At 37.0% G+C, this 72089-nt stretch overlaps 2 protein-coding genes across 2 annotated transcripts in view; both read right to left on the minus strand.

The window, feature by feature from the left end:
- Positions 1-9867: 9867 nt before the first annotated feature.
- NUP35 (nucleoporin 35) lies at positions 9868-46347 on the minus strand. The gene is made up of 9 exons (XM_060106186.1): positions 46256-46347; positions 42993-43163; positions 40874-41001; positions 38055-38115; positions 16979-17120; positions 14072-14141; positions 12760-12888; positions 11533-11697; positions 9868-10641 (listed from the first exon to the last, which is right to left on the minus strand). The coding sequence occupies exons 1-9, from the start codon at positions 46293-46295 to the stop codon at positions 10564-10566; spliced, it is 984 nt and encodes a 327-aa protein (XP_059962169.1). The 5' UTR covers positions 46296-46347; the 3' UTR covers positions 9868-10563.
- A 20500-nt stretch (positions 46348-66847) lies between these two features.
- DUSP19 (dual specificity phosphatase 19) overlaps positions 66848-72089 on the minus strand; it is a 19318-nt gene continuing 14076 nt past the window's right edge. Inside the window, exon 4 of the mRNA XM_060106673.1 lies at positions 66848-68062. Within this exon, the coding sequence (XP_059962656.1) occupies positions 67808-68062 (255 nt within the window). The 3' untranslated portion in view covers positions 66848-67807. The remainder of the gene's footprint in view (positions 68063-72089) is intronic.

Consider the following 72089-nt stretch of genomic DNA (forward strand, 5'->3'; position numbering starts at 1 on the left):
TATCTCGTTAGTGTTTTTGTTTTCTTCAGATAAATACCTGTAAGTGGAATTGCTGGATCATATTGTAGTTCTATTTTTAATTTTGGGGGGACCTCCATAATGTTTTCCATAGTGGCTGCACCCATTTCCATTCCCATTCCCACCAATGATGCACACGGATTTTGTTTTCTCCACATCCTCGCCAACACTTGTAATTTATTGTCTTTTTGATAATAACCATTGTAACAGGTGTGAGGTGATATCTGTGGTTTGATTTGCATTTCCCTGGTGATTAGTGATGTTGAGCATCTTTTCATGTTTACCTGTTGTCAAGGTCCATACCCTTAACACATCTGCATAGTTCCCCTTGCCATGTAATGTAACACAGTCACAGGCTCTAGGGATTAGGACACTGATGTCTTTGGGGACCATTACTGTGTCTACCATAAAGAGGAAAAGGGTAAGTTCTAAAAGGTCTAGAAGATCCTGTGTGATCTGAGCCTCTACTACTTCTGACCTCTTTCCTCCTATACTTCCCTTGCTCATGCAGCCCTGGCTTCCTCCATGCTGCTCCCTGAACACACCAGGCAAATTCCTGCCTTTGTCCTTGTTGTTTCCTCTGCCAGAGGTTCTTCCCCAGATTCCACTCTAAAAATTTCATCCCCATCAAGTCTTTGCTCAGATCTCACCTTCTTAATGAGGGCTACCATCAGTGCCTTGATACTCCAGTATTTGATTTTTTCCCCATAGCATTTCTTACCCTTTAACTTACACTACAACTTATTTACTATGATTATTTCTTGCTGTATCTTTCTGCTGGAATATTAGGTCCACAAGAGTGTCTTTATTCCTCTGATGTATCCCAAGGCTGTAGTACACATTAGGAGCTCAATAAATATTACTTGAATTGGTTGTTGAACAAAGTTTTCCAAATGTTGACTGATGGATGAGGTTACACATATACGTTCTATGCTTTTTGTAGGTCATGTAAACTACATAGAGTGCCTGAAATACTGAATTATCTCCTTGATCCTTACTAATTTCTCCTTTTTAAATCAATGACATTACTCAGTGTTTCCATATTTTAATTCATCAAGATCAATATTCCTTTTATTTTGGTTCAAAAGAAAACTTTGAAAAAAAATGACATTTATACCTGTCCATTCCCTCTAAAAAATATTTTTTATCCTTTGTGATAAAAGCAAAGACGTACAGTAAGACTAACATCAAAACCTCAAAAAAAGGCAAGAAGAAGCAAAGATGTAAAAAAGAAGTCGTCTTTATTTCCAAAAGCTTAAATACAGCAATGGCTTTTTATCTCAGATTTTCCAGGTTCTGTTTTTAAAGGTTACTCTAAAACCTTTTCATTTTGGACACTTCTGACAGTCACCACAAGATGGAGGTAGTTTAAGTATGTTTCTGAAGTATTAGGAACACAAACGATGTCTTCAACAATAAAAAATCTAACTACTTAAATTCCACTTTGAAATTACGCTTCAAAAACTACCTCTGCAAGACTTAGAGCAACTTATAAGAAACAGCCAGGAAGAGACAGATGGCTTAAATTTATAAAATATCTCTACTGCTTAATCAAGAAATAACCTGATAATTTAAGATACAACCCACAGGCTCCAAAGACACCTGTTTCACTGACCCACCTCAGAAAAAAGTTCTAAGTCCCTTCCCAGTGTCAATATCTCTACTCCAGCACACACTGCCCTAAGGTTTCTCACAGATTGCAGAGACTTGGAGCTAAAGCATGCATGTGTCCTGGGCCAGAGAAGCCTTTTTGTTCCAAGAATTTCCCTATGCCTAAACCTAGATTAAGTGCTGGCACAAACAAAATAACTATTTATATGAGGAATTCATCAAACTTTAATGATGTTTAAATATTCACAATGAACAAACATGTGTAGTGATTTATGTTGAGATGATCCTTTGTATATTGTTAATTTTTAAGAAACTTTATATGATCAAAAATAACTCATTTGCTTTATGTTGTTTTTAATATTTTCTTTTCAAATATTCTATTACACAGTAGATATTTCTAGAGCTGCAATTAGAACCCAGGAGATTCATTTAAAACACTTCTCAACTCCAGTGCATCTTAAATGATTTAAAAATCAAATAACCTAAGTTTTAAAGAAAATACACTATAATTCCACAACACTGCACTCTAAAGAATCTGGGTTTCTGTCCAGTTGCTATCAGTATATTTCTATGTGATTTTAGGCAAGACATGTGTTCTGTGTTCTTACCTTCTGTTCCAACTGCTCCATAACCTACCTCCCTAAAACTCAGTAGCTTGAAACCACCATCATTTATTTTTATATCTCACAATCTTGTGAATCAGGAATTCACACAAGTTTTGGCTGGGTAATTCTGTTCCACGTGTTATAAATGGACTCCCAGTGATACTGAGCTGGCAGCTGGGCTCTGTGGAAGGGTCTGTGAGAGCCTCACTCACATACTTGGTGCCTTGGTCAACTAGAAGGCTTAGTTTAGCTAAGTCCTTTTCCCATTCCATGTAGTCTCAGGCCCTTTCCATATTTCTCCCACAGGGTGATGGGTCTGCTTACCTGGCAGATCAGGACTTCAAGAGACCAAGGTGGAAGTTGTTGGTACTCTTACAGGCTAGTTCTGGAACTGGCATAGCATCACTTCCCCTGTACTATATTGGTTAAACACACACACACACACACACATACACAAGGAGAAATAGATCCTGCGGCTCAATGGGGAGGAATGTCAAAAGTTTGCACCCATCTTTAATCCATGGCATACTCATTTTTTAAATAAGGGTAATTAACAAACATATTAACTACATAATGTTTAATGGATGCTTAGTGCATGCCAGACACTATTCTTAGTGATTTATATATATTCATTCCTTTAATCCTAACAATCCTATAAAGAATATACTATCATTATCACCATTTTATAGATGATGAGGCTGAGGCACAAAAAGGTTAAGTAACTTGTCCAAGGTTATACAGTTATCAGACAGACAGGGCTTAAAAATAGTCTCAGTCCAAAATCTATGCTTTTAATCTTTATAAAAAGAAAATTCTAAGATTCCAGTAACTTTAACCACTACTTTTCTAATATATAAATTTTTTTTTTTAGTTTTATTTTTGGCTGTATTGGGTTTTCATTGCTGCATGTGGGCTTTCTCTAGTTGCAGCGAGCGGGGGCTACTCTTCATTGCGGTGCATGGGCTTCTCATTGCGGTGGCTTCTCCCGTTGCAGAGCAGAGGCTCTAGCTGTGCAGGCTTCAGTAGTTGTGGCTCATGGGCTCAGCAGTTGTGGCTCATGGGCTCTAGAGCACAGGCTCAGTAGTTGTGGCGCATGGGCTTAGTTGCACCGTGGCATGTGGGATCTTCCCGGACCAAGGCTAGAACATGCGTCCCCTGCATTGGAAGGCGGATTCTTAACCATTGAGCCATCAGGGAGGCCCCTAACCACTATCTTTTAATCAACCAATTAGTAGTACAGTAATGTGAACTGCATAGGATATCAGAATGCTTACTGAAATTAATGTAAGGACACTGAGTCAAGAAAATGAGTATCAGATAGATATCCACTTTGGAAAGCTATTTAAAATTATGTCAGAGGGATTATTTTCACCTTGAGTCATTTCCTTTTAATGACCTAGTCACATTTTTTAAGTTAAAATAACTTTGATTCAACTTATTTACTAATGTGAGGTGAATTTCCGAAACTGGATCTGAGTCACAATACCTACACTTTTGCTTCATTAACATCCAAAAGTCTTACAAGCTCATTAAGAACTTTAACTTCAATCAGCTTTCTACATCAAATAGAATTCTCAGCCCTTTTCAAGCCTCTCTGAACCTACAATGTCTGCACAACATATACTAGTGTATTTTACTTTTAGTCTATTCCTACTTATTATAGGGATAAAAAAATGTATTGGAAAGTACTTGTGGTTTAAAAGAGTATTCATATTTAAGGCTAACTTTGTAATTCACAGGAGTGTCTTCATGCCCTAAATCACAGAGCTATTGCCAACCAATTCACAGGAAGTTGGAGAAACAGAGACTCACCTTTCTCCCTACTATCATAACATAAGAGTATCCAGTATTATGAACAGAAGGGAAGAAATACACAGAGCATTTGCCATTCAAGTTACACTGGAAATCTGAGAAACAGATGAGCTGGAAAACACAAAGCTGAAAAAAATACAATCAGAACACAGTGTCATCTAGCTCAAGATCTGTTTATGGCCATAAACTTTCCTTTACTTGCATGTTAGAAGATGAATAAAGCTGTGTATCAAAATTAAACTTTGTTTTAAAAATCAAAACGCAATGGAAGTTTTTAGTTTTTTTTTTTCTAGTATCTTTCTATTTTCCTATTATTCTTTCTTCATAGTGTGGGAGAAGATAGGGGCTGGAGAATCAAGAAAGGCAGTGAGACTAAGGTAACTGGGTAAACAAGAGTAAAAACTGGCAGAGGAATAAGGGGAACACTAAGTAAATTAATCATCTTGAGTCCCAGAAAAAAGATCAAAGTCCCATGCTTTATTTCTGCTCAATCTCTAGCAACTAGCATAATGAATAAGACAAAATAAACATTTGATGAATGATAAGAACTTTAAAAGAGTTAGGATCAGGCAGCAAGAGGAAGGAAGGAAAGGAAAAGTGCTCTTTAGATTTACAACACTTTATACAACCTGATTAAGACATTTTGGAGAAAAGACAAAACATTTCAGAAGGGAATGACGGAATTTAACCACAAACTTTCAAGCTAGAAATTACTATCTTTTTAGCCAACAACGGTTTCTTTGCAGAACTTCATCTCCTAAAAACATTTCTACATTTTTTCACTCTAATTGCCAAAAAATATAGTTGATAACAAAACCATAGTTCTTCATCTACAAAAACATCCAACAACTCTGCACACATACACACAAAAGGAACCACTGTGAAGTTAGCAAGGCTTCCTAGAACCTTACCCTTTCTTAAATTTCAGGAAAACTCATTTCATATAAAAATGAGCAAGACCAAAGTAGTGAGGTCAAATCCCATACAAAGTTATTATGAGAAAAAAAAGAGAATGACATCCCTATAAACAATGAAAGCACGCCAGAAAGACATAAGCCTAAAAATATCAAACCCATAAACTTCTGCTTCAAACTGAGCTAAAAGACATCAATAAAATGATACAAGCATGAAATAACAACATAAATCAGAATTAGAAACCTAAAAATGATGTACAGAATTCAGAAAAGAATCAAAAACCAAAGGAAAAATCACTTCAAAATGAAGACTAAACCAGAAGGCACACAAGACTGAATACAAGAAATAAAGACTTAAAGGAAAAAGAGAGTGAAAAGAAGGAAAACTCAAAAAGATACAGAAAGTATTTTAGTTTCTCCCACCTCCAACTGAGGAAGTAATTTTCAATGCCACAGCAAGTCATCCTCAGTTTTCAGAGTGCACTGAAGAAGAGGAATACAGTGATATTTCCAAGGGCTGTTAAATTCAGGGTCTTAGTTGACATGATGAATCAAAATGTTCTCATGGTCCCTGTTAAAAGTGGGGTCATAAGGAAGCCAGGAGACAGAACCTTAGCCCATGTCTGTCTCACAGTAGGCCAGTCACAATATACAGTCAGAGAACTCTTGATCATTTGAACATTGTGCTGATCCACTACATTGATGGCATCATGTTCATTGAACCTGCAAGAAATAAGTGGCAAATACTCTGGACATTCTGGTAAGGTACATGTATGCCAGAGGGTAGAAGGTAAACCACAAAAATTCAGGTTTATCACATTGGTGAAGTTATGAGTCCAGTGGTCTGGGGCACGCTAAGACACCTCTTCCTAAAGGATAAATTATTGCACCTTGCTCCTCCTACCGTTAAAAAAGAGACACAGCACTTGGTAAATCTCTTTTTGGTAGGCTTCTGGATTTTGGAGACAACCCAATACCAATGAGAAAGTGCTTCAACCCATTTCTCAGATTACTTAGAAGATTCTATTGGAGCCCAGAGTGAGACAGGGCACTGGGACAAGTGACTTAACACCTAATCATCAATTACATCAGAGCGTATGAAATACATGACCACAGCTGTCCCTCATAAGCTCAGTACCGTCAGATCCACAAAGCCCTGAGACTGGGCCAGCGTAACTGTAACCTATGGCACATTCAGGTTGGGGCACAATGAGGTCCACAGGCTCCCAGTTTCATGACAAGGTGACCCAGAAGCCCATGTCACTCACCTCCAAGACACCTAACACCTCTCCCTCAACTCACAATCTATGACTTGAGTTCACTACCATCAGCTGAAAGGAGAAAAAAATCCAGGCTTAATTCAGACAGATCGGCTTGATATGCTGCTGTAAGCCAAAACCTGACTGCTGCCATATTAGATTCAGAGTGGACTTGAATTACAGTGATGAGGGGAAAATCCACCCAATGGGCTGAGCTTCAAGCAATAAACCTGGTCAGCACTTTGGTCTAGTGATGTGATGTCAAAATTAATGCTCACCACAGACTTTATGTCAACATCTTCCTAGTTATTTAGCTTGTCTGAGCACATTCTCTAGTCCACTTCTCAGGAAGTGTTCAAAGGAAACATTTCCTGAATTCTTGCATATTGATATGTCTGAGCAATGACTTTTACTTAAAAATCAGTTCCATCAAAAACATACATGTAGGGCTTCCCTGGTGGCGCAGTGGTTGAGAGTCCGCCTGCTGATGCAGGGGACACAGGTTTGTGCCCCGGTCTGGAAAGATCCCACATGCTGTGGAGCGGCTGGGCCCGTGAGCCACGGCCACTGAGACTGTGCATCCGGAGCCTGTGCTCTGCAACAGGAGAGGCCACGACAGTGAGAGGCCCACATACCGCAAAAAAACAAAAAACAAACAAACAAACAAAACATACATGTAGATGCAGAGAACAGACTGGTGGTTACCACAGGGGAAAGGGGGGTGGGGGAAGGGGAAATATGCAAATACGGTCAACTACATGGAAACTAGACTTTTGGTGGTGAGCATACAGAAGTCAAGTTACAATGTTGTACACATAAAACGTAGATTATAAACCACTGCTACCTCAATTTTTTAAAAGATCAGTTTTCTTAGATATAAAATCTGCTCACATTTTTTTCCCGCAAATATCTTAAATGTATCATTTTCTCCCGGCACAGTACTGTATTTAAGTCTTGCTTTTCTAAGTCACTGTTTTCGTCTAGATAGCCAAACCCAGTTTATATCTGGGAAAATATTCTTAGGTAGACAAGATGTTCTTCCAGTATATAGCTCCAAATATTCTTTTTCAGCAAAGTATTCTTCATACAGTTTTGTTCACTATCTATATTTTTTTAATCTCTAAAATGTCATTTTTCTATAAATCCTTTCTATACCTTTTCTGATTTCTAAAGCGATCATCCTTTTTTACACTGTATTTCCATAAGGCATTATCTGTTGTTCATCTACTTTTGTGTGTATTCTCATTTAGTCTTCACTTCTAAATTTTTTTCATTTCTAGTATTTTCCCAAGTTCTTCAAATTCTGATTTTTAGTATCCTTTCATATTTTGCAGCATTTCCAAAACATCTTAGAACCTATTTTTAAATAACAGGTCATAATTTTTATCTATTTTATATGCACGCCTTTCTGGTGTGCTTTCAATGTCTATGGGAAATTTTGTTCATTATCCTCTTTATTTTTTTTTAACAACTTTGCATGACTATACTTTTTTTTTTTTAGTTTTGGCTGCATTGGGTCTTTGTTGCTGCACGCAGGCTTTCTCTAGTTGTGGCGAGCGGGGGCTACTCTTGGTTGCGGTGCACGGGCTTCTCATTGCGGTGGCTTCTCTTGTTGCGGAGCACAGGCTCTAGACACGTGGGCTTCAGTAATTGTGGCATGTGGTCTCAGTAGTTGTGGCTCACAGGCTGTAGAGCACAGGCTCAGTAGTTGTGGCACACGGGCTTAATTGCTCTGCGGTACGTGGGATCTTCCCAGACAAGGGCTCAAACCCGTGTCCCCTGCACTGACAGGCAGATTCCTAACCACTGCACCACCACAGGGAAGTCCCATGACTACAGTTTTATGTTAGTTACTTATTTTTGTGTGAAATCAGCTTTTCTGAACTTTAAAATGAGGCTTATTTCAAGGTAACTTTTCCAGCTTTACAGATTCTACTGTTTTTGTATAGTATTGGAAAATGTGGCAGTTTGTTTCCTCAGATTTTCCTGGCTTTTACTTTTGTTTTGTATTTTTGTTGGTTTTATTGTATTTTTTAAGTTGAGATACTACTGACATATAACATTGTACAAGTCTGAGGTATACAAAGTGTTAGTTTGATATATTTATGTATTTCCTGGCTCTTTTTAAATAAAGGATGTGATGGATACAAGACAGGTAAGATACAATATTGGGTAAAAATAACGAACCCAAACATAGCGAACAAAAATTTTTAGCCAGAAAGCAAACTTCATGCTCCACAGAGGTTTACGGAAATAAAATGCCCTCTCAAAAATAAAACCCACAGCCCTTTTACAAAAATGTGTATATAACTCAAATACAAATCCAACAGTTTAATAGGAAAAGTATCCAGATCTACTTTGAATAATTGAGTTCTGTATGTAAGGAAACAGGATATAAAATATACTCCTATTTTAAGGTGGAAAAGACTTTAAAAGTTTCAGATGAAAAGTACTCTATAAATGTAATGATAAATGGATTTTCATCCATGCAAGTACATTCCTTAGTTTCACTTCATCTCAGAGAACTAAACAAGTCTTCAATGGTAGTTTGCTGTGATTTAAAAAGGATATCAAAACCTTCTATACAATGTGTTACTTTAGTTAGTCTTTATAGATATGTATTAAAAATAAAGAAAGATGCAGATTACCTAGATACATTATGGTGAAATACCATGTCAATTAAAACCTCCTTTTCATACAAGTGCCAGCTTGATGAGGTTCTCACTGGCCTAAGAGGATAATTTGAATAAAAGAGTGATGACTGCAAGTGACTTAAACAGTGAATTAAAAAAAGGAAAAAAAAAAAAAAAAAAAAGGCCAGTAAGCACATAGTGATACCAAAGGAAAAAAAATTTTAACTCAGGACAGCAGTGGAGGTTGCCAGGGCACCAAAAATAACTCTGAAAACTGATAAAGGAAACAAATTAAATATTTATCCTGCTATCCTGGTATGAATGTATTCCATGATAACCAAATAGCCCTAATGGATGGATGGAACAAGTTTCTTGTATATGAAAGAATTCCAACTAATAAATGCAACAGGAATGACAGGTTTGGAAAATCCTCATTTTGAAAATCTTAATGAAATAACTGATTCAGGCAAGTATCATTAATGCATGCTTTTAAATACATTATGTAAAAAGTTTATGGGGAACTTTCCAATGATGGTGTTTGGCTTTTGCCCACATGCCCAATGAACAACCTGAGGACCATTAAAAGTGGGACAACCAGAACTAAATGCCTCACGGTTTAACATAAAGTACACCATACTACTATCAAGTATTCTTGCTCAAAAAAATGAGATTACAGAATCTAATTAACCTTCTCTAGATATCACTTCTAGGATATGGGACAAATGACAGAACTAGTTAAACAAGAAAGCTATGCTTGTTTAGACCAAATTCAGTCTGTGGTACACTCTGTAGGCAACTCACATGGTTCCTTCAACAAATCATGGGGTCCTGAACAGTGGGAAGAGCAGGGGAACTCTAGCTTAAACTTCAAGACACTCCAAAGACAAAACCAAACACACCGTGCAGACCTAGTCTCGACAGAGACTCAAACAAACCAAACATAAAATTCAACGAATTTTGGAAACAATTGGGAAATTTTTAAAAGGACTGGATATTAGAAATTAAGAAAATAGTGATGGTTATATGGTTATTAAAGCTGGATTACAGGTGGATGGAGGTTCATGACATATTTTCTCTATTTCTGCGAAGACTTCAAACTTCTTGTACTAATTAATAAATCACCCTTTCAAAAACTGCTCAATACATATAACTGACAAGTTTATTATCAAGAAACTTCAGTAGGTTTTTTAAAAGACTGTGTTGGTTTTACAAGACTGAAAGATGACAATCCACGACAGGACATATAAACAAGGATCATTAAAATATTAAATACCATCTAAATTAAAAGACCGTAATTCAAATTAATTATAATCTTTGTGTCTTGTTATAATCAGCTGTACAGTTACCCTTCATGAAATTCACCTCACCAACTCATGAAGACTACAAAGCCTCACTACAAACTCAAGTACATAATTTACAATAATCAATGAGTTTTTTGCACTTAAGCATGCACTATCACAGAAAGCACATAATCTTATATACAGGGATTTTTTGTTTCTTCAAAATGTATCTCAAGCATCGTTTAAAGTGCGAGCTACAAATATGCTGTATCCTTCAAGAAAAAGGCTTCTAAAGGAAGTGTGAGACAGCTACACGATACTGCCAAGAGTGGTTATATAACTAACCGAAGGAAACCCAGCAACACCCTGCTAAGTCTGCTTATTGTGGCAAAACCTCCTCCTTTGTAGCTGAGTTCTTAGCTCTTACTGTATTACCAGCCAAACATGTATTCCATTGCTTTGGATACAAGACTTTCATCTTTTTTTGGTGTTTGTCTGTCAGAAATAACCTATTAAAAAAAACACACACAATTGTAAAGTTATGGTTTCTTTAGTATCATAGTCAATTCTTCAGTTAACGGCTAATTTAAAAGTGCCAAACACTAAAGTGGATTTGCAGCAATAAATTGTATATTTAAAAAGTACATCTGCTCCTTAAATGAGTAAACTGAACAAACAACACAAAAGCTAAAAGAGATAAAGACTTTAAAATACTGGTTTAAAAAAAAAAAAACTAAAGGGAAAAATTAGACCAGTTCTAGAATGATCCCCAAATTTCAAGGGAAGTCAAACTGCCCTACTAAAGTGTTTTATTTGCTATCTCAGGAGCTGTGTCTGCAGCTAGGCAAGTTCAGAACTCCTGGCTAATTAAGCAGGCGACAATAACATACTGAATGATAGTCATAATACTTCTAGCATTCTTCAATGAATATAATGAACTTTTCCTTTAAACTTTTTTGAAATAAGTTTTGAAATGGGGACTAGACAATGTTTTCTTTTGATAACCAAAGCTACTTCCAACCTGAGGTTCTTCGTTTGCGACACCATCAAATTTACGTATCAATTTAAGAGGGATTTAACATTCCCTCATGCCAGAGACGTCCACAAGAGAAACTTTTTATGTATGCAACATACCTTAGAAAAAACTAAACTAATTAACTCTCAAAATGTTTTTTTAAATGGCAAAGAATTGTTTTTAAAATTCAAGATAAATTTCCAACTAGCTAAAATTCTAGTTTTTAAAATAGAAAATTAAAAAACGCAAAGTTTATAGGTTTCATCAAGCCAATCAACTTCAGTAGGAAATATTTAATGGCATACAAATCAATCCAATGAAAAAGTTAAACATGCTAAGCACTGCACCCCTTAAAGTATATTCTTTTATCCAATCTTTAAAATACCTGATAGTCACTAGTAGAAGCTTTGTATGCTGTAGCAAGAGGTCTCATGGTAGAAATCCTAGGAGTACTTCCAGGTTGGGTTGGTGTACCTAAGGTTTTGATTGGTGGTGTAAAGGCAATGGATGGAGATGATAAAGCACACCTGTCACTGTTTTCCATAACGCTCTAGAGAAATAAAGACAAAGAACTTCTCTGTTTATTAACATAATACATATCATCCATTATTATGTCCTACTTACAAAGAAAACTTCATTAAAAGTAGAGTACTTCATTTAATCTAATTAAACTTTCAAATAGCTTTAGGGTTGACAAAACAGTATGTGCTTCTTAGCTAGCATATGAGATCCAATGCTCAACCAGAAATCTCACTTGAATGACTTCAAATATCCTCAAGAAAACTATAGACTCTCAAGAGTAAGAATCTCCTAACAAACGCTACGGAAAATCAGTAAGAAAAGAAAGGAATTCTTAGGGAACCTGAGGGGTGTGGGGCATCAAACTCCAGTGCTTTTTAGTATCCAGTAACCCCAAATTTTCCTCTAGCCTCTGCATACGTCTGCTACAGCACAACGTAATAATTACACAACTACTCAGTGATTCTAGATTATGGTAACAGGAGCCATGTCTGCTTCGTGCACTAGTGTGTATACATAAGTCCCAAGCACAGTGCCTGGTAGGTAGCAGAAGTTCACATATATTTACTTAAAGAATGATCATGATTTTACAAGCCACGAAGTTTAAATTGTGCCCAGTATTATTTTACCAGTATACAAATATATAATAATATTTAAATATTTTAAAGTAGAAATGACTAATAAAAAGCTTCAGCTTTTAGAAGTTAACCCTGTTACCATTCATATGAAATATTTCATTCTGAAATAGCACCACTCCTTTGAGGTGAAGAATTTGATGTTGCTTTGCACAAAAAAGGGAATGGGTTAAAAGTTAAAAGACTTAGAATGCAGGCTTCACCTTAACAACTCTGGGTAAGTTACCTAAGTCTTCCTGGCCTCTTTATCTGTAAAGTGAAGGGGTTGGGATGTATTATCTCTAAAGTCTTGTGACTAAATATCTTTGACTTACCATAAAAGCGTGCTGTTAACATCATCCATCACATTTTAAAAAATAAGAGACACAGTGAAGCAAAGTGACATAACCAATGTTAGTACTTAGACTTGTGCACTACATATAAATTAAACTGCTTTCCTTACATCAGCAATAACTTACTTTATCTATACATGGTTTTACACCAATCATGATGGACTCTCCAAAAATTCTCCCATCTTTGCTTAAAGCTTTCCGGGCCTGCAGTTTAGACTGATAACGAATATGCATCCAATTTCCTGTGTTAGACATCTGCAAAAAATGAAGTTTTCTCTTAAATTAAAATACAAAGTATATAAAATTTAAACTTAATGAGTTCTATTAGAAAACAGAAACATATGAAATAAATCTGCTTCCACTTTTTATTTGATGCCCTGTAAAAAGCTGTATACTAGGATTCAACAAAAATCCTATTAAACAATTTCAGTACGTTTCAATAGTTCTCAAATCTCTTATATAAAGAATATGTGACAGGGCTTCCCTGGTGGCGCAGTGGTTCAGAGTCCACCTGCCGATGCAGGGGACACAGGCTCGTGTCCCGGTCCAGGAAGATCCTACATGCCACGGAGCGGCTGGGCCCATGAGCCATGGCCATTGAGCCTGCGCGTCCGGAGCCTGTGCTCCGCAAAGGGAGAGGCCACAACAGTGAGAGGCCCACGTACCGCAAAAAAAAAAAAAAAGAATATGTGACAAATATTCTCTGAAAGCAAAGTAATTCTCAAAAGATAATGTTTCTTATAAAAAGGGCTTATCAACACTTGCTATGAAATTTTTAAAAAACTGTATTCATCAATCCGATTTTGCATAGTTGTCAATTTCTAGTAATAGAAAAAAGATTTGTTATTTATAACTTGCAAGCTAAAAAAGCTCTAAGAACTCTAAGTTAGAAACATCTCCCTTTTCCTTTATCCCCAATAAAACAAGCTCAAATTGGAAAACTTGGCATGATCTTTTTTAAGAGACTGTGAACTATTTTTAAAAGGGAGAAGCCTGAAACTCTCACTCTCTTATCTTCTCTCTTTATCCCTTTTTATCAAATACTATGCAACTACCAGCCTTCCAAACTCCAAGAGATAGATACATCCTATGAAAACTTTAAAAAAAAAGAAAAATTTTGGGGCTTCCCTGGTGGCACAGTGGTTGAGGGTCCACCTGCCGATGCAGGGGACACGGGTTCGTGCCCTGGTGTGGGAGGATCCCACATGCCGCGGAGCGGCTGGGCCCGTGAGCCATGGCCGCTATGCCTGCACATCCGGAGCCTGTGCTCTGCAATGGGAGAGGCCACAACGGTGAGAGGCCCGTATGCCACAAAAAAAAAAGAAAAATTTTTAAGTTTGGAAAAAAAACAGACAACATTCAGCAGCAAAGTTTTCCCTCAATTCACAGGTTATCTTTCCTCAGCCTAAATCTTGAAATGAAAAGAATTAAGACTTACCACATGTTTTAAGATATTTCCATACTGTGCAAATTGTAATAATATATAGGAAGCAGATGCTTGAGGAAACCTGGGGTTTGGGGGGACAAAAAGTTGTCTGAACAGTCAACTTCGATAATACAAATGCAAATTACCTTACAAGTGTTTCACGATAAACTCCCCCTAACCGTCTAGTACATTAATAAGAGACCCTGATCATCCTATTTTCCCCTATATTAGCTAAATCTATTCATTTGCCCATTACCCAAAAGCAAATTATGTTAAAATTAGTTTTGACTCAGCCTCTTTTCTCCAGGCCCTAATTCCACCTTCTACTCTGTCATTATCATAATCCTTAGAAAAGTACTATGAGGTTACAGTTCTGTAAATAACTTATTTTACATGGGTGGGTGTGGGTGTGTGCGTGCGTGTGCGCACATGCATGAGAGAGAGAGAGAAAGGGAAATGTTGCGATATACTACTATGGTTATTAAAGGGGAAAGAACTTTAAATTATATAGAATCATATCAATATATATTGAGCACTACCTGAAAATTCAGAAATGTTTTCCTGAAACAAAAATAAAATCAGAACCAATATCAATCGTAAACAATCAATTAAAAGGATTGTTACCAAAATTTTAATAGCCATATCTCTGTATGGGAAAATTTTAAGTGATTTTTACTTTCTTCTTTATAAAGTTCTGTATGCTTTGAATATTACAATGAGATATAAAACTTTTATAGTCCAAATAATAAAGCTATTTTCAGCTTGAAAATCTGGAGTTTCCTTAACCAGTAACTTCAGTTATCTGGAGCTTGGATTAGAACCCTAAAGGAAAAAATGTAAGTTATAAAAATAAATGAGAAACTCCACACGTTAAAATCTATGTGACTAAAATACTCACTGCATTCAGCATTGGAAATTTATTTTATGTTATGTAAATTTGGATGTAAGATTTCTAATCCCAAAGAAAAACAACAAATGAGTCAGGGTGCCTACAAAGCAGAACTAAAAAAAAATTAAAACGAAAGGGAGAAATAATGGTTGCAAGTGATGCAGGCACTTGAGAAATAAAACATAATTCCAAGAGTCTAGGACCACTCTGAGTAGAAGCAGTCCAATATCCTGTCAAAGATTCACGCTACAACAATAAATGATATTTCATGATGACCCTGAGTCAGCAGGAAAAAGTTAAATTATCAAAGGAAGAAGATATATAATGTATTTTACATGTACTTCCCTATAAATAATCAAAATAAAATATTTTATCCCTTAGAAGAAAATGTTTCTGTTCTTGCAATTAAACTTATATGCAGGGTTACCGAAACATAAAACCAATAGAAAATAAATAGTTGGGAAAGTGTACTTCTTAAAAATGAAGGGCTAACAGAAGTACTTCAAGTAATTTATCCAATTACTGAGGAATCTTAAAAATGACACCATTACTACTGAACCTGAAAAACACTTGAGAGTGGACAGACACATTCAAAAACATACAGCCACTTACTTCACAAGAGAATACAAAAATTTAAACACATAAAAGGGAAGAAAAAAAAAGAAGCAGCAGCTGTCAGCCCAACTGCTATGGACATATGGCTGAGCATGCGCTTTCTGGAGAACAAGGGAAAGCAATGACCCTGCTTATTACCTAAACAGAATCAGTAACAAAGAATCTCTCTGAAAGGTTACACAAAAAACAGGTGGCGGGCTTCCCTGGTGGCGCAGTGGTTGAGAGTCCGCCTGCTAATGCAGGGGACATGGGTTCGTGCCCCGGTCCAGGAAGATCCCACATGCCGTGGAGCGGCTGGGCCCATGAGCAATGGCCACTGAGCCTGCACGTCCAGAGCCTGTGCTCCACAATGGGAGAGGCCACAACAGTGACAGGCCCACATACCGCAAAAAAAAAAAAAAAAAAAAAAAAAAAAAACAGGTGGCAATTGCTGCCTTACAAGGGAGAAAAACTATCTGGGGGAAAAAGTGGGAAGGAAAACTTTTCACCATATTCTTACCCATTCTTCTGAATTTTAAATAAATTGAATATATAAAGTCCACTAATATTTACTGTGCATTGTTCTTCCTTCAAGGAGTTCATATGTTTTTACATTTTTTTAACCCCAAAACTAAATATAGTAAGGTCCAGTAACAGTATGACATCACACTTTCAGAAACCAACCTTATGTAGTACAGTATAAACAATCACAGCATGAAAATAAAAGACCTGGGTTTTCAATGAAGCTTTACTAATAACTAGATGTAAGCCTCTGAGTAAATCACTTAATCTGTCTATACCTCAGGTTTCTCATATGTAAATGATGCAGTATGATCTCTAAGATGCTTTAAAGTACTTTATTAGATCTAAAACTCTATTCAAATGCATCTAGGACTGTCATGCACAATTTCTATTAATATTCAATATTCTGCAGCTAGAAAGTATCAACCCCGTGACACAGCATGCATATATATACAAATGAAATTCAATCTGTTAGTTCAAAACTGGTTCAGTCCAATATAAGCATAGACACAGTCACAACAAAGAGAGAAAGGAGCTTCCTAAGTCTAAAGGGACAATCCTCTTCCAATATCCAGCAAATATGCTGAAGAGAAGATAATCTGAGAAGAGGCATACAGATAAATGATGGAAAAACTATTAAAAATCAAACATTACTTAATAATATATATGCTGAAATGTCAAGGTGGTATGTACTGATGTCTGCAACTTACTCTGAAATATACCAACAACAAAAAAGATAAATTAATGGTAGATAAAACAAATGTAGCTAACTGTTAACAACTGCAGAATCTAGGTGGTGGGTACATATGGGTGTTTGCTGTGCAACTGTTTTAGTTTTTTAATATGTTTGATAATACTCATTAGAAAATGTTAGGGCTTTTTTTTTTTTTAAGTAAATAATCTAGAAACCTTACCCGAACACAGTCACCCAAGTGTCATCGAGGTGATCTTCAGATGTCAAAGAATCTCCTTGAGTATAAAAAGGATCCAACTGGGCAGGAGATAATGTTGTCTTTCGTGGTTGACCAATGTTTGCTGGACTAAACATACTTTGCCCTATATTAGTATATTTAGTAAGTTAGTTACCAATATAAACATCTTGATTTAAAATATCAAAGCTTTAGTTTTAAATGGAAGAGTATATTAAAAGTTGGCAATTCCATAAATAATTCAAAATACACACTATAATTAAATGATAATTATATACTACCACACAATTTGAGAGGAAGTCATTAAAATTTGAGCATAATTTATGATTTTGCAAGTGTTTTATTATTTATTATAAATTTGCTAAATGTTTTATTAATTTCCAGTTAAGTTACAGCAGAAGGCTCTCCACTCAACCTCAAGGACTTCTGTTGGACTCATATTCCAAACCTACCACTTTCATTATGACACCTCTGCCTTAAAAAGATTCAGTAACTCCTCATTACACACAAAACAAAATCCAAATGTCTTGATTGGTCTCCACAATATAGTTCCAACCTTATTTTTTCAATACACCCCTAAACAGTATCTACCCTAGTCCCTAAGATGTGAACGCAGTTTTCTTTTATTCAGGTCATTTCTATCTGAAATGTCTGATTCTGTTCTTTCTTTTCTTATTCTTCAACAATAATTACCAATTAATGAGTACTTCATGTTCAACATGTCAAGCTAAACACTTTACGTGTTCATTTTATCTCAGAGGCTCTGTCCTACTGAGACCGCACATTTCTGAGAAGCAGAGACTATTTCTTTTCATCTTTGGAGTAGTAATAATGATTCATATACAAGAAATATTTTTTCAGCACTTAAATCTATACCAAGCATTATTCTAGGTATTAAAGATACAGTAATGAAGAAGTTAGACCAAAGGGGGAAAAAACCTCTAATAGAGCTTAAATTCTAGTGGAAGAAAGACAAGTAAATGCCTAGTATGTTAGAAAACAGAAAATCTTACAGGAAAAAAATAATAAAGAGAAGGATGAAAAGGAACATGTATATACATAAGGGTTAATATCCAAAATATATAAGAAACTCATACAATTCAATAGCAAAAAACAAAAAAAAACAAAAACAAAATCAATCCAATAAAAAATTGGGCAGAGGAACTAAATACACATTTTCCAAAGACATACAAATGGCCAACAGGTACAAAAAAAAAGGTGCTCAATATCACTAATCATCAGGAAAATGCAAATCAAAACCAAAATGAGATATCACCTCATCAACAGCTATCATCAAAAAAAAAAAAAGAAAGAGATAAGTGTTGGTGAAGATTTGGAGAAAAAGGAATCCTTGTGCAATGTTGGTGGGACAATAAAGTTGTTGCACACACTATGGAAAATAGTATAGAGGTTCCTCAAAAACATTAAAAATAGAGCTACCATATGATCTAGCAGTCCCACTTCCGAGCATATATCCAAAGAAAATGAAAACAGGATCTCAGATATCTGCACTCCCATATTCAACGCAGCACTATTCACAAGAGCCAAGATATGGATACAATCTAAAGGTCCATTAATAGATGAATGGATAAGAAGATGTGGCATGTACATACAATGGAATGTTATTCAGCCATGAAAAAGAAGGAAGTCCTGCCATTTCCTACAGTGTGGATGGATGTTGAGGGCATGATGTTCATGATGATAAGTGAAAGAAGTCAGACAGAGAAAGACAAATACTCTATCACCTCACTTATATGTGGAATGTAAGAAAGGCAGAACTAACAGAAGGAGTAGACTTGTGGCTACCAGGGGCCGGAGGCTGGGGGACATGGGGAGTTGTTGGTCAAAGGGTACAAACGTCCAGTCATAAGATGAATAAGTTCTGGGGATCTAAAGTACAGCTTTGTGATTACCTCTAATAATACTGTATTATATACTTAAAAGCTGCTAAGAGAGTAGATCTAAAGGTTCTCACCACAAAAAAAGAAATGGTAATTAAGTGACATGATGAAAAATGTCAGCTAAGACACTATGGTCATTTTGTAATATCAAAATGACCACAGTGTGTATCAAATCAACACACTGTATACTTTAAACTTACACAATGTCAATTACATCTCATTAACTCTACTAAATGTTAGTTTCCCTTTATTATATCCATAAATTAACCTGTGACAGAAGACTTACATGTTACTCCAAGAATCAAATGAAACTTTAGGTAGACAAGAACTCACAAAAGTTAACTATTTTAACAAAATATAACTCCAATACTATAAATGATGCACTTGGTACAATTATTCTTTTGCATCAACAGCACAAATATATTCAGTCAAACCTAAAATAAGACTTCCAGGAATGGTGTCCATTCTCTTGCCTCCGAACAGTACTAAACCAAAACTATACCCTCAACAGAATTAAAAGCCAAAGGCATCAATCAAGTAAAAACTACAATGCAACAATGTGATTCTAACTAAAGAGGTAAAATATGGTCATCTAAGGATTTCAAAATTCTTAATTCTTTATGCCACACAACTTGAATCCCTTTACTTCATCTGGAGTCAAATTTAGAGATCAGAATTAACCTAATTTAACCCATTAATGTAGCCTTTCCTTAAGGGAAAAAAAAATACATTTCCGATCACCTCAGATCTACTAGGCTTATTAAAGAATCTATTTAATTCAGAACACTATCCTAGACCTACTAGAAAACAAAGATGCTCAAAACTGACTGCTTATGTTCAGTTGTTGAGTAACCAAACAAAAAAGAATTTAGCAATGAGAAACAAATATTCAAATATTTTTACAATAGTAATCAAGCAAAAAAAAGTATGTAACCGTTATTAACTCTAGAGAAAACAAAAAGATATACAAGAAGGACATGAAATCCTAGTACATTACATGGCTCAATCGTATAGATGTATCTAATTTTAAAATTGAGTTCATGCTTAAAAGAGACAATACGAAGTAAATAACTGAAAAGAATGTCAAACTGCATACATGCTATAATACATCTAGCAATTTTTCTTTTTCCTAGCAATTCTTCTTTTCCTCATCACCACGGATGCATTTAATAGGTACAAAACATTTCTAAAATGAGGCTGATTTAAAATGAAACACCCCACTTTGACAAGTGTCTGCTAATCAACCAACTTATCAACTACCCCTTTAGGAAATAAAGAGAAGCACGCAAAAGATAAGCTTAAATAAGTTTAGCTCTTACAACAAAGACATGCCTTTAACACAAAAAAGATGGTAAAAGGCATTCTAGTATAAAACCTAAAGCCAATTCAAAATTTTTATGTTCTGCATTACCATTAAGAAGGTACAATTTAGTTCTGCTACATCATGTAATAACCTTCAAGCAAGAAATTAAATGGAACTCTCAAAATGAGACTACCATTATGACTTTTAAAATAAAACAAATCAAAATTAAGTCTCAAACGAATAAGCAATCTAATTTTTGCCCTGTCAACTACTCTGAAAAACATAATTACTTATACATAATCTAAAACAATTTACATAACTTTAGCATAATTGCCCCCCACCTTGTTAATGTTTCATTGCTTCACTGATTTTACTTCCTTTCAATCAGACTTCTAGTACTTACATGCAATGCTTTATAAGATGAAAATAAAGTGTGCCTAGCAAACCACATCAAATTGAACTGTAATGTGTCTCCCTTTGTGAATCACTACTCCGTCTTCTTAAGATCAGACTGAAGTGGAGGGCAAAAGAACTTATTACCCTTTATGAAAATGTCTTCAATTAAAGACCAGATTCAATTATTTCAAAATAGACAACTAACCTAAATGAAAATAAAAGAGATAAAAAGAGTAGGAATTTTAAACAGATACATGCCATATGAAACTTGGGAGAAAAAGAGGTTCCTGGCAGTGTTGTTACCTTCTTACCATGAAACAATGTAGCACAATGTATAATAAAGAATTTGGTCTCAGCCCAGAGAGATGTCTGGCCTTTGTCAGGTTCCTGGGAGACAACCTCTAAACCCTAGGAATTTCCCCAGCAACAGGAGTGTTTTCATTACTCGTGGCAGGCCCCTCAACCTCAAGAGCACCTGACAGTTTATGATAACAAGGTGACTCCTGGTGAGGGTAGGTCACGCCATAAAGACCAACCATGAAGACCATCCATGTTATAAAAAAGGCCACCTCTGGGCAGAAGGGATGGAGATTGAGTTCAGCCACTTGATCAGTGATTCAATCAGTCATTTGTATGTAATGAAACGCCAATAAAAACTCAGGACATGGAGGCTCCAGTGAGCTTCCTACTTGCCAATACTGTGCATAGTGGCATATATCAATGCCAGGAGGGTAACACATCACGGAAGTTCTTGTTTTCAGCCTACGCATCTCTTTCTTTAGGTGGTTCTAATTTGTCTGCTTTCTCTATAATAAAACTGTAACCGTAAGTATAGCACTTTCAGTGGGTCCTGAGTCTTTCCAGTGAATTATCCAACCTTAGAGTGGGCTTGGGAAAGCTTGAATTTGCCGCCAGCAGGTCTGAAGTGAGGGTGGTCCTGGGGACCCCCACACTTGCAGCTGGCACCTGAAGAGAGAGCTATCTTGTAGGTACTGTTTCCTTAGACTCTTCAGTTTGACAAACTCTTTGTACCCAGAATAATATTGAACAATGAATACAACAATAACCAAAACAATATGGCGAACTGAACACTTGTATTCATCTCTAAGCCCTGTCAGACACCTAATGACAGTCAATCTAGGAAGTCCCAGGTTTTGGAGAACACAGAAAATGTGAAAGGTGTGAAAGAGGCTCCTCGTTGAAATCAAGGAAAACTAGTTTAAGAGTGTATAATATGGGATGAAATGGCAAGCCCTTCCTCATCTTACCCAGCCACTCCACCCCCAAAAGACCAAGGCTTTAGTCCCTGAGGAAAAGGAATCTCAATGGCTCAAGACTCAGTGGGTCCAGTCACAGTGGAGAAAAACTATGTAAGAGAATAAGTGAAAATCTGCATATTGAAAAGAAGACTTCTAGGGTATGGAGAAAAGGGAACCCTCCTACACTGTTGGTGGGAATGTAAACTGGTACAGCCACTATGGAGAAAAGTACGAAGGTTCCTTAAAAAACTAAAATTAGAGTTACCATATGACCCAGCAATTCCACCCTTAGGCATATATCCAGAAAAAACCAGAATTCAAATGGATGCATGCACCCCAATGTTCCTTGCAGCACTATTAACAATAGCCAAGAGATGGAAGCAACCTAAATGCCCACTGACAGAGGAATGGATAAAAAAGATGTGGTACATATATACAATGGAATATTACACAGCCATAAAAAGGAATGAAATAGTTCCATTTACAGAGACGTGGATGGACCCAGAGATTGTCAGACAGAGTGAAGTTAGAAAGAGAAAAACAAATATTGTATAATATCACTTACACTTACATTTACAATCTAGAAAAATGGTACAGATGAACTTATTTGCAAAGCAGAAATAGAGTCACACATGTAGAGAACAAACTCATGGTTACCAAGGGGAGAATGGTATGAATTGGAAGATTGGGATTGACATATACACACTACTATGTATAAAATAGATAACTAATGAACACCTACTGTATAGCACAGGGAACACTACTCAACGCTCTGTGGTGACCTAAATGGGAAAGAAATCTAAAAAAGAGTGGATATATGTATAAGTAAAACTGATTCACTTTGCTGCACAGCAGAGACTAACACAACATTGTAAAGCAACTATACTCCAATAAACATTAAAATTTTTTTTAATTTTCAAAATTTTAAAAACTAAAAAAAAAAAAAAGAAAAGAAGACTTCTCCCTTTCTATATTCAGAACACCAGCTTAGACATTAAGACTGAATATTACAGAATTCTTCTTTGGGAAACTTAAGAGAAAGACCTATATATGCTAAAATCAGAGATTTTTCCAAACAAAAATCTACCTAACTGTCCAATCCTCCTACAGTGAAGCCCCAAAAGAGACAAAACAGCCTCTCTCCACCAATATCCCCCTTCCTACCATTGTTAATACACATACATACATGGATTCCAAGTAGCTTTTTAGTGCCTCATTTCACCAAGAAAGACAGAAGAGGTGAAAAAAAAAAGAGAGAGAGAGAGAAAAAAAAAAGAACTAGAAGGAAACAGACAATATGAGCAGGAATAAAAGACCAACATGAACCTCACTGATAAGTTATTTTACCCACGAAACAAGAAAAGGATGCTACATTTTAAGTACATTAAGAGGGCAACAACAACAAAAAAGGTTACTGGAAATTAAAATAAAATAAAATAAAAAATTATTAGATGTGTTGGAAATTGAGATTGTGGACATCTTTCAGAAAGTAGAATACAGATATAAAAGGCACTCGCACAGAGAAAAAGTAGAAATTTAGAAATATTTGCAGTGCTCACAAACAGAAGAAATTCCAGAAAGAGGGAACAGACAAAACAAAGGGAAAGCTATTATCAAATACAGGGAAGTTTCCCAGAACTCAGGGTAAGTGTCTTGATTTAAAGGATCCTCCAATTCCCCAGAAAAATAAATGGAAGTCCCAGACCAAGGCACATTTGTGAAACTGAAAACACTAACCCAACAGAGATCTTAAATTTTTTGAAACCAATCCCCATACAACAACTCAGGAATCATCACTACAAATGACTTCTGCAGAACACTAGAACCTAGAAGGCAAAGAAATAATGCCTCCAAAATTCCAACCTAGAATTCTATACTTGGTTAAACTAGCAATCCATTTTAAGGGAGATAAAAAGCATTTCAAACTTAAGGTCTTAAATTTAATTTCCCATGCAAGCTTTCTTAGAAAGCTACTCATATATGTTCTTCACCAAAATTAGGAAATAAACTAAGAAGAAAACATGTTAACTAGGAAAAATAGCTCAACTCTGGAAACTTGCTAAGGCAAGTCCTAAGATGATAGCTGTACATCATGCTGATATAGGAAACAGCCAAAAAAGAAGCTGAGAATGACAAGTTCTCAGTTTAAAACAAAACAAAGATGTTTTTGAAACTATGTTTCAGCATTTTTAAAAAGATAGATATGTATCATAGCAGAATATTTGCTTAAAATATGAGCAAATAGCACATAGAAAAACTAGACAAATGGAAAAAAGAAATTATTAACTAATGAAAAATTAACATTTTACAGGAAGAATACATTATAATAATACTACTTGGTGCAAAACTAAACAGTGCTTACATAATCATAATAATACACTGACAAAGGAATAAAGTTTGATATATTTTAATTATATTCAGATAAGGTAATTGAAGATAATTATATCTTATCTCCCCTACATTAAGATAAATATAGCAATATTAAAAATGAAAATAAAGAATTAGCAATAGGACTTCCCTGGTGGCTCAGTGGTTAAGAATCCACCTGCCAATGCAAGGGACACGGGTTCAAGCCCTGGTCCGGGAAGATCCCACATGCTGCAGAGCCACTAAACCCGTGTGCCACAACTACTGAGCCCACATGCCACAACTACTGTAGTTCACATGCCTAGAGCCCATGCTCTGCAACAAGAGAAGCCACCGCAATGAGAAGACTTCACACTACAACGAAGAGTTGCCCCTGATCACCAAAAGAGAAAGCCCATGTGCAGCAACGAAGACCCAATGCAGCCAAAAATAAATAATTTTTTTAAAAAAACACCAAAAAAAAAAAAAAAGAATTAGCAATATAATCATATACAGTTGACTAAGCAATGGCCCTCCAAGATGACTACATCCTAATCCCTGGAACCTATGAATGTTACCTTATATAGCAAAAGAGATTTTGCATTTATGATTACGGATCTTGAGATTAACCAGGATTATTCAGGTGGACCCCCAAGATATCCACTACTGTCCTTACAAGAGAGGTGATATGATGATGGAAAGAGACTGGAGTGATACAATATACTTTGAAGATGAAAGACGGGGCCACAAACCAAAGAATATAGGTAGCCACTAAGAACTAGAAAAAACAAAACAAAAAACAGCAGGGAAATGGATTCTCTCTAGGGCCTATAGAAGGAACCAGTCTTATCAACACCTGACTTTAGCCCAGTGAAACTGATTTTGGACTTCTGACTTCTAGAACTGTAAGAGAAAAAATCCGAGTTGTTTTAAGCCACTAAATTCATGATAATATGTCACAGTGACAACAGAAAGCTAATACAGCATCTTAGTTAAGTGGAGGTAAATTCCAAAAGGAATAGCTCTAAGATCTGGACTGGTTAGTCGTGAGGAATAAAGCTAAAGACTGCTGCTTTTCATTATAAGTATTTAAGTACTATTTGACTTTTTTAAACAATCTGCATTTATTCTTTTGACTAAAATATAAAATATTATCCCACCAAAATTAGAGACCAATAAATGGCACTATGGCTAGTTTGGCATGAAACTAAATAAATTTTGGTGACTAATTTTAAAAACTTTATGTGGTAGGCAGAAAATGGTCCCCCAAAGATGTCCATGTCCTAATACCCAGAAGCTGTGAACACGTTACATTACATGGTAAAGAAGAATTAAGGATGCTATGGAACTAAGATTGCTAATCATCTCATCTTAAACAAGAAGATGATGCTGGATTAACAGAGTGAACCCAACACAATCACAAGAATCCATAAATGGGGAGGGAAAAGAATGATGTGAAACGAAGACTCAACTAGCCATCGCAGGCATTGAAGATGGTAGGGAGCCAGAAGCCAAGAAATATGGGCAGCTTCTAGAAGCTGGAAAACAGGGAAACAACCCAAGATTCTCCCCTAGAGCCTTCAGAAAAGAATGAAGCCCTACTAATACCTTGATTTTAGCCCACTGAGACCCATTCCAGACTTCTGGCTTCCAGAATTTTAAGATAATAAATTTGAGTTGTTTTAAGCCATTATAATCTGTGATAATTTGTTTCAGCAGCAATAAGAAACCAATATAATCTAGATTAAGGCTAGCGGTGACTCAATATTATCAAAGAAAAACTACACCATGCCAAGATGGACACAAATATTCCAATCATCATTTAGTTTTGGGATGTCATTGCCTCAAAACACAATATACATACATGAGTTTCCTCTCTCTGTTGTGACAAACTACCACAAACTGGGTGGCTTAAAACAACAGAAATTTATTCTCCCACAGTTCTGGAGGCCAGAAGTACAAGAATAAGTTTTCAGCAGAGTCAAACGCCTGTTAAAGGCACTAAGAAATAATTCATTGCTGGCCCCTGTAGCTTCTGGTGACACTGGTAAGTTTTAGTGTTCATTGGCTTATGGCTACACCACCAAAGTTTGCCTCACTTCATATCACCTTCTCCTCTGTGTCTTTCCTGTTTGTGTCAAATTTCCCTGTGCCTCTAAGAACACTTGTGATTGGATTTAGGGCCCATCCAGGTAATTACCAGGATTCTCTTCCCCTCTTTTCCTCTCTCCTTAACTCACTAAACTGTCCTTGAGAGCTACCCCTTTCAAGATCCTTAACTTAATCATGTTTTGGCCACATAAGCAATATTCAAGGTTCCAGGAGTTAGAATGTGAACATATCATTTTGGGGGCCACCATTCAACTCACAACTTACATCCATCCATCTGTTCAGTCAACCAACATTTACTGAGGTCCCTTTATACCCAGCTCTGTCACAGGTAAACAATGAAGATAAACAGAAGGAATCTCTGCCCTTTAGCTCATAACCCAGTAATGGAGAAAGATAAGAACCTAGCAGAGAGAGCTTTATAGGAGCGCATACAAGGAACAGCTAACCCAGATCAGAAAAAGAAGTGTCAGGGAAAGGTTCCTCACAGATAGATTAGTCCTTTATCTGCCTTCTGGGAACACTATCAGAATTCTGAGTTCCTGGCATCAACAAAAGCAGCCAAAAATGACTATAATCAAAATATCACACTTACCCCATTAATAATACGCTAACACAAATAAGGATTCTAGTTCAGTACATATAAGTGGCATACCACCTGAGAAGAGAGCTGATAGATAAATGAAAGGACTTCTCAAGAAAAAAAAATTTTTTTAATTAAAAATAGGATGAAAGGTGGACCTTCAAGATGGCAGAGGAGTAAGATGTGGAGATCATCTTCCTGCCCACAAATACATCAGAAATACATCTACATGTGGAACAACTCCTACAGAACATCTACTGAACGCTGGCAGAAGACCTCAGACCTCCCCAAAGGCAAGAAACTCCCCACGTACCTGGGTAGGGCAAAAGAAAAAAGAAAAAACAGAGACAAAAGAATAGGGATGGGACCTGCAGCTTGGGGAGGGAGCTGTGAAGGAGGAAAAGTTTCCACACACTAGGAAGCTCCTTCACTGGTGGAGAGGGCAGGGGAGGGGAGCTTCAGAGGCACGGAGGAGAACGCAGCAACAGGGGTGCAGAGGGCAAAGTGGAGAGGTTCTCACACAGAAGATCGGTGCGGACCAGCCCGAGAGGATTGTCTGCTCACCAGCCAGGGTGGGTGGGGGCTGAGAGCTGAGCCTCGGGCTTGGGAGGTCACATCCCAGGGAGCGGACTGCAATTGGCTGCGTAAACACAGCCTGAAGGGGGCCAGTGAGCCACAGCTAGCCAGGAGGGAGTCCGGGAAAAAGTATGGAGCTGCCTAAGAGGCAAAAGACCATTGTTATGGAGTGTGCAAGGAGACGGGATTCAGAGCACCCCCTAAACCAGCTCCAGAAACTGCATGAGCTGCAGCTATCAGAGCAGACACCAGAGACGGGCATGAAATGCTAACGCTGCTGCTGCAGCCACCAAGAAGCCTGTGTGCAAGCACAGATCACTACCCCCACCCCCTCCGGAGCCTGTGCAGCCCACCACTACCAGGGTCCCATGATCCAGGGACAACGTCCCTGGGAGAACACACGGCACGCCTCAGGCTGTGGCAATGTCACGGCCTCTGTCACTAACTACCTTACCCCTACACCCCCCCACCGCGGCCTGAATGAGCAAGACCCCCCTAATCATCCCCTGCTTTAACCCTGTCCTGTCTGAGCAGGAACAGAAGCCTGAGGGCAACCTACATGCAGCGTGGGGTGAAAACCAAAGCTGAAGCCCAGGAGCTGTGCTAACAAAGAAGAGAAAGGGAAATTTCTCCCAGCAGCCTCAGGAGCAGCAGAATAAATCCCACAATCAACCTGAGGTACCCTGAATCTGGGGAATACCTAAAGAGGCAACGAATCAACCCAAAATTGAGGTGGTGGACTTCGGGAGCAGCTGTACCCTTGGGGTTTGCTGCCTGCAACTGACTTGTTTCTGATTTCTATGTTTATCTTAGTATAGTTTTTACTTCTTGTTACCATTCATGGATTTGTTTATTGCTTTGGTTGCTCTCTTTTTTTTTACTTTTTTAAAAATTTTTTACTTTAATTAATTTTATTTATTTATTCACTTATTTTCTTTGTCTTTTTCTCCCTTTTCTTCTGAGCCATGTGGCTGACAGGGTCTTGGTGTTCCAGCCTGGTGTCAGGCCTGAGCCTCTGAGGTGGGAGAGCCAAGTTCAGGATACTGGACCACCAGAGACCTCTGGGCCCCACGTAATATCAATCAGTAAGCTCCCCCGGAGATCTCCGTCTCAACTCTAAGACCCAGCTCCACCTAACGGCCAGCAAGCTCCAGTGCTGGACACCCCATGACAAACAACTAGCAAGACAGGAACACAACCCCACCCATTGGCAGAGAGGCTGCCTAAAATCATAAGGTTACAGACATCCCAAAACACACCACCGGACGCAGTCCTGCCCACCAGAAAGACAAGATACAGCCCCACCCACCAGAACACAGGCACCAGTCCCCTCCACCAGAAGCCTACACAAGCCACTGAACCAACCTTATCCACTGGGGGCAGACACCAGAAACGACAGGAACTATGAATGTACAGCCTGCGAAAAGGAGACCCCAAGCACAGTAAGTTAAGCAAAATGGGAAGCCAGAGAAATGTGCAGCAGATGAAGAAGGTAAAAACCCACCAGACCAAACAAATAAACAAGAAATCGGCAGTCTACCTGGAAAAGAATTCAGAGTAATGATAGAAAAGATGATCCAAAATCTTGGAAACAGAATGGAGAAATTACAAGAAACGTTTAACAAGGACCTAGAAGAAATAAAGAGCAAACAAACAATGATGAACAACACAATAAAGGAAATTTAAAATTCTCTAGACTGAATCAATAGCAGAATAACTGAGGCAGAAGAATGGATAAGTGACCTGGAAGATAAAATAGTGGAAATAACTACAGCAGAGCAGAATAAAGAAAAAAGAATGAAAAGAATTGAGGACAATCTCAGAGACCTCTGGGACAACATTAAACGCACCAACATTCAAATTATAGGGGTCCCAGAAGAAGAAGAGAAAAAGAAAGGGACTGAGAAAATATTTGAAGAGATTATAGTAGAAAACTTCCCTAACATGGGAAAGGAAGTAGTCAATCAACTCCAGGAAGTGCCAAGAGTTCCATACAGGATAAATCCGAGGAGAAACGTGCCAAGACATATATTAATCAAACTATCAAAAATTAAATACAAAGAAAAAATACTAAAAGCAGCAAGGGAAAAGCAACAAATAACATACAAGGGAATCCCCATAAGGTTAACAGCTGATCTTTCAGCAGAAACTCTGCAAGCCAGAAGGGAGTGGCAGGACATATTTAAAGTGATGAAGGAGAAAAACCTACAACCAAGATTACTCTACCCAGCAAGGATCTCATTCAGATTTGATGGAGAAATTAAAACCTTTACAGACAAGCAAAAGCTAAGAGAATTCAGCACCACCAAACCAGATTTACAAAAAAATGTTAAAGAAACTTCTCTAGGCAGGAAACACAAGAGAAGGAAAAGACCTAGAAAAACAAATACAAAACAATTAAGAAAATGGGAATAGGAACATACATATCAATAATTACCTTAAATGTAAATGGATTAAATGCTCAAACCAAAAGACATAGACTGGCTGAATGGATACAAAAACAAAACCCGTATATATGCTGTCTACAAGAGACCCACTTCAGACCTAGAGACACATACAGACTGAAAGTAAGGGAATGGAAAAAGATATTCCATGCAAATGGAAATCAAAATGAAGCTGGAGTAGCAATTCTCATATTAGACAAAATAGACTTTAAAATAAAGACCATTACAAGAGACAAAGAAGGGCACTACATAATGACCAAAGGATCAATCCAAGAAGAAGATATTATAATTATAAATATTTATGCACCCAACATAGGAGCACCACAATACATAAGGCAAATGCTAACAGCCATAAAAGGGGAAATCGACAGTAACACAATCATAGTAGGGGACCTTAACACCCCACTTTCACCAACGGACAGATCATCCAAAATGAAAATAAATAAGGAAACACAAGCTTTAAATGACACATTAAACAAGATGGACTTAATTGATATTTATAGGACATTCCATCCAAAAACAACAGAATACACTTTCTTCTCAAGTGCTCATGGAACATTCTCCAGGATAGATCATATCTTGGGTCACAAATCAAGCCTAGGTAAATTCAAGAAAATTGAAATCGTATCAAGTATCTTTTCCAACCACAATGCTATGAGACTAGATATCAATTACAGGAAAAAACTGTAAAAGATACAAACTCATGGAGACTAAACAATACACTACTTAATAACCAAGAGATCACTGAAGAAATCAAAGAGGAAATCAAAAAATACCTAGAAACAAATGACAATGAAAACACAATGACCCAAAACCTATGGGATGCAGCAAAAGCAGTTCTAAAAGGGAAGTTTACAGCAATACAATCCTACCTCAAGAAACAAACATCTCATATAAACAACCTAACCTTACACTTACAGCAATTAGAGAAAGAAGAACAAAAAAAACCTCAAAGTCAGCAGGAGGAAAGAAATCATAAATATCAGATCAGAAATAAATGAAAAAGAAATGAAGGAAACAATAGCAAATATCAATAAAACTAAAAGCTGGTTCTTTGAGAAGATACACAAAATTGATAAAACACTAGCCAGACTCATCAAGAAAAAAAAAAGAGAAGACACAAATAGATTCAACAGAATTAGAAATGAAAAAGTAGAAGTAACAACTGACACTGCAGAAATACAAAGGATCTTGAGAGATCACAAGCAACTATATGCCAATAAAATGGACAATCTGGAAGAAATGGACAAATTCTTAGAAAAGCACAACCTTCCAAGACTGAACCTGGAAGAAATAGAAAATATAAACAGACCAATCACAAGCACTGAAATGGAAACTGATTAAAAATCTTCCAACAAACAAAAGGCCAGGACCAGATGGCTTCACAGGCAAATTCTATCACACATTTAGAGAATAGCTAACACTTATCCTTCTGAAACTCTTAAAAATATAGCAGAAGGAGGAACACTCCCAAACTCATTCTATGAGGCCACCATCACCCTGATACCAAAACCACTACAGACCAATATCACTGATGAACACAGATGCAAAAATCCTCAACAAAATACTAGCAAACAGAATCCAACAGCACATTAAAAAGATCATACACCATGATCAAGTGGAGTTTATCCTAGGAATGCAAGCATTCTTCAATATACGTTAATCAATCAATGTGATACACCATATTAACAAACTGAAAGATAAAAGCCATATGATAATCTCAATAGATGCAGAAAAAGCTTTTGACAAAATTCAACACCCATTTATGATAAAAACTCTCCAGAAACTAGGCACATAGAGTACTTACCTCAACATAATAAAGGCCATATATGACAGACCCACAGCCAGCAAGGTTCTCACTGGTGAAAAACTGAAACCATTTCCTGTAAAATCAGGAACAAGACAAGGATGTCCAGTCTCACCCCTGTTATTCAACATAGTTTTGGAGGTTTTAGCCACAGCAATCAGAGAAGAAAAAGAAATAAAAGGAGTCCAAATCAGAAGAGAAGTAAAGCTGTCACTGTTTGCATGTGACATGATACTATACATAGAGAACCCTAAAGATGCTACTAGAAAACTACTAGAGCTAATCAATGAATTTGGTAAAGTTGCAGGATACAAAATCAATGCACAGAAATCTCTTACATTCCTATACACTAATCATGAAAAATCTGAAAGAGAAATTAAGGAAACACTCCCATTTACCACTGCAAGAAAAAGAACAAAATACCTAGGAATAACCCTCCATAAGGAGACAAAAGACCTGTATGCAGAAATCTATAAAACACTGATGAAAGAAATTAAGGATGATACAAATAGATGGAGATATATACCATGTTCTTGGATTAGAAGAATCAACATTGTGAAAATGACTATACTACCCAAGGCAATCTACAGATTCAAGGCAATCTCTATCAAATTACCAATGGCATTTTTTACAGAACTAGAACAAAAAATTTCACAATTTGTATGGAAACACAAAAGACCCTGAATAGCCAAAGAAATCTTGAGAGAGAAAAACGGAGCAGGAGAAATCAGGCTCCCTGACTTCAGACTATACTACAAAGCTACAGTAATCAAGCAGTATGGTACTGGCACAAAAACAGAAATATAGATCAATGGAACAGGATTGAAAGCCCAGAGATAAACCCACCCACATATGGTCACCTTATCTTTGATAAAGGAGGCAAGAATATACAATGGAGAAAAGACAGCCTCTTCAATAAGTGGTGCTGGGAAAACTGGACAGCTACATGTAAAAGAATGAAATTGGAACACTCCCTAACACCATACACAAAAATAAACTCAAAATGGATTAAAGACCTAAATGTAAGGCCAGACACATAAAACTCTTAGAGAAAAACATAGGAAGAACACTCTTTGACATAAATCACAGCAAGATCCTTTTTGACCCAGCTCTTAGAGAAATGAAAATAAAAACAAAAATAAACAAATGGGACTTAATGAAACTTAAAAGCTTTTGCAGAGCAAAGGAAACCAAAAAGAAGACGAAAAGACAACCCTCAGAATGGGAGAAAATATCTGCAAATGAAGCAACTGACAAAGGATTAACCTCCAAAATATACAAGCAGCTCATGAAGCTCAATATCAAAAAAAAACAGAAACAACCCAGTCCACAGATGGGGAGAAAATCTAAATAGACTTTTCTCCAAAGTAAATATACAGATTGTCAACAAACACATGAAAGGATGCTCAACATCACTAATCATTAGAGAAATGCAAATCAAAACTACAGTAAGGTAACACCTCACACCAGTCAGAACGGCCATCATCAAAAAATCTGCAAACAATAAATGCTGGAGAGGGTATGGAGAAAAGGGAACCCTCTTGCACTGTTGGTGGGAATGTAAATTGATACAGCCACTATGGAGAACAGTATGGAGGTTCCTTAAAATACTAAAAATAGAACTACCATATGCCCCAGCAATCCCACTACTGGGCATACACCTTGAGAAAACCATAATTCAAAAAGAGACATGTACCACAATGTTCACTGAAGCACTATTTACAATAGCCAGGACATGGAAGCAACCTAAGTGTCCATCAACAGATGAGTGGATAAAGAAGATATGGCACATATATACAATGGAATATTACTCAGCCATAAAAAGAAACGAAATTGAGTTATTTGTAGTGAGGTAGATGGACTCTGTCTGTCATACAGAGTGAAGTAAGTCAGAAAGAGAAAAACAAATACCGTATGTTAACACATATATATGGAATCTAAAAAAGAAAAACAAACGTTTCGCTGAACCTAGGGGCAGGACTGGAATAGAGATGCAGACATAGAGAATGGATTTGAGGACATGGGGGTGGGGGAGAGTAAGCTGGGATGAAGTGAGAGACTGGCACTGACATATATACACTAACAAATGTAAAACAGATAGCAGTGGGAAGCAGCTGCATCACATGGGGAGATCAGCTGGGTGCTTTGTGACCACCTAGAGGGGTGGGATAGGGAGGATGGGAGGGAGACACAAGAGGGAGGGATATGGGTATATATGTATATGTATAGCTGATTCACTTTGTTATACAGCAGAAACTAACACAACATTGTAAAGCAATTGTACTCCAGTAAAGATATTAAAAAAAAAACCTAAAGAAAAAAATAAAAATAATTTTTTTAAATAAAAATAGGATGAAAAGTAGAGGAATATTTAAATAGCAGCAGAAGAAAACTGAGGGGTGAGGAAGGGGAAAGAGAGGGCAAACATTCAGTATTGTTTATCAGAGGCGATAATGGCTGAAAAAAGTTTTTGAAATTCTTTAATCTAGATTTCCCACTTTGTTATATGACCAAGCTTTTTCTACACCAGAAATAAGATTCTAAAAGAGATTTTTAACCTCAGTTTCAGAATTATAAACTAACCAAAGTCACTTTTGGATACAAAGACCTAAGCATAAAATAGCAACTCATACCATTAAATCCTGTGATGTCTCTTTATAAAAGGTGTCAATCTCAGAAAGTTAAAATTTACAAATCATACAAGAAATTTTCATTTATTAACACTAAATATAAGAGTTTAAAAAATAGCTCTAGGGCTTCCCTGGTGGTGCAGTGGTTGAGAATCTGCCTGCCAATGCAGGGGACACGGGTTCGAGCCCTGGTCTGGGAAGATCCCACATGCCACGGAGCAACTAGGCCCGTGAGCCACAACTACTGAGCCTGCGCGTCTGGAGCTTGTGCTCCGCAACAAGAGAGGCTGCGACAGTGAGTGGCCCCCGATCGCCACAACTAGAGAAAGCCCTCGCACAGAAACAAAGACCCAACACAGCCATAAATAAATAAATGAATGAATGAATGAATGAATAAATAATAAATAAATAAAATAAAATAAAATAAAATAAAAATAGCTCTAAGTGAAAAGTCTTCATTTTCTACCTCAATTTTCTCAACTCCCTTTTTCCACGTCTTCTTTAGGTATTGATCATGCATGACAGTACTCATGTCTATCACATCTTTTCAAAAAGTATTCTTAAAAAAAAGAAAGTATTCTTTTTCACTTATGCCCCATTAAGACTTTACATAAATTCCTTAAACTCAAATAAGAAGCAGCAGTGGCTCCCAGTGGCCAATTTATGACAGGTATCTTTTCCTATCATAGTTCTTATATTTTCACATATGATTTCTAAAATTACAAAAACCTCATAGAAGTTACAGAATTAGTAAAAATAAATTAACAAAAGGAGGTTTAATTAACTTTAATCCTGTACTCTTCCACTTGACAGCAATCAGAATATTACAATGCATGCTTTTCAGGCAACTAAGAGATCCTTTAAAGCATAAAATACATTACTTAACATTATGTGCTTTTGCATCTTCAATGTCTCTGGGATCACTTACTGACTCAACCGAATAGTCAATATTATAACAAATAGTCACGTAGCAAAGCATTATCACATAACAAAGCACTGTCATCTGCCTATTTGATCAAATTAGGATTGTTAAAACCTGAACTAATTCCCCTAGAACATTTCACCTCAAGTATGTAACTGAGACAGAGGTGACATCCTAGATTTTTCACCATTATATGTATGTGGCAGACAGAAATCTAAAGACATCACCCAAATCTTCTGTCCCCTGGTTTGACTGATTGGTAATTCAATCAAACTCTAATCCAGGTATTGCTGTGAAGGGACTTTACAGACAGAATTAGGTTATTTATCAGCTGATCTTAAAGAATTACCCTGGATTATTCCAGTGAGTCCAAAGTAATCAAATGAGCTCTTAACAGCAGCAGATGGCAGAAAAGTCAAATCAGAGATACAACAGAAGAGAGATCAGAGAGATTCAAATCATAGAAAAGGACTTGATCTGCCATTGCTGTCTTTGAAGACAGAAGGGGAACCATAAGCCAAGGAATGAGGGCAGCCTCTAGAAGCTGAAAACAACCTACAGGTGACAGCCAGCAAAGAAACAGAGACCTCATTCCTACAACAACATGGAACTGAATTTGGCCAACGACCTGGATGCAGATTCATTCACAGAGCTTCCAGAAAAGAACAGAGCCCTGCTAACACCTGACCTCTAAAGCAAAGAACCAAGCTGTGCCCAGACATCTGACCTTTAGAAACTATGATGTAATAAATGTGTGTTGTTTTAAGCCACTAAGTTTGTGGTAATTTGCTATGGCAACAATTTAAAACTAATACAGATTTTGGTACCAAAAGGGGTGCTGCCGTAACAAATACCTAAAAGTGTGGAAATGACTTTCGAATAGGGCAGTGGGTGGAGGCTGGAAGAAACTTGAGGAACATAATAGAAATAGCCTTAACAAACCAGTAGCAGAAATCTAGACTTTAAGAACACTGCCATGATGACTCAGACTGCTTGAAGAAATCAAGATTTGGAAGATAAAAAGATCTAACTTGTCATTGGATATTACTTTTGTTACCATCTTGCCTTTAAACAGGAGTGTTTAGAACATTTCGTTTTATGTAATTGTCCATTTGGTTCATTTAAACCTACTGTCTTGCTATTGTTTCTTTTGTTCCGTCTGTTTTTGCTGTTGTTCCTCCTTTCCTTCTTTCCTGCCTTCCTTTATGTCTAAGCCACCACCATCTCTCACGTGGACTACTGCAGTAGCCAACTGTATGGTCTCCTTGCTTCCACTCTGTTCCTTATTTCAAAGTCTATTCACATCACAGGACCAGCCTCATCCTATTTTTTTCCACCTTTTCTGGGTAAAGACCGACTGTTATGATGACCTACAAAGCCTTGTTGCATCAGCCCACATTACCTCTCTGACCTCATCTCCTATTATTCGCCCCCTCACTCACTCCATTTCACAGTAACTTCTTTATACTTGTTTGAACACCCCAGACACAATCCCACCTCAGTATCTTTGTACTTGCTATCTCCTCTGTTTAGAAAACTTGCCCTAAATGTTTTTAAGCAAATGTTACTTTTCCTATAACTATTTGTAGTAAGCAGAATAATGCTTCCCCTCACCCCAAGATGTCCATGTCCTTATCCCTGGAACCTGGGAGTGTTACATTACATGGCAAAGGAGAATTAACGTTGCAGATGTTAAGATTGCTAATCAGCTGACCTTAAAATAGGGAGATTATCCTGGATTATCCAGAAGGGCTCCAAGTATTCACAAGAGTCCTTAAAAGAGAGAGAGGGAGACTTGACTGCAGAAGAATGGTCAGAGATACAATGTTTCTGGCTTTAAAGATGGAGGAAGGGGACCACAAACAAATGTGGGCAGCCTCTAGAAGATGGAAAAGGCAGAAAACAGATTCTTCCCTAGAGCCTCCATAAATTAAGATAGCCTACCAATGCCCTGATTTTAGCCCACTGAGACCCATTTCAGATTTCTCACCTCCAGAACTGTAAAACAGTACACTGAACTGTTTAAGCCACTTTTAAATTTGTGGTAATATGTTATGGCAGCAAAAGAAAACTAATACACTACCTTAGTTAATATAAGCCCTCACTCCCTACTTCCCTTTGCTGTTTAATTTTCCTCCATAAAATACATTACCTTCTAACAAACTATTTTACTTATAAATGTGAATTCTATAAATAAATGTAAGCTCCATAAAGGCAAAGATTATCTATTTTGTTCAGTTTCCCAAGGCCTGATACTAGGTTATGTGCTCAAATATGTACTGAATGAACATTTGATAGATTATAAATATATAAATATGTTAGAAGAGCTGTGCTTATGATGATGCTAACCGTGATTAAAAAACCATTAATCTTAAAGAAAAATGAGATATAATCAGTGGCTGTTTGTAGTCAATGACATTTAGATTTATAGCTACACACTAATATCTCTCAAAACATCTTTATTATTCAGGCTCTGAATTCTTCTTCTTCTCAATTGCAACTACTTTTTTTAAAATTACAGTTTTTAACAATTCAGGAGACACTATTAAATACATAATTTTTAAAATTTTTAATATTTTTCAGTAAAATATCACATCTTATCTATAAGTTCAGAAAAGAATAATATACAAATAAATATTTCCTTGCTGAAGGAAGTTATTGACATTTGAGAAAGTCTCCAAGTTTGAAATATAAGACAAAATTTTGGCAATGACCAACAAAGGTCTTATATTATCTTCATTCAAAGAGTAAAGAATAGTCATTGGTGTTAAAAGGCATTGCTTACCTGTTCCAGGAGTAGTTGTCATAACTCCGACAAGAGGACCCTGCATTACTGAAATGTTTGCCTATGTGAAAACAGAAGAAAGTGTTAAAGTAAAAATGCAAAGTTCTAACCATAACACAATAAGTGTTGAAAAACTACATTCAACAGACAACTGAATGTCTACCAGGTATTGGAAATGCCTATTAGCTCACAATTGAAGAGTACTAAGTTGTTTTCTTTTTTTAAGCTGAACAGTATTAATCTAAAATGCCAGACTTGTTAGCATATTATATGTTTAATATAAGAAAACTTGCATTAGGTAAAAAGACATTATTTTTAGTAGACAGTAACACTGCTATTTGTTTTTAGTTCCTAAGATACAGTATTTGAAATGACAGAGATAATGGTGATTCCTCAAATCATCAAGTTCACATTGAAAAATAGAAAGATGGCAAAACTATATTTCTAAATTGACATTTACAAACCATGAAATACTATAGATTCAAATCAGTCTACACAGTAAAAGACAGCATATCTCTGCCTTTACTAGTAGAAAGTAACAAAGACTAATTCCTTTAAATGTGAGAAAATTAGAGATTAAAGTAGTTAAAAGTCCTTCTATAAACAAAAACAGAAATATCTAATCCAGAATGAGAAACAGACTCTTTCTCTAGAAGTAACCATATAGAGAAAAAATTTTTTTAACAGATTCTGACTAAACTAAGAAAATCTAAAATCTGGCTATTATCCAGTAACCAGACCAAATGCTGAGAGATTGTTAGGTGGGATACAAAATGCATTGTTCAATTCTTAATGATAACTTCTTTCCTGATTAGAGAGAGGTTGACCGAAGTGTCTGGCGGCAAAACTAATTTGGACTTTAATAATATTCTTACCAACTTTCAAATCAAGAACTTTCTCTACAAATTATGACCCACAAGATTTTTAAACATTTTGAACATAGCAATAACTATGAACTACCTATCTTTTCATATATTGAGAGAAGTAATGAAAACTGGCATAAACTTATAAGCCAGAGATCCTCATATCAAACTAAACAGCAGATTTATCTATCAACCTTTAGAAAAATACTCCAGACCAGAATATTCTGGACATATTTAAGTTTATAACATCACTGTACACATATAACACAAGCCACACAAGCAGTTGTTAATTTTATAGTACGCATGTATATCTCAATTCAGTATAGGACTAGCCACATTTCAAGTGTCAACAGCCACACTTGGCTAGTAGCTACTACACTCGACAGGAGGGCACGTGTAGAAGTGTTGGAAAAAGAAAGTAATCTGTTTAACACAATGAATTAATTTTGCCTTGCTTGACAAACAGGCCTAGTATGCCATGCATATCAAGCCTATAATCAAAATTTACTGAAAGATATTTCTACTTTTCTTAAACCTGCCAACAAATATGCTATATTTGATTTAGGGAAAGGCCATAAAATATTTCTCCAAATCAAACAGCAGAAATGTTGTTATACAAAGAACTTACCAGTTTAGCTGATACACTTTGTTCACATATCCTTCTAGGCATAATAGTAATAGGAGAGAAAACTTCTGACTATAAAAGCTACTAAACTTCCTACTTAAAAGAAATATCCACACTACCTTTCAACTGACAATCAAGAGTAATCACAGCAGTATGTATTAGCAGAATATTGCTCTTGTAAACACTGGCTCTAGATTCAAGATTGCTAGGTTTAAAATCTAGCTCTGCTGGACTAGCTGCCTTACCCTTGACAAATTACTTAGGCTTTCGATGTCCTAGTTTCCTCAATGATAAAATAAAGCTCATAAGAGCTACCTCACAGATTCATTGTGAGGATTAAATGAAACAATACATGAGAAGTTATAAGATCAGGCCATGTGCACTGTAGGTACTTCATAAGTATTACATACTTTTTTGTGCTATCAGTACCATTAAAACAGAGAATCTCTACCTTGTATAATCTGACTGAAAATAACACCATCAGAACACCTACATCTACACCAACCAAAATTTAACATCACCATCAGAACATCAACACCAGGAACACACTAAACCATCAGCTCATAAACATGCAGGAGGAAGCGTTTTCAGTAAAATAAGTAAACAGTGAACACAGCTCTAAAAGGATATTGGTCTTATATTAATAAAACCATCCCTAAAATAAAGACCTCAAATCATTACAAGGTGCCTTAGATCTGATAAACCCTGAATCTTCACTTGTTCTTTCACAAAATTATGTATAAATATTGAACTTTTTAAACAATGAACAATTTAAATGGTAATCATTTCTATATGGGTTTTTTTTGGTTTGTTTTTTGGTTTTTTGTGTTTTTTTGGCAGCATGCAGGCCTCTCACTGTTGTGGCCTCTCCTGTTGCGGAGCACAGGCTCCGGACGCGCAGGCTCAGCGGCCATGGCTCATGGGCCTAGCCGCTCCGCGGCATGTGGGATCTTCCCAGACCGGGGCAAGAACCCATGTCCCCTGCATCGGCAGGCGGAATCTCAACCACTGCGCCACCAGGGAAGCCCCATTTCTACATGTTTATTAAGGAGGTTGGGGGCATGGACAGGTGAATAGGCACACCTTTAAAAACCACAGAATTATCTATACGAGAAAATTATCTAAGTTCTATTACATTTTTAAGTACATTTCATGATAAACACAATTTAATTAGACTCTAGGATAACTGTCCCTAATGCTTATTCTGTGCAATAGAGTTACACTAAAACAGACCTCAGGCAAACACTTCAAATTACTGACCCTCCCTGTATAACCACATAAAAACATGAAATAAGGATATGTATGGTCCTGAATGAGGATATGTGTATCACCTGTCTTCTTGAAGTTAAAGGTGTTGATCCAAGTCCTGGGCTGGAAATGTCATCATATATACTTCTAACTGGTGGAGCTCCACTTTTATCTTTATGAGCTGGTACAACTGGCTGTGGTGGTGACCCACCTAACAATGTACAAAAAATATAAACAGGTGAGAAAATAAAGAAATCCTCCAACTTTCTGGTAAGATCTTTTAAATTAATATTTTTAAAATAATGACTTAAATTCCTGTTTCCCAGCACTTCTCAAATCTTAATACACAGAAGAATCACCTGGGCATCTTGTTAAAATTCAGGTTATGTCTCAGATCATGTGAGATGGAGTCTGAGACTATGAATTCTAACAAGCTCCCAGTGACGCCAATGTTGGTGATCCATAGACTGCACTTTGAATAAAAGGTTCCAGAATAAGTAAACAGAGATTTTAGCTTTTAGTAAACACATGCAACTTTGTTTTCTCTACAAGATGCTTAACATTTCAATACAAAATTTGATCCTATTTCTCACTTGAATAGCTCCAGTTTGTATATACTTGAATATGATCTCCTAATGTGGAATTTGACTGTCAAATTCCTATTCATGTTTCTCACAGTAGAAATATATTTAAGTACATAATAAACATACAGGAAAAGGACCAACTTTGGGGGATACAAAGGGATCTTTGTTAAGTCAGAGAATCAACAATGCCAAGTATCGAAGCAGTCCAGGCCCTCTGCAAGACTAATGTCTGAGCCTAGACAGTACAGCATAAGGTATTTAGATTACAGCACAGGCTATAGAAGAAGACTGACCTGGGCTTTAACCTCCTGCTGTCACTAGCCAGTGAGCTTCAGCAAGTTCTGTACTGCATTTAGCCTCAGTTTCCTCTTTTGGAGGATACTACTAACTACCCTTTAAGACTGATAAAAGAATGAAAATAACATATAAAATGCTTAGCATACTGCCTGACTCATAAACACTCAATATATGGTAGCTACGGTAATAAAATAATACACTTGAAATATGTAAAAAACAAAAATCTGTCTAGAATAACATTCTTAAGTGAATCACTTCAAATATAATTTATAATTCTCCCTGATCAATCCTAAAAAAAAAAAAAAAGTGATAATAAACCACTTTAACCAAAATAATACCTTAAGGACAATTAAAGTAAGAAGAATGTTCATTTAAACATCTATTAAAAGGATATTAGCTCACATTTGGAATTCAACCATTTTTGTAGCTCTCACTACTCACAGTCAAAACTTCCAAGTTAGCTTTTCCAATATTTGTTTGCTAAAAGAGTCCTGTAAAAGATATGTTTTATTTACATAACATTTTGTGCTACAACTGCAAATCATAGTTTGTGGAGTAAGTCCTTTCACTAAACACACTATAAGCGAGACTCTTAATTCACTATGACTAGAAGTAGAATTCATATCTACAGATTTTCAAATGACACTTCTTTTGACTATTTGCTATTATTATATTTAAGATGAATTATTTAAGTTGAATTCAGCTGAAGTTAAACGACCATATTCCCCTCCCCCCCCACACACACACACTTTAACATCTCTGAAACAGGGATAATTTACAAAAATTGGCAAATGGTGTTGTATCATATTTAGTGTTTTTCTTTCTTAGCGGTACTTAAAATAATGGTGAGTTTGGGCTTCCCTGGTGGCGCAGTGTTTGAGAGACCGCCTGCTGATGCAGGGGACACGGGTTCTTGCCCCAGTCCGGGAAGATCCCACATGCCGCGGAGCAGCTGGGCCCGTGAGCCATGGCCGCTGAGCCTGCGCGTCCGGAGCCTGTGCTCCGCAACAGGAGAGGCCACAACAGTGAGAGGCCCGCGTACCACCAAAAAAATAAATAAATAATAACGGTGAGTTTTACAATCAATGGCATCTTAGATTGAATAAAATGTAGTATACATATTTTTAGTGAGTGGTTCTTGGAATTATAGTAACATATTGCTTACACCTCTATTCCAATAATCTTAAAATAAAAAATAGAGACACTGCTTAATTTTTTTAAATAAATGTGGTTTGAGGGTGAACGCTGCACCACTACCCTTTTAAAAATTCTTGTACATGTATTGATAGTACTATAAAACTATTTTAAGCAATTTACCTACCTGCAAGTAAAGGTGATCTCATTTCCATTACTCCTACCGAAGGGCCACTAATTGATCGAGGTTGTGGAGTCACTGGAGCTGGCAAATCCCCCATTAAAAATCCAGGTAGGAACTGGGCATTAACCCCTGGCTTTGGAGACGTGGGTGAACCCAGCATCATTGGTTCAGATCCTAAATGAATCAGAAAATAAAAAAATACAAAGAAAGGACTTTAATGTAACAATATCTAACAAAAAGATGCAAGAATGCAGCATAAACAATTTTGAGAATTTAATCAAAACTGTTAAGTATTACAGAACCATAGTTAATTTTATAATTTTAAAAACCAATAAAAATTATTTCTAGAAAAATGTGAAACGTTTTGTATTAACCAAATAATATTTGACAGCTGTTTTTGTTTACATTACTTCACAGATTTAAGAATCAACACCTACTTTTAAATTTTAAAATTTTAGCTTATTATCTAAAAAAAAAAAAAACCCTAATACATAAAGAATAACTTCTTTCCATTTCTGGATCAGCTTCTACTATGTAACAACCGAAAACAAGAACAAGGTGCACTAGCTACACAAAGTCTAAGCAAATCAAACACAATAGGTTTAGCGTGCTGTATGTCCCGTTTTTCTTTCCCCATATACAACTGTCAGTCATTTTTGTAATAAAAGTGTAATCACGCACACATTAAAGCACATATGAAATAATGTGATGATTAGCATACCAATTAAGAATGACATTGAAAAGATTTGGAAAGGTTATGTTTTGGGTCATTTTTAAAACCATTCATTTTAAAGTTAGGAAAACCAATAAAAGTCTCCCCAACATAAAACCAACTTAAGAACTGATACTTCACAATCATCAATTCAAAATTTTTTTTCACAATTTATAGGGTAAGTATTATTATTATTCCAACTATGAAAATAAGGAAGCTATAACTTCCTCTAATTTCAGAACAAAATAGCCCAGTAAGGAAAACACGGGCTCTGGAGTCAAGAGACCTCGGTTCCAGTCTCAGCAAAATGGACATAACTGTAGTACCCACCCACAGAGCTTTGATTAGACTTACAGCAAGTAAAGCACTTATCTCAAGTGCCTAATACACAGTAAGTATTCACCAAATATTATTTATTATTATTCTAATAGTATCTTACAATAGCCAAACCTGAGGGACTGATGTGTACATGTAGAATTTGCAATTTCTGCTTATGAAAATTTAATTTTTCAACTATATGACAAGGCTGAATGTGATTCATGGTACTAAGAAAGGTCAAACATTTGGTATGTTATTTATATTACCTTTATTAACTATTGCTTAACTTCTAAACAGCCTCAAAAATGTGTTTCTTGCTATCCAAATGCTGTCAATTATTTACTCTTCCTCTTATTTCTAATCATAGTAGACCTAGATATTAACAATGCAAACACATCAAAAAGGAAAAAGGAAAAGAAATTCAGGAAAAGAATAAAGCAAATACTGAAATAAGGCGTGAAGAGCTATATTACATTGTAATTACTTCGAAGTGCTAGTTATGATGTTACCACAGTACTATTACATATTTCCAAAGAACATACCACTAAAATCAAACCAAAAGTCTAAACAAAAGCATATTATGACCATATATTTATAAACCCATAGTAATAAATGTATTACAAAGCTTTAGGTACCACCAACTACCTTCACTCTCCCAGCCCCAAAAGAAAAAAAAATACATATATGGCAAGTATAGTAATAATAAAGTCAAGAAAATTTCTGACACATCCGAATGTATATTGTGATACAGTAGAAAGCAGCAGAGTGAGGAGGGCACAAAGGGCTCTTAACTCAACTGTCACTTACCACCCAACCCTTTCACTTAGAGAGCTATACCAATGGATCTGGCAAGTCTTAAATTCCACTTCAGTCCTGTACTCCTAACATGTTAAGTACGGTGTCTTACTCAGCTAGCATTGTTTGTTGAAGTAACCATTAGTTTTACTGTACCATTAGGTGCTGGGAAAATATTTATTCCTCGTCTGGAATATCTGCAATATGTGGACTTGAACAATTAATACAACTAATGTCAGATTTCTGACCAGAGGTTTATTCATATTTGTAACCCAAAAAAACATACACTCCAAAATGTTTTTGTTGAGTAGAAAACTTTTTAACTGGAAATGAAAAGTTTTTTGACCTCTAAAATAATACAAGACATAATACTTAGACCAACTTTAAATGTAGCTGAGTATCTCTGTTGATATTATGCACTTAGTTTTTTTATAACTAATGCTAAAACAAGTTACTCTATTCTCAAACTTATTTTGCACAAAACATGGCAAGCATTATATATCCTTCAACTCTAATAAAACTCATTCTACAGATACATATCCTGCTTGCTCTCCTTTCAAACTCATAAAGTTGTAAGCGAACTTTCAAATACACCTCTATGACAGTAGACGATTTATCTTCTGTTCTAAGATATTCAACGGTTCTCACAAATCCCAAAACTCAGCAGACACACACACACAAAAATCGACATCCTGCTAACTTGGCAAGATTTTCTGAAGACAACACATCTCAGCAATGCCCCCCCCATTAAATAATGGTAATGAATTTTTTTAAAAAAAATCATGACGTGACCGATTAGAGGAAAAGACCTCCTACAACACTTAGTCATTTTCCCAAGATAAAGGCGGGGGGAATCGAGCCAACTCCTGGCTTCCTATTAAGGCTAATATCTCAATGGCTGCATCACCTGGTTAATTAAATGTCGCACAATTCAAGCTTCCCTTAAAAACAGATTTCTTCTGCAAAGCCCGGGAGAAGGAAGGAATCAAACAGGAACTAGAAGCCTAGGTGACCAAACAGCGGTGAAAGGTAACCACACTCCAGGGCACTGCCCAGCCAGGTGTTCACAGGTGAGTTCCTTCCCACCAACGCTTCCCCGGATCCCGGAACCTAGCATCACGTCTCCCGCGCTGGCGGAGTCCCAGGTATGGATAGGTCTGGCTCCGGCGTATGGGGGCACAAAACAGCTTAGTCACCACAAGACCGCCGTTTCTTCGCCCTCCTCGGGGCCCGAATTTTCCCGGAGCCGCCTTGGTAGCGGCTGGGTATAGACTCCTCGAGTAGGGGGCGGACTAAGAAGTTGGGTGCGAGCCAGAGGCTGCCCCTCTGCGGCTGAAATTAGCAGACGAGAGCCCTATGACTACTGCGTTTCAGGCTTGCCCGCTTCCAAGATTACAGTGTGCACTGCAGTGCTAGGGAGGAAAAGCAGTTTTTTACTCACCTAACGTGGGCACCTGGGGTTCCACAGCAAAAGCTGCCATCGCAGCAGCGGCGACACTCGGCCCTGCACCTCCCCGATTTTCAAAAATGGCGGAAATTCTCCCCACGGATAGGGGCGCGCTACCTTATGGGGTTGCGTAACTTCCGGACATGCGCTATACCTAAGTTCTGGCGCCGGAGCCGCCATTTTGGAATAGGAAAACAGTCTTTTCGAAGAGGCAACATCTCCGAGAGGGTTTTTACTGGTAGGGTGATGAAACAATGTGGAAACTGCGGTTCTGGGAATTCTTCTGCTCACCTTGTGAGCCTCCTGATTTTTTGGTGCTTGAGTTTTATAGAAGCACAAGTTATTTTACTCACGATTTCATAATAGTGTGAGTTTACCCAGTGCTCTGTCATCCGTCAGTTTTTCCAAGTACCACCTGGAAAAGTTGGCCTGAAGAAACAGATGGTGCCGCTTTCCAATGTAGATTTCCGGCCTTAGTTGCGTGAAACTCAATTCTCAAAACATATTTTCTACCATCTCTAGGCCATTTTTTAAAAGTTTGTGTTATATAGGCACAATTTTACATTAAAGCGTAACTCATACTTGCTGTTTTATTATATATTAATACATGCAAAAGGTATTAAATAATGAAGGCTAATAATAAACACCCGTGAACTCACCACACTGCAGAATCCTGTGTGTTCCTCCCTATGCCGTCCCTGCTGTCCTCCTCCCCCTACTTTGCTACCTTTCTTTAGAGCGTATTCAAATATCACACACATATTCTATATATGTGTGTGTGAAAATGTTATTTCACAATTTGCAGCAACATGGATGGACCTGAAGATTACCATACTAAGCGAAGTAAATCAGAGAAAGACAAGTATCATATGATACCGCTTATATGAGGAATCAAAAAAAAATGATAAAAATGAACTTATTTAAAAGAAACAGGCTTAGAGAACAAATTTATGGTAACCGGGGGGAAAGGGTGGGGGTGGAGGGATAGACTGGGAATTTGGGATTGACATGTACACACTGCTATATTTAAAATAGATAGGGAGGGGCTTCCCTGGTGGCGCAGTGGTTGAGAGTCTGCCTGCTAATGCAGGGGACGCGGGTTCGAGCCCTGGTCTGGGAGGATCCCACATGCGCGGAGCGGGTAGGCCCGTGAGCCACAAGTACTGAGCCTGCACGTCTGGAGCCTGTGCTCCACAACGAGAGGCCGCAATAGTGAGAGGCCCGCGCACCGCGATGAAGAGTGGCCCCCGCTTGCCACAACTAGAGAAAGCCCTCGCACAGAAACGAAGACCCAACACAGCAAAAATAAATTGATTAATTAATAAACTCCTACCCCCAACATCTAAATAAATAAATAAGCTGGATGTTTAAGTCAAAAAAATAAAAAAATAAAAAATAAAATAAAATAAATAGGGAATTCCCGAGCGGTCCAGTGGTTAGGACTCTGTGCTTTCACCACAGAGGGCACAGGTTCAATCCCTGGTCGGGCAATTAAGATCCCACAGTCTGTGTGGGGCGGCCAAAAATAAAATAAAATAAAACAAAATAGGTAACCAACAAGGACCCACTGTATAGCACAGGGAACTCTGCTCAGTACTCTGTAATAACCTAAATGGGAAAAGAATTTGAAAAAGAACTTATACATGTATATGTATAACTGAATCACTTTGCTGTACACCTGAAACTAACACAATGTTAATCAACTATACTCCAATATAGAATAAAAATTAAAAAACAAACAAGAATAAATGAAAGGAAAAAATATGTTGTTTTGTTTTGCTAATTTTATAAAAGTGATGTGCTACATGTATATACTCTGAGACGCTCTCTGATCCATACCAAACTCATTATCCTCAAAATACCCACCCATCCTCCCTATTCCCTCTGGGATATCCTGAAATCCCAAATCCAGCCAAGAATTTTGAAATTTCTGTGAGGCAATAATAATTCCAGCATTAAATGACAAGTTCCCAGAAATCAAAATGTAAAACCATTTACAGATGAATTGACTTTTTCTTTAACAGGTGTATGGGTTGAGCTGTGTCCCCCCAAATATATGTGAAAGTCCTAACCTCCAATACATATGAATATGACCTTATTTGGAAATAGGGTCTCTGCAGATGGAATCAAGTTCAGATGACGTCATACTGAATTACTACAAAATTGGTGGCTTAAACCAACACAAATTTATCTTTTATAGCTCTGGTGGCCAGAAATCTGAAATGAGTATTATAGGATTAAAATCAAGGTTTCAGCAAGGCTGGTTTCTTCGGGAGGCTCTGCAGAGAACCTGTTTCCTTGCCTTTTCTAACTTCCGAAGGCTAACTATATTACTTGGCTTTTGGCCTTTTCCTCCTGCTTCAAAGCCAGTGGCATAGTATCTTCTATCTCTCTGACACTGCTTCTCTCTGCTTCTGTCATTACATGGCCTTTTTCTTCTATAATAAAATCTCCCTCTGCCTCCCTCTTATAAGGACATTTGTAATTACATTTAGGGCCTACACAAATAATTCAGGATAATCTCCCCATTGCAATATCCAGTTGCAGTGATTAAGTTAATAATCATATCTGCAAAGTAACATTCATAGATTCCTGAGATTAGAGTGTGGATATCTTTGGAGGCTCCATTCAGCCCACCACACCCAGCAACCCACTTTCTAGAAATAATGTACCAAAAAATGTTCATCAATGAAGGGATTTTGATATAAATTATGGTCTAACCAAACAAAAGAACATTATGCCCCAGTTAAAAAGAATAAAATGGATTTGATATGTGACTGTGTGTATTGACCTAGAAAAATCTCCATGATTGATATGAAAGAAGCAATTTGAAAACATTATACAGCATCATTTTATTTTAATTTAACAAAAAGTATACTTTTGGGAACAGATGCAAAGAGAAAGGCAGATGCTTGTTTAAATAAAGGAAAAACCTAGAATACATTTGTTCCAAACTATTAACAGGGAAGGTAAAATGGGAGAGGGGTTTGTAAATTAGAGGACTTAAGAAGGGCCTTCAATTTACCTTATATAATTTTTAGTGGTTGATTATAGGAGTTACTTACTATTTTTAGTATTCTTCAAATTAAAACTTTTTTTTCCTTTAAGAAAGTCATTTTCCTTTCTTCACTTGCCTTTCAAACTTCTACTCTTTCAATTGTCTCTTTCTTTACAAGAGTAAAAAGATGCCCCTTTTTCCCGATAAAAATCCTTCCCTAGACACTGCTCTTTTTTCTAGCGACCGTACACTAATTCCTCTCACATTTTCTTTTTTTCTCAAGATCTCAAAATAAAAGACTACAGACTTTAGTAGATGATCTATTTCCCTAACTTCACCATCTTATTGTTTAATTCATTACACACTGCCTCCTGTGTGAATCCTCTTCTGAAACTACTGACCCCAACTATTTTTCTCCTAATGGCTAGATTAAGCCTGTCTCCTTGACATCTGCAGTATTCAACAGCTTTGACAATCTTTTACTCTGTACAGTGTTTTCCTTGTTTTGGGTGGTACTACACTTCCTGTTTCACCTCATAACTTTCTATTCTTTTTCTGGCTTTTCTATACCTGATCCTACTTCATTCTAACCTGGACACTTCATTAGTAGTAGTCAAGCCCTTGACCTCTCTCTCTTCTTCAATTCTTTATAGTCTCTCTTGGAGTCCTCATCAGTTGTCACATCTATGAAAAAACTCCCCAATATTGTATGCCCCAGCTCTCTCTAAGCCAAATGGTACTTTTCCAGATGCTTGATGAACCATCTACCAACACATCAAACCTCAAAAACAAACTCATCTTATCCCTAAAATCAGCCCCATTCCAGTTGTCCCTTTTTCTATTAGTCTCAGAAATCCAAAATTAAAAGCACAGCATGTTAGAGCAGAATCTAAAGTAAGACAGGGGCTTCCCTGGTGGCGCAGTGGTTGAGAGTCTGCCTGCTGATACAGGGGACACGGGTTCGTGCCCCGGTTTGGGAGGATCCCACATGCCGCAGAGCGGCTGGGCCCGTGAGCCATGACTGCTGAGCCTGCGCGTCCGGAACCTGTGCTTCACAACAGGAGAGGCCACAACGGTGAGAGGCCCGCGTACCGCAAAAAAAAAATAAAAAAAAATAAAAAAGAAAAGTAAAGTAAGACGGACCTGAATTCGAAGCCTAACTTTCCCACTTAAATCCTGTATTACTTCAATTTGTAATACATCTCTATAGATTTTATTTTGTGTAAAATAGAAACAATACCTACTTTGAAAGGTGGTTATGCTTAGTACAGTGCCTGGTCCACTTTGCTTTTCCTGGCTTCCACCTTCCCTTCCATCAAACATTCAAATACCAAGTCCTATTCTTTCTCTCTCCTCAAAGCCTAGACAATTGCAGTCAACTCTTAAAATCCCCCTGCCTTCAGTCTCTCCCACCAAATCTAACACACCACTAGCCAATGCTCCCTTCCTTGTACACATTAGTTAGCTGTCCAAAACCCTCACTGACTTCCTCTTCCCTACAGCAGCCTCGTTTTCTTCAACACCACAAACTTCACGTGTGCAGCACTTGCCAACCAATAGTGTCTTCCATTACACTATATACATTCTCACCCAAGCAGCAATGGAAAAGGAACATCAGAAACTCTTGTGGGTGGGGATGGGAGGACTTCCCCAGTGGTCCAGTGATAAAGAATCCACCTTCCAACGCAGGGGATGAAGGTTCGATCCCTGGTCAGGGAACTAAGATCCCACATGCCGTGCACGGGGCAACTGAGCTGGCACACCACAACTACTGAGCTCACGTGCCTCAACGAGAGAGCCTGAGTGCCACATACTACAGAGCCCAGGCACCCTGGAGCCCGTGCACCACAAATAGAGAAAGAAAAACCCACACACCACAACAAGAGACAAGCCCGGGCGCTGCAACCAAGAGCCCACGTGCTGCAATGAAAGATCCGCCATGCCTCAATGAAGATCCCACGTGCCACAACTAAGACCGGCTGCAGCCAAAAAAAAAAATTTTTTTTTTTTTTTTTGCGGTACGCGGGCCTCTCACTGTTGTGGCCTCTCCCATTGCGGAGCACGGGCTCCGAACGCGCAGGCTCAGCGGCCATGGCTCACGGGCCCAGCCGCTCCGCGGCGTGTGGGATCTTCCTGAACCGGGGCACGAACCCGTTTCCCCTGCATTGGCAGGCGGACTCTCAACCACTGCGCCACCAGGGAAGCGCAAAAAAAGATTTTTTTAAATAAAGAATCTCTTGGGGTGGAAAGTGCTATAGACTGAATATTTGTGTCCCCCAAAGTTCATAGGCTGGAAATCCTAACCCCCAGTATGATGTTATTTGGGGGTGGGGACTTTGGGAAGTGGTTAGGTCACGAGGGTAGAGTCCTCATGAATGATATTAGTGCCCTTATAAAAAAGTTACCGTGGGCTTCCCTGGTGGCGCAGTGGTTAAGAATCCGCCTGCCCATGGAGGGAACAGGGGTTCAAGCCCTGGTCCGGGAAGATCCCACATGCCGCGGAGCAACTAACCCCGTTCATCACAACTACTGAGCTTGCGCTCTAGACCCCGTGAGCCACACTACTGAGCCCGCACGCCACAACTACTGAAGCCCACGCAGCTAGAGCCCATGCTCCACAACAAGAGAAGCTATGGCAATGAAAAGCCCGTGCACCACAACAAAGAGTAGCCCCCGCTCGCCACAACAAGAGAAAGCCTGCGTGCAGCAACGAAGACCCAACGCAGCCCAAAAATAAATAAGTAAATAAATTTATTTTTTTTAAAAAAAGAGTTCCCAGAGAGCTCCCCAACCCCTTTGGCCATGTGAGGATATAGCAACAAGCAACAAATCTGTAAGCCGGGAAGCAGGCTGTCACCAGACACCAAATCTGCTGGTGCCTTGATCTTGAACTTCCCAGCTTCCAGAACTGTGAAGAAATAAATTTCTGTTGTTTATAAGTCCCCTAGTCTGTGGTATTGTGTTATAACCGCCCAAAAAAACTGAGACAGGAGGGTAGGAGCATCTTTTTTAGTAATTTCAATAGGTACCCTAAAAGGAATATACATTGTCACCCTGCCTTCACTAAGGGAGGTTGAGAACCATGGCTTCGAAAACAGTCTCTTCACCCTCTCATCCTAACCTTCTGCTCCAATCAATTCTCCCATCATTCCCCTTTGCAAGCCTTCAGCCTCTTGTGAAAGATCTTCACACTGTATTCCTTGCTCACAGCAATCTCCCTGCCTAGGATCCCTTTGCTTTTCACCGCAATTTGCAAATCCCCGTCCTTCTCACAAGTAGCAGCTCTCTTCCACCATGAAACTTGCCCCAGCCCTGCCAGCCCTGCCAGCCCTCAATCATCATTTCATTTCAAAATGTACAACACATTTCTGCAACTCATTTGCTCCAAGGTATTTGTTTTGTAAGTTTTCTTTTCAGCCCCATTAGATGAATTTTCTTGAGGACAGGATCATAACTTTTTCTATTCTGTATTTCTATCACTTTACAATAAATCTATGTTGAAAAAGTAAATAAATGAACAAATTAATGATAAGCTCTAAATAAATAATAATAAACATTGAATAAAACGTAATTATCTTATATAACATATTTGATGCAATGTTGCATGTTTTCAGATGTTTAAAATAATAATTTTGCACATTAATTCTATTAGAAGAGCTTATTATATATATTATACAATGAAGACCTATTTGTAGTTCTGTTTATCCTTTTTCTGGTAAAATGAGATTTTTATAACTTGGATTATCTTGACTGAGTAACATTGTATGGCACCATTTCACTTTTTTGTGTTTCTTGTTAAACTACACTCTATAGAAATATTGCAAGTTCATCATAGTCTTCTGTACATGAATATTATTATCTTAACTGAAATACTTGTTTTCCTACTTTCTTTTCTGAACATAGTAAATAAAATGTCACATAAAGTGGAACACCTGTTCCCTATTTCTATTCTGGATTTGTGGTTCCCTGAATGCTGCCTTCCAGTGACATATGATTCCATCAAAGTGCTATTTTTGTAGACCACTGATTTTCAAGCTTAGATGGAGAATGCTTTCACTTAACAAGGTATTGTGCAGATACTTAATACATACAACAGAACCACTCTGGTTGGGGAAAAAAAAAAAAAAACAGGATAAATGCAAGCCCCACTAACTCAGTGTTCTTACCCCCAAACTGTCAACTGTCATCTCCAAGTAACCCCTGAAACACTTGGGTAAAGTACCTAGGGCTATAGAGAGTCCAACTTGAAAATTAGCTCTGGGCTATATATATTTCAACTTTCTTCTAAACACAAAACAAATTTTTAAAAAGTGAGAAATATGTGAAATCTCAAAATTTATTTATTTTCAATATATTTTATATGTTTTTAGTCAAACCGCTGTGTATCTATCATACATACTGAATACTCATCAACCTATTTATAAATGTCTATTAATATGCAGTATTTGTATATAAACCTAAATTCTTAAATCCCACTCCTAGACTATTTTAAAAATAAAAACAAAGAATGTTTTTAATTGAAGTGAAGAAAAACAGTATCCACCTTTGGTAAGAATTTAGAGAAAGAATAGAGTTTGTCACCTTTGTAAAGAGAGCTAGGAGAGGCGACATCTTCTCACTATTTTTCTGATCATTTCAGCCTTTGGCAGCTGGTGTAGCATGGGCTGTCTGTCACGTAGACTGTGATGTCACATAAAGCACACAGAGGAATCATGATTTCCTAGGGCCCACGGACAAGTGATCTCCAAAAGAGCTTCGTGGTGTTTAAGGTGTAGGGATTGTACCCAGAAAAATACAAATCCATTATTTATTATTAGCATTATCTCACTGCTATAAGTAGTGATGACCAAAGCTGTGTCTTTATAAGTTAAAATAAATAATACATTTGGAAACTTATGAGTTTTTTCTGATCATTTCATTACAATAAACAGCTGGCAGAAAGGGTCTATGAAACATCAAAAGATACATCAGTTTAGCTGACTCGTCTTTTAATCAATTAAATGGTTTTTATCACTGGTTGGAAGTTAAAAGGTAACATCAAAACTTGCATAACTTTGGGAGGGAGGGATGAATAGGCAGAACATGGTGGATTTTTAGGGAAGTGAGACTATTCTGTATGATACTATAATGGTGGATACATGTCATTATGAATTTGTTCAAACCCATAGAATGTAGAACACCAAGAGTGAATACAAATTAATGTAAACTACGGATTTGGGGTGATAATGATATTTCAGTGTAGTTTCACCACTTGTAACAAGTGCACCATTGTTGATAAAGGAGGGAGATGTTGATAAAGGAAGAGGCTAACCATGTGTGGGAGCAGAGGTTTATGGGAAATCTCTGTACCTATTGTTCAATTTTGCTATGAATGTAAAACTGCTCTAAAAAACATAACTTTCAGGTGTTATATATTATATTTTATAAGTATAAATATGTTATAAATAAAATTTTATTTTCTGCTTTTATATTTGAACTATCAGATAGGCTTAATCAGTTATTTGAAAGCCCCATGGAAGTTTCAGCAGGAAAAATGGGCAACACTGAAAAAAAAAATAGGATTGACTTTAGAAAAATCTTTGTCTGGGATTTTCCTTGAAATAATCTACTGGGCTAAGGGAGAGGAGAAGCAGGGGAGGAGCATGACAGCTGAGGGTATCCTTTAAACAAGAAAAGCCATGACTTGATAATTGTTGATGGCTAATTGATTATGGTATTCTTTATAATTTTGTGTATTTTGACATTTTCCATAATTAAATTCTTTTTTTAAATCAATAAGCCTAAATTCTAGAGTATTCAAAGGTCATACATTCTGTCCCAGCTTATGTGAAAAAATGAGAGTGAAAAATCAATGAAAAAATTAATCTTCCCTTACTTGATAATGTCTTCATTTAGAGAAGTAGCATTTTGCTGAGGACAGGTACAAATCTTGACTTTAAATACTTAATAGTTATACGACATTAACACCTCTAGGACTTAGTTTTTTAATCTGAATAGTGGAAATAATAGTAGCTACAATGCATTGACTTATTCACCCAGTGATATATATTATATATAATATACATTCAATAACTGAAATTTATCCTAATGCTCCTATATGTCATTCAGCTTACTACATAGCTTTTAACACACTAACTTGTCTTCTTCCCCAATTAATTCACCAGACAGCTCTTGCCAGGGTCACCAAAGACCTCCATAAGGCTAAATCCAAGATTTTCAGCATTAGTTCACAGTAAACACTCTTTGAAATTCTCCCTTATTTCTGAGACATCTCCACTTGGGTATCTCAAAGGCACTTCAAAATCAAATATAAAAAGCCAAACTTGTGGTCTTTTATGTAAAACCTGAATATTTATCTCAGAGAATGGCACCACCAGCTATCTAGCTTTTAATGAATGAAATCTTGAAATGGTCTTTAAAACCTCCTTACAACAGCAATCCAATCCTGTGAATTCTACCTCCTAAATACCTTTCAAGTGCATCCACTTCTTTCCACTTTTACTGCTTTCACCAAATCCCAGCTTTACCATCTGATACCTGGAATTAGCTTCCACGCCCCAAAGCACAGCTAGAGTTATCCTTTAAAAATAACATTCTAAGCAAATTGCTCTCCTGCTTAAAGTCTTTCCATTTCTTCCACTGCTCTAAAAGACCAAAATCCTGAAACTGCCCACAAGCCTTTGCTTGATCTGGACTAACCACTCGGTCTCATCTGACACCAGCTCACATCCTCTTGTTCACCACTCCAGCCTCTCAGCCTTCTTCCCATTACTCCAACGTGTCATGCTCTTTCCCATCCCTGGGTCTTTACATGTGTTCTTCCCTCAGTTCTGGAAGATCTTCAACAACCCACTCCCCCACGCTTAGCTAACTCCTACTTATCTTTCAGCACTGGTCTCAAACGTCACTCAAAAGTCAGGAAAGTTTTCCCTTATAACTAGACAAGGTTATGATTTGAATTATATACTTCTGTAATTTTAAAACTATTATCTATCCCCCCCCTGCTTGTAAGCTTCATGAAGTCAGGTACTTGGAGGTTTTTGTTAAGGTTTTTATTAAATTAAACTTTGTTATCTTGAGATGTTTGTAGATTCACAAGAAGTAAAATATAATGCAGAGAGATGTTCTATACCCCTTACCTGGCTTTCCCCAAATGGTACCATCTTGCCAAACTATATAGTACAATGTCACAACCAGGATACTGAATATTGATACATCAAGATACGGGATATTTCTATTTTCACAAGGATCTCTCCTGTTGCCTTTTTATAACCACGCCCACTTCCCCTCTGTTGCAACCACCTTCTTAACCCCTGACAACCACTAATCTGTTCTCCATTTCTATAATTTTGTAGATACATATGTAATACAACATATCAGAATGCTGTATTAATGGAATAACACAGTGTTAATATTTGGGGATTGGCTTTTTCACTCAGCATAATTTTCTGGAGATTCATCCAGGCTTTTGCAGGTATCAATAGTTCGTTCCTTTTTATTGCTGAGTAATAAATATTCCATGGTGCGGTTGCACCACAGTTTGGTTAAACATACCTTCATGGAAGAACACCTGGGTTGTTTCCAGTTTGGGATACTACAAACAAAACTGCTATTGATATCGATTCACAGGTTTTTGTATTAATATACATCATCTGTTTCCTGGGGAAAATGCCCAGGATTGCAGTTACTTGGTCATATGGTTGTTGCATAGTTACTTTTTAAAGAAACTGCCAAACTGTTTTCCAGAGTGGCTGTACCATTTTAAAACCCCACCAGCAACATATAAGTGATTCAGTTTCTCCACATCCCTACCAACATTTGGTGTGGTCACAATTTTTCATTTTAACCATTCCAAGGACTTCCCTGGTGGTGCAGTGCTTAAGAATCTGCCTATCAGTGGGACACGGGTTTGATCCCTGGTCTGGGAAGATCCCACATGCCACGGAGTATGGGCACCACAACTACTGAGCCTGTGCTCTAGAGCCCGCACATCACAACTACTGAAGGCCGCGCGTCCTAGAGGCCGTGCACTGCGAATACTGAGCCCGCGTGTTGCAACTATGGAAGCCCCACACTTAGAGCCCATGCCCCACAAGAGAAGCCCCCGATCGCCGCAACTAGAGAAAGGCCGCACGCAGCAATGAAGACCCAACACAGCCAAAAAATTATAAAATATAAAATAAAATAAGGTATGGAAACAATTTTCTAAAAACAAAACAAAGCAAAACAAAACAAGCAAAAAAAAAAAACCCATTCCAATAGGTATGTAGTGATATCTGGCTGTGATTTTAACTTGCACTTCTCTGATGGCTAATGATGTTGAACATCTTATCCTGTGCTTATTTGCCATATGTGTAACCTTTTCTGTAAAATATCTCTTCATGTCTTTTGTTCATTTTCTAATTAAATGGATTTTTAACTATTGAGTTTTGAGAGGTTTTTAATATGTTCTATATACCAGTCTTTTTTTTTGGATATGTGGTTTGCAAATATTTTCTTCCACTCTGTAGCTTATCTTTTCATCCTCTTAACAAGGGCTTTCATAGAGCAGAATTTTTAATTTTGATTAAGTCCAATTTATAAATTTTTCCTTTTATGGGTCACGAGTTTGGTGTCAAGTCCAAGAACTTTTTGCCTAGCCCTGGAGCCCAAACATGTCCTCCTATTTTTTTCTAGATGTTTTATACTTTTACATTTAAGTGTATACTCCATTTTGAGTTAATTTTTTGTTGAAGGTATGAGATTACATCAAGGTTCTTTTTCTTTTTTTCTTTCCCTACAGAAATCCAGATGTCCAATTGCTCCAGCAGCATTTGTTGAAAGGCTATCCTTCCTCCATCGAATTGCTTTTGAACTTGTGTTAAAAATTAGAGTGTTTGCATGAGTATAGTACTAGGTTCTCTATTCTGTTCCATTGATCAATGTGTCTATCTCTCTGCCAATATTTCACAGTCTTGATCACTGTAGCTGTATAATGTCTTTTAGCTATGCCATAAATACTACTATAGCTAGTACTTTATATAAAGTATACTTTATTCTTCCTTTTCAAAATTGTTGTAGCTATTCTTGTTCTTTGCCTTTCCATATACATTTTAGAATAATCTTATCTATATCTATAAAAATTCTTGCTGGAATTTTGACAGGAATTGCATTAAACTTGTATATTAACTTGGGGACAATTGACATCTTTACTATGGTGAGTTTTCAATTCACGAAGACAGTATATTTCTCCATTTATTTAGATCTTTGATTTCTTTCATCAGCATTCTATAGTTTTGGGCATATAAGTCCTATACATGTTTTGTTACATTTACAACTAAGTATTTCTCCTCTATCACATTCCCTCTCTCTCTCTCTCCCTCTCCCCACCCTGGAGTGATTGTAACTAATATTGTATTTTTAATTTTGGTGACCAAGTGTTCATTGCTAGTATGTAGAAAAATAATTGACTTTACTATATGTATCTGGTATCCTGCAACCTTCCTGAAGTCACTTATTAATTATAGATTTTTGTAGACTCCTAGGAACTTTCTATGTAGACAATAGTGCTGTCTGCAAAAGGAACACTTTTATTATTTCTTCCTCTCTGATCTGTATACCTTTAATTTCCTCTTTTTTTTTTTTTTTTTTTTGCCGTACGCGGGCCTCTCACTGTTGTGGCCTCTCCCGTTGCGGAGCACAGGCTCCGGATGCGCAGGCTCAGCGGCCATGGCTCACGGGCCCAGCCGCTCCGCGGCATATGGGATCCTCCCAGACCGGGGCACGAACCCGTATCCCCTGCATCGGCAGGCGGACTCTCAACCACTGCGCCACCAGGGAGGCCCTAATTTCCTCTTTTTGATTTATTGCTCTGGCTAGAAATTGCAGCAATATGTTGAAGAAACAGTGAGAATGCACATCCTTGCCTTGTTACCAGTCTTAGCAGGAAAGCATTTAGCCCTTCACCATTAAGTATAATGTTAGCCATAGGGGGTTTTTTTATGGCTGCTCTTTACCAAGTTGAGAACGTTTTCTCTTTTTTTAAATTTTTCTGGGAGTATGCTAAATGGGTGTTAAATTTTGTCATAATTTACCTTTTTTTTTTTTTTTTTTTTTTGCTGTACGCGGGCCTCTCACTGCTGTGGCCTCTCCCGTTGCGGAGCACAGGCTCCGGACACACAGGCCCCGCGGCCATGGCTCGCGGGCCCAGCCGCTCCGCGGCACGTGGGATCCTCCGGGATCGGGGCACGAACCCGCGTCCCCTGCATCGGCAGGCGGACTCCCAACCACCGCGCCACCAGGGAGGCCCATAATTTACCATTTTAAATGAACTATAGAAACCTTTATGCCTCAGCTCAACATTTGAAAATCAATCAGTAAAGTCCACCATTTTATCAGGCAAAAGTAGCTATTACCCTCACCCATTTATAATATAATTGTTTTAAATTGTTTCTCTACATATATTTAGAAGCATATCAGATTTTGATATAATTTTGTCTTTGACCATGAAATATAATGTAGAAACTCAAGAGGAGAAGGGAAGTTTATTGTATTCACTCATATTTTTATCATATTCTTTTTTCCTGAGGTTTCTTCTTTTATCATTTTGTTTCTATTCAGAGAAATCATTTTAAGCCAATCTTTTAGGGTAGTTCAGTTGGCCAAAAATTCTTAGTTTTCCTTCATCTGAGAATGTCTTGATTTTCTCTTCTTAGAGGATGTTTTTGGTGGCTATGGGATTTGAGGTTGACAGTTTTTCTCTTTCAGCTTTTGAAAAATATGATGCCATGTCCTTCTGGCCTCCATGACTTATGAAGAGAAATTTGTTGTCATTCAAATGGCTTTTCTATTATAACAAAGGTGTTTTCTCTGTCTGCTTTCGAGGATTTTTCTTTGCCTTTAGTTGTCAGAAGATTAATTATGATGTGTCCTGGTGTGTATTTCTTTCAGTTTATCCTATTTGATATCCATTCAAATAGTATGTATGTAGTACTAAGCATAACCCAATAGTCCTAAGAAGCCCAATATTTATTAGGAGCATTTATTAAGAGCATTAGTTCTAAGTCTACTTTGGGTTGCATTGTATGAGCTTCTATAAATTACAAGAGAAAATAAAATTCTAACACTAATAACAAAAAACTTTTTTGTTGTTTGGAATATATGCATGTTCATTAACTATGAATTATATTATACAATTTAGCACTTTATTATTTAAAGTACAGATAATTCAAGGGACTATCCTATAGACTGGGGGAGGATTAGAATACTCCATGCTATAGACTGAGGGAAGACTGATACACCCTGTGCTATGGGCTAGGAGAAACCTAGTACACTCTGTGCTACAGAATCAGGAAAGGCTGGTACATTCTGTGTTACAGGGGAGGACTAACACATCCTGTGCTGTCAACATATATTTTACAAAAGCAGAGAAGTTTCCGAAGTATGTACAGAATGACTAAAAGGTTTTTCCTGACCAATTTAGAATAACAAAATAATAATATTATTAGTATAGCACTATACAGTTTTAGAAAACACATTTTCATACAGTTCAGTTGTAGAGCCACTGATTAGGAGAGATGATATCAAGTTAACAGATAATAAAAGAGAATGACTTTAATTGCTCCAGGTTCCTCTGACCAAAGTATTGCAATGGGAAGACCAATCGCTGACTGGTCTGAGTGGAGTTGAGCCTCAACTTGACCATGAATTTGCAATGTCAAGGAGCCATACACTTGTGGCATTTGGCCACCTTGTTGTATTATTTGTGAACAAGGTCCACAGCTGTCCATCCTTGCAGAATGGAGAGATCACAGAATTGAATTCTAGTGATTTCCCAATTTCTTAACTCTACTGAAAAGGAAATTTACTTCTTAAGTAAAGTTTCAATGAATGCTTCTTTTGTCTGGAATTAATGAGAATTGTAACGCTTACTGAAAAAAAAAGAGTCTTCTTGAAATACAAATAAGTGCTTAACCTATTCCAAGGATATGGACTATATAGTGAGAAAATTTTATCCCTAAGCTACTCATCCTTTGGAAATGTACATCAATTTTTTATTTAAATCAAGTGCCCACTACTAAGCTAGGTGCTATCACTGAAACTTCTTCAATATTTGCAACTTAATCCTATTGTAATAATAATTGCAACAACTTTCAAAGAAACAAAAAACTTTATAAACATTCAATTGCTAATTCTTTCAACTTTCTTGTGAGGATAGTTAACAGTTTACCCATACAGATACGGTCATCCAAGGACTCTATACCTTGACAGAACAGAAAAGAGTATAAATTATTTCCTTAAATATCAGCTTGATTAATATTTTTAAAGTATAAAGGTCTTTTGGGACTTCCCTGGTGGTCCAGTGGTTAAGACTCTGTGCTTCCAATGCAGGGGGCACAGGTTCAATCCCTGGCTGGGGAACTAATATCCCACATGCCGCGTGGCGCGGCCAAAAAGGAAAAAAAAAAGAATAAAGGTCTTTTGAAAATCACTTATAAAAGGAATGTGTGTGTGTGTGTGTGTGTGTGTGTGTGTGTGTGTAGCTTGATGAAAACTAAAAAAAATAGGCTGCACATTGGGGAAGGAAGTTTTTAAAATATGATTTTAGGGCTCTGTCATATAACAAAAAGAATACACAATTGGTATCCGTAGACAACATTTTTTCGAGTGATTTCTAGGAAATTGTTTTCTTTAAACTTTGGTATTTATTGTTATCATTGTAGGTAGATGCTAGTGAGGAGGAGTTTTTGTACTTCTTCTTACGGCTGCTATTTACTTCAGTAGGACGAGGAGCAGTCGTGTTGGGAGATCCTTAGAAAACTCTGCCCTTGGTCATTTGCCTATCTCTCCTAAGAAAGCCCTCCGTGGTTCAGACATTTTAAAACAGGGTAAAATCTAACCAGCAGAAGACTGAGAGAGCAATGCAGATATGTCTGGTTATTACACTGTGGTGTTACTTTGATTGCAAGATCCATGGGGGCAGGGATTTTTTACTGTTTTGCTTATCATCATATCCCCAGCACCTAGCACAGTGTCTGACATGTAGTAGATGATCAATAAATAGTTGTTGCTTATTTGTGACCACCTAAAGGTGTGGGATAGGGAGGGTGGGAGGGAGAAGCAAGAGGGAGGAGATATAGGGATGTAGGTATATGTATAGCTGATTCACTTTGTTATACAGCAGAAACTAACACAACATTGTAAAGCAGTTATACTCCAATAAAGATGTTAAAAAAATAGTTGTTGCATAAAAAAGTAGAGTCTTTAGGGGAGCCCCTGAGCATGAAAAAAAGTTCTTTTTATGCGTTGAAGAAATACTGAGAAAAACTGCTAATGATATTCCCAAAGCAAGATCAGTCATATTTAAGACATTCTGTTAGAGTGTCATAAAACTGAAGATAGGCAATTATTATACCAGACTTTTTAAAGGGGAAAGGGAGAATGCTATAAATTATACACAGCAAGCTGTATGCCAATCCTGGGGAAAATATAGGGAACTTTTTGTTTGTGAGCACTTATAAAAGCTTGCATTTGCTTTTATAAAAGGTAAATATAAACAAATCTCTAGTGGTGAGACATTAGCTGTCTTCATTTACCCCCAAGAGTTCATGAAGTTTCATTAGCACTAATTACAACTATTATTAAGTAGATTCACAAATTTAGTAGAATAACTGAACTGTGGAAAGAGGGGGCTGGGAACTCCTTGCAAGCAATGAAAGCAATTTCCTCTCCTGCTGGTATGATATACAAATGGGAAGAGTGGGTGAAAACATAAGAACAATAGCAAATTGCACATTTGTGTGCTTTTTTTTAACTTTGAAAAATTCATCACTCTGTAGACAAGAAGCATTAACAAAATCAGGTCATTGTGTTTATACTTTACACTGAACACTGTTTATATTGATAGAATTAGACTCTCAAAAAATTACCGACAACATTGCCATTTCAGCTTTTATTACATAATCTGCATGGCTGTAACATAGCTTGACCTGCTATCAGAAACACTCCACAAGGACAATTATTAAAAAATTTGACTGTAAATTATAGGCTAGACAGTCTGGGTCCATCAGGAGAGATAAACCACACAATAACTTGGGCCAGAAAAGCTTGACATAAAAGTTTATTAACCATAATAGGATTGGAGTAATGAGGGATTGGTAAGAAAGGAAGAAGTAAACAACATAGGAATAGCAGATATAAGGAGCAGCCACCACCCCTGGGGATGAGTGTTCAAGGAAGAAGACTCCCAGGGTTGAAATCTGGATGTTGTTGCAGAGTGAAGCTATGGTTCACTGAATGGCAGAGATATGGAAGAACTTGCTGGAAATCCACCCTCTAGGATGCCAGGCAAAACTGTTGACAGGGAGGTGTCTCATCATAGGCACTCTGCTATAAAACCACCCCAGGGCATTATCCAGGAAAGCTGCTCCCACTGGGTGCTATAGGAGCCAAGTGCTGAAGAAGCCTGGCTCCCAGGACTAGGTGGTGGAGAAGCTGTGAGCACTGTAGGAGGCTGTCTGAACTGCAGGAGCCTGCCTCGAGAGCACACCAAGCCGGTGGAAATGCTCCTTCCTCCTGAAAGGGCTCTCCAACACACAGCACCTTCTACTGACAAAGCTCAACATCACACCGGCTGTTGAAGGAAAGATATTTAAATGGCCCATCTTCCTTTTCATAGACACAATGAAGAGTGGATTTGGAGCTGAGACAATGAATGGATAATTGGCACATAAGCCATTATTCTCTCATATCTGAGTGAAAGCAAAATACCATATACTGAATACTCTTGCTGGTTGTTTGATCAGCTTTTTAATTTTGAAATAATTCTGGTAGAAAATTATTCAGAGGGACTTCCCTAGTGGTGTAGTGGTTAGGACTCCATGCTTCCACTGCCAGGGGCACAGGTTCAATCCCTAGTCGAGGAACTAAGATCCTGCAAGCTGTGCGGTGTTGCAAAAAAAAAAAAAAAAAAAGAAAGAAAGAAGGAAAGAAAGGAAGGGAGGAAGAAAATTATTCAGAAATTAAAAAGGGTAGTCGTGTCTTCTGCTGTGTAGGGTCCTATTTGGATCCTTTCAGACCTAATATTCCCTGCTGTCACCCTCATGCGCTGTCAGACATGGCTACAGATGTACATTGTGGTTCATTTGCTGGAGCATGAACTGTGATCTGCAGTAGGTACCATTAAGCTGGCACAACAACATGCATCAATGTTTTTCCCTTCCTTCCCCCCTCCCTCCCTTCCTTCTAACAAGCAATTTTTGAATGCCTGTTATGGGATACACACTAGCATAGATAAACAACATAGTAAAAATCTCTGCCCTCATGGGGAGCCCAAGTTTGGATGGGAAAAGCAACAAAATAAATAAAATATATAATTTTGGGGCTTCCCTGGTGGCGCAGTGGTTGAGAGCCCACCTGCCGATGCAGGGGACATGGGTTCGTGCCCCGGTCCAGGAAGATCCCACATGCCGCGGAGTGGCTAGGCCCGTGAGCCATGGCCACTGAGCCTGCGCGTCCAGAGCCTGTGCTCCACAACGGGAGAGGCCACAACAGTGAGAGGCCTGCGTACTGCAAAAAAAATATATATATATATATATATATATATATATATATATATATATATATATATATATATAATTTTGGTGATAATTAGGGATATGCAGTAAATAAAACAGGAAAGGTAGATATAAGTGTTAGGGATGGGAGCAATTTGAAATAAGGTGGTCAGGGAAGGCTTTACTAAGATAGTAAATCTCAGTTTAATCTGAGATTAAACTTAAGTCAGTATCTCTTGACTTAAACTACTAGAATATTCTATTGAATTTTCACTGCCAATTTATCTACAGTAATTCCAATTAGAAGATCTAACTTTAGCTTTTCACTTCTTGAGGTGGCTGGAGGATCAAATTTCCACAGACCTTAAACTAAATTCCAAAATGTATAATTTTGTGTTTTGCCAACAGATTTGTTTAATCCAGGATTTGACATGAAATAATTGTTAAGTCTTTTAAAACAAATAACCTCAAAGAATTAAAGATATTAATGGGAGAAATAGTACATTTATTATTTTTATTAAAGTATATCAATACCTAGAAACAATAAGGGGCACGTTATAAATATGGATACAAAACGGTAAGTCAAAGTTTCACTTGAAGTAGAAAAGCTTAACTATAAGCTTTTTAAAAATTATATCAAAGGAAACGAACCATAAATGTGTTAATCATAAAATGCCATTGTATGTATCACAAGAATATAAAACTTTAAAATCTTCTGCTTTAAATTCTTAAATAACTACAGGGTGACTAAATATGTTCAGGATGATTTGGGCAGAAAAAGCAACTAGTTAAAGTCACCTGGCAAAATCAATTAATTCACTGTGCTACATTTCTGTTTGTTTTTTTTTTAATGTATTGTGGTTTTGCTTATAAAGGTGTTAATTCATTGAGTTAATTCACTGGGTAAGGTTTTAAGACAATACTCTGATTTATACTTGTTACATTCCAGAATCTTTGGAGAAATTACCGTTGAGGGGGACTTTCTAAAATAGGAAAATCTATTTTAAAATAGAGGCCAAAAATCCTTGAAATACTTTTTCCACTCCCTTGAAACAGATGTATATTTGAGATCTGTTTATAATATGTGAGACAGAGAATCATAATGATAAAGTCCCTTTTTATAAATAACTAGGTATGACACAGTGACATATCCATGAGAAGCCCAATAAACATGCTCCATGTATGACCCATCATTGCCTTACATAGTACCCCTAATTTAAAAGACAATTACCTTTACTGATTTATTTTACATACAGCAAACTATTATGATTTAAGAGAAAACAAAATTGATGCTCAAAGCCCTTCTGTAGATGATACAGAAGATACATGTTTGTACTGTAACCAGATCACTACAGGAAAAAACTATGCAAACTACAGACAAAAATAATAAACTATCCATAAGGAATAAGTTCAATTTAAGGCTTCATATTCACAACATTTAATGGCTGAAAACTAAATACCAATAACAAAGGAAAATGTATTTAAATAAATGCTTTCATGTGAATGAAAAAGGTTCACCCAGCAAACCCTCAGCAATATTGACCATAAAGACAGTATTATACACCAGTCTCATATTTAAGAGGATTCTGTCTGCCTTGTTAGGTTTCAAACAGCTCACAGAAGGTTGATTACATTTATGCTGCTTCTTAACAGAAGCAAAGTTCATAGCTTTGCATATGATGGCATCTTGTCAGACTATAAGCAATCTTGAAACATAATTTGCATTTATCACCTCTACTTTTTGCTCCTGGCAGCATAAGAAAGCCTGCTTTCTCAAATGCACAGATGTGCTCAGTGTGCACTTTCCAAATTATGTATAGGAAAATGCTTGCTCTCTATAATGTGTAATTAAGAAGAGCTCAGGACTTTCTTAATAAAATCTAGAGGGCAATGATATTTTCTAAGTCTTGAAAGTCTACTTGAAAGCTATTAAATAAATTCTATCTTAATTATTATAATTAATTTTAAGTACATTTTATTTTGAATAATTAAAAGAATATCTTTAAGCAAATTCATAACGTACAGAGTTCAGCCTTGCTAATATGGAGACATAGTAAAAAAAAAAAAAACTAATCAAAGCCTCTGGCCAGAAATAAAATTGTAAATGATTTTGGGCTTTTTAAAAATGTATGTAAAATTTCTTACAAAACCATAACTGTTCTTTCCTTAAAAATATGTTCCCTAGTAGAATACTGAACTAGAAAACAGATCATTAATCAAACCACATTTTAAAAATGATTTTTTAGTATAAAACACTTTCCCACAGATCCAAGGAGATCAGAAAATTATGATGTCAGACCCAAAAATAGAATGCTAGGGATCCAGAATAAAAAGCATACAATGTAAGAGACTAATCACCTAATAAAAGAACCATAAGCTCACAATAAAGTAAGAGAAAATAGCTATACAAAAAACTTTAAAAATAAACACAGGGAATACAGTTAAATTAAAGAATCAAAATGAAAAGTGGGTACATTTTCATAAAAGGACATAAAAATCTTGTGAATATCGTAACTACTACATAAATATTGTGTAAACCTTCAGATTTTGGTTACCTCTTTTGGGAGGTTTAAGGTATTGTTTTTTAATCTTAAATTCTTCACAAAGAAATTTACCTCCCTCTGAAATAGTAAGTCAAGTAGCACTTCAAGTTTTTTCCTTCATGGAAACAGTTGCTGGAATAGAAAACTACCAAAAGTTTTAATCAACTAATTTAATCTTTCATGCTTTAATATAAATTTTAAATTTAAACCTTTTCTTTCTACAGAAATGAATTATTGGTAATACATTGTTAGTTTCCCTTAGCAAATCAAAGCAGCATTTAATCACACATTATAATACTAAAGAAAACATGATAGAATTTAAAAAATTTATTTATACCCTAACTTAGGACAATCAATTGACCTCTATTTCCACTTGAAAAAAAACATGAGAAAAGGAAGTTTCTACTAGTTTACTCTCAAAAAGGGGAAAGGTGGCTCTAGAGACCAACTCAGAAATTACAGTTGTCCATCATCAGCTAGAATGTAACTCAGGCACTGTTGTTTCTTCTAATTCCTGTATTTTATCACACTTATTGCTTTCTTTGCCCTCTTGATATGTACGAAGCTGCTCCACAAAACCAGCATTTGGACATATGGAAGGTCTTGCATTTTTCACCAAAGAAAAAGCACTGGTAAATGAGATTTCTTCAGAATTCATTAGGAAGCCTATTATAATTGCAGCAGCCCTGGAAACTCCTGCATTACAGTGAACAAGAACCACTCCATCCTATAATAAAACCAAACAAAAATCTTCATTATTCATTTAAGAGAGACTATAATATAATCTTATACTACTGAAAATTATAAAATAAAAATATTCACTTCATCGATTTATTTGATTCAATCTATTCAATCATCAAAATACAATTCATTGTAGGGAATGAATGGGAAAAATCAATCAATTAACCAACACCTTCTCTTCCCACCTCCCAGAACTGAAATGCTTTGATGATATATTTGGAATTCTGAAACTATCTTTTATTAAACTGAAGTAATCTAGTAAAGTACACATAAAAGCCTAGTAACTTAGTAGCCACAAGTCTATAAATAAGAGAAAAACCATAGGAAATATATGTGGAAATATAAATAAAACCATAATCGTAAACTAAACAGAAAGCTCGAGACATTCTAGGTGCTCCCATGAAGAAACTAGTATCACTGGCTTAGAAATCTATGTGTAAAATGATCAGTAAAGAAAAAATTTTCTTCCCTTGGATATATTTTATTCTGGAGGGAAGTGACTTAAAAAATAGTTAAACTTATGAGGTAGTAAAATGGTGACACAAATAGCTCACGACAATGTGAAGTGGAAAAGGTAATGAGACACCAGCATGAGGTCAATAAATGAAAAACGTTTCAGGTAACTTGCAAATGATACTTCACAAGTGAAAAGGGACACAGTGCAAGGCCAATGCTGATGGGGGTAATATTGCATTAATAATGAATGTGATAGATCTGATGGATCAGCATTGATACAGGTTAGCTTATCTCAGGCCTTTAAAAAGTTAATGATCTAAATGAAATGTAGAGAACAGTGAGCACACCCAACAGAACCAAACATTTTAATTACTTCATTTCTTGATTCTTCTTTTCTTACGACACAAGAAAGATGGGAACAGGGAAAGGGGGAAAAACCTTACAACTGAAAATTCTCTGTCCAAAGCACACATTAACAATGCTATGTTTACGGCTTATTGGATTATTTTACTTTTACAAGGCAGTTTTCTTAGGTGCATAAATCTATTGCAAAATTCCTTTCCTAGGTCTATTGTAACAAATTTGCAAGTGTAATTCATTTCAAGAAACAGATGATTCACAAGAAAATTAGTTAATATTTTAAATCCTCATATCAAAAAGACAATTTCAATTGTTTTTATATATTTTTTTCTTTTTTTAAAAAATTTTTGTTGGAGTATAATTGCTTTACAATGTTGTGTTAGTTTCTACTGCACAGCAAAGTGAATCAGCTATATGTATATATATATCCCCTCTTTTTTGGATTTCCTTCCCATTTAGGTCACCACAGAGCACTGAGTAGAGTTCCCTGTGCTATACAGTAGGTTCTCATTAGTTATCTATTTTACACATAGTATCAATAGTGTATATATGTCAATACCAATCTCCCAATTCATCCCAACCATGCTCCCCCCTTGGTATCCATACGTTTGTTCTCTACGTCTGTCTCTATTTCTGCCTTGTAAATAAGATTGTCTATTTATATTTATATATTTCAGAGTCATTTCCAGATATTAACTTCCTGTACAAGAAAAGCAAAACGCACATATTCACTCTACATATACAGAATTTTTCTCACTTTGTACAATGGCTTTTTTATGAGACTTAAGACATTTTAAAATCATATTACAGTAACCAATGAAAACTATTAATGAACTTCTTTTAACTCAAAACAAATTAGATATTCCAAAGAAACTTGGAATCATAAGCTTAATAAGAGGTGCCCTCATGTCATTTTTAATGTTTCCTGACTCTATACTAGTTATCTCTATTTTATGATCCATACATACGCTTTTGAAAATGAAACTAGCTTTATTTTCAATCTTATACACGGTGCAATCAGTTTTAGCTAATGTTTAAAAATGTTAGTATTTTCTTCCCTCTTACATTCTTTATATAACAGCTACTTTTCTGTTAGTTTCTACAGCCTTTGAATTTACCTATTTACCTTTTATTATTCCTTGGGTATCATACTGCCGTTGAAAGTATTTCCAAACAAGCTACTAGCTTCATATCCCCTGTCCAGAACTCAAAGTAGTGACAATTAAATCATTTACAAAGAAATTTTTTCTTTTGCACTTGCTGTTGTCCTCTGCTTGAAAGGCCTTTGCTCCTTCCTTGGTCCAGCTAACTCTGGCTTCTGTTCTAAGAAGGCTGTCTCTCTATGCGTGAGAGGAGGGCAGGAGGAATATCCAAACCATCTTTGTATGCCTAATACTTAGTATAATTTGGGGCACATAGTAGGTATTCCATAAATGTTTGCTAAGCAAACATTAATTTTGTTCTGCATTTCTGAGAAAACGTTCTCTTAAAAAAATCAAATCACCATTTTGCTATGGGCAGATAGGAATTATGTTATAGTATTTCCATTTTACGCAGCTTGCTTTGTTCTCGTGTTGTTATGAATAGCCTTTCAATTAGATTGCCAGCTCCTTAAGGGCAGCAATATACATCCCTTGTATCTTCTCAGAGTAAGTAATTCATATTTTTTGACAGATGAACTTAGTCAAGTTCAGGTCTTTTGATATATAGAAAAATATATTAAAATACTAACAGTGGTTATATCTATATGGTGGAAGTGGGTGACCTTAATTTTTACCTATCTATATTTTCCAATTTTTCTACAATGTTATAAATTACATGTTTTTAAAATCACATCTTATAAATAACAAAGTAAACATGGAATATCAAATACACATTTTCATACTAACAAACAAAACCTTTTGCACATAAAAAAAGGGGGTCAAGTAAATATTCCTAAAAGAACTCTTGAGGCTATGGAGGTTACCTTACTACTTCCCTCTCATGTGTATTTCTGTCCCTTTGGGCATAAACCTGACAAATCATGCATTAGGCAGAGATAGAGGAAGGACAGAGAAACCAAACAAACAGGGTTTTGTAAGTACAGAGAGAAATGAGGAAAGACATGAGAAAATGGAAGACATTCCATCCGGCAGCTGTATATAAAAAGATGGAAACAACAAACTAGGACCTAGAAAGGTAGTTTTGAAATATGCAATTCACTGAGTAATCACATTTAATAATACATGCATATATAATAGGCAAATCATGAAGAGATCTCTTCTAGAAAAAAATGAAGAAAATTCAAGAATTCTATTGCTAAAACTAAATATGTATTAATCTAAACAATAAAGAGTTTTCAGGGTAAGGAAATATTGGCTGAGGTTAAGATTTCAGTACAAAACATAAGGCTTGAGAAATTAGAACATATTACAGAATTCAAATACATCTTGTAGCAGAAACATTTTATGCATCTCTTCGGATTCCTTTGATGCCATCATCTCACCTTCAGCTTGCTCCACCTCCACTACCACCTCTGTGGCTGACTGCCTATTGTGCCTTTAGGCCTATTAAGTTCTGCTTGCCTAAGAACACCTGGCTCTTCCCCGATGGCAGGCTCTGCATAGACAGGTACACCCTGAGGTCTGGATTCTCTTGCTTCTTCTGAACTTGGATGGCAAGTCACACCGCAGGGTATTGGGTTTGGCTTCAAGGTGGCCACTGAAGGGGTGGGGTGCTACAATCTGGAATTGTGAGGTTAGTTACCTGTCCATGGGTAAACTTTGACCAATAGGAAACAGGAGCTGACAGATGGCCAGGCAGATAAATTCTCTCTCTTCCCTCCCTCCCAAACTCTGTACTGAGGTGCAGTTTCTTTGGACTCCCTGCCTGGGGATGTCTTGGGTACCACCCTACCAAGTACCCAGCTATTTCGCTGTCAGCTCATTGTGCAGCTGTGCTCAGCAAGGTAAACGCATCATCTTACACTGCTTCTCATCCTTACCTGAGTCACTTCCTTTTCTTCTCCCTCTCACTGCCTAGGGATTGCACCTCTCAGATGAAGAATCAGCTCTTAATCCTTGGCTCAGGTTCTGTTTTTTGGGAAACCCAAACTAAGGACCATTTTTATTAACTATTACCCATTTCACTTTTTACTTGCAACATGTGCATATCTTCTAATATGAATATGGATGATGTCTACATTTTTCCTTTACCAT

Source organism: Mesoplodon densirostris, chromosome 8 (genome assembly GCF_025265405.1).
Source record: "Mesoplodon densirostris isolate mMesDen1 chromosome 8, mMesDen1 primary haplotype, whole genome shotgun sequence".
NCBI classification, from domain to species: domain Eukaryota; kingdom Metazoa; phylum Chordata; class Mammalia; order Artiodactyla; family Ziphiidae; genus Mesoplodon; species Mesoplodon densirostris.

What these genes read in the sequence shown, in the direction of transcription:
- NUP35 (XM_060106186.1), bottom strand. Translation starts at nt 46,295, where the DNA reads ATGGCAGCTTTTGCTGTGGAACCCCAGGTGCCCACGTTAG. An exon ending in ACTTGGGTGACTGTGTTCGG is followed by an intron (nt 14,142 to 16,978) that starts GTAAGGTTTCTA and finishes CCCAAACCCCAG; the next exon opens with GTTTCCTCAAGCATCTGCTT. An exon ending in GAAATATCTTAAAACATGTG is followed by an intron (nt 12,889 to 14,071) that starts GTAAGTCTTAAT and finishes CATTTTTTGCAG; the next exon opens with ATGTCTAACACAGGAAATTG.